The sequence below is a fragment of the Coenobita brevimanus genome, chromosome 109 (genome assembly GCF_032717465.1).
Source record: "Coenobita brevimanus isolate Jiangsu-jjx chromosome 109, ASM3271746v2, whole genome shotgun sequence".
Classification (NCBI taxonomy): Eukaryota; Metazoa; Arthropoda; class Malacostraca; order Decapoda; family Coenobitidae; genus Coenobita; species Coenobita brevimanus.
Window position 1 is genome coordinate 24,393,898 of NC_137062.1, and position 72,089 is coordinate 24,465,986.

Here is a 72,089-nt window from a genome sequence, read left to right on the forward strand (position 1 = left end):
CTAGAAGTCACACACACACACACACACACACACACACACACACACACACACACACACACACACACACACACACACACACAATTCTCTCTCTCTCTCTCTCTTTCTCTCTCTCTCTCTCTTATAAAGGGCAAGGCAGTGAAGAAATCCCAACTATACTCCATTTCACAATGTTTGGCACCATCAATGATATCTTGAACGCCTGTAGTGTTGATGTAAATCCTCTATAACCTCTAATTATTACCTTGAGAACATAATATAAAGGCAATACAAAAACGTATATCCAGAACTGAGGATATATCAACACTATCGGTGTTGAGGACACCACTGATGGCGCCAGGCTTGATGAAATGGAGTATAGTGTCTTGGGAACATCACGCCTCTGTCCTCCATCATGTCAGGCGTGATGACGGGCAGGGAGTGGAGGGGAATGAGTGAGGAGAAGGGAGCAAAGCAAAAGAAGATGGGGAAGGAATGGAGACTGATGGAGAAAGGGGGTATGAAGATGAAGAGAGGGGGAGGGTTCAAGTACGATAAGGGAGATTAGTAGGTAGGTATGGGATGTTAGTAAGAGTAAGGAAATAAGATCGTCGATAAAAAAAAAAAATACTAAACCTAAATATTCATGACGTGGAAAGAAGTCCGACCTGTTATAAAAAATGTAAAAGAAAATTATCCACGAGGAATTGAGAGCGAAATGGAGGAACGTTAAACAGAAAATGATTTAGAGCTGAATTTATGTTTGTAAATATTCATATTTTTAAACCATTTCAGTGCAGTAAAAATAGCACAGTAATATCTCTTTATGGTATCTGGCACCCCCAGTCAGTTTGTTCCTGTAAACACATTTATCATTTTTATATACGTTGCTTCATTCAAATCCAAGATTTCCACCTCCTAGCCAAACGTCTTTATGTCGTATTCTGAGCAGTTCTTGAGATTTCATAACACCCTTTCCGTAGCGATATATTCTACAAATTGAACCTCGGTATGCTCCTGTACGTCACTGATGTAAACAGATCTGTATTAAATGACATGAGTAGCATGCAAAATAGTGTTGTGGTGCAACAGCCAAAATAAATCACTAAGGCAGAGGTGCTGCAAAAGCATCCCATGCCACACAGAATACAGCCCTTCCTCACGACACACACCATCACCGCTGTTTCATTTTTATCCTAAACCCATTCAAATGGGTTTTCTGCCAAACTCCATCACTGTCATCACCAGGTGCAATGCAAACAGGATGTGTGTGTGTGTGTGTGTGTGTGTGTTGGAGGAGGGGAAAGATACCAATAAATTTAGCGTTTTTATATCGAGGATTTCGTTCTTATTACTTACTTTCCACGGACGGTTTATTCTCCTTGCGATGGTTTTTAGAAATAGTGGGGATATATATATATATATATATCATCTTCAGCCGTTTGAGTATCCACTGCAGGACCGGCCTATCCCGACCGAAGTCGGGACGATACAGCCAATGTATCACTACCAAGTGGCTTAAGCTGTCTGGTAGAGATTGTATGTAGGGTGAGAAGTGCTTGTAAGTGTAATTGTAGTGGCTTTGGATATGTGTGTAGTCTGTGAACCAAATGTATTCGGCTCGCGCAAGCCGACTGGGTGAAAGCATACTTTATAGTAAGCGACACTGGTTCAACCACAGCACCCCTAGTGTCCTCCAATGCAGCACGTGGCCGAGTGAACACTCGCAAAGTTTATTACCCTGGCGGGGCGCGAACCCTGGCTCACCCGTGTACGAAACGCACACTCTACCACTGTACCACGGAGGCTCCATATATATATATATATATATATATATATATATATATATATATATATATATATATATATATATAATGCTATGATTGTAGGTTGGAGGCGGTGGTTGAGGGTATTCTGAGGGATGAACAGGCTGGTTTTAGAAAGGGACGTGGTTGCAATGATCAGATCTTTATAGTCAGGCATTTGATGCAGCAAGTTAATGAAATGAGAGTACCGTTAAGTCTTTGTTTTGTTGATTTTGAAAAGGCTTTTGATAGTGTTTCGAGAGAGACTATGGGGAAGATCATGAGACATTATGGAATACCAGAGGAGTTTGTGAGGATCATTATGAACATGCATGAGGACACATTTTGTAAAGTGATGGTTGATGGTTGTCTGAGTGATTCGTTTGAAGTCAAGTCCGAAGTAATTCAAGGTGGTGTTCTATCGCCTTTACTATTTATATTGGTCATTGATTACATTATGAAACGCATTGGAACAGAAACCGGTGCAGGTATACTTTGGGGAGAGAACAGGAAACTTTTGGATTTAGATTATGCAGATGATATAGTTTTGATTTGTGATGGGCCAGAAGAGATGCAGAGAGTGTTGGACTGTTTGGTGAGTGAAGGTCGCAAGGTGGGTTTGGTTATTAATTGTGGAAAAACTGAAATAATCAATATGAATATGGAAAATGCGCAGGAATGTGTAATTGGAGGTATGGTTGTAAAGCAAGTTGATAGGTTTAAATATTTAGGTACTTATTTAGCCAAGGATGGTTCTTTGAACTTTGAATTCGAGGAAAGGTTAAAGAAGGCTAATCAGGCAATGGGAATGCTTAAAAATATTTGGAATTATAACAGTTTTTCTGCGCATACAAAAATCAAACTTTATAAGGTAATGGTTAGGAGTATCTTAATTTATGGACACGAGTCTTGGTACAGCACAGTGACTATGGAAAATAAATTCTTGGTATTTGAAAAAAAAAAAGCACTTAGAAGAATATTAGGAGTTAAGTGGTGGGAAAGGATACCAAATAGTAGAATTAGAGAAATAACGGGAGTGCAGCCGATCGATGAATATGTTAGATTCTCACGATGGAAGTGGCTAGGACATGTGTATAGGAGACAGGGAATAGTACGAGGTACACCAGGGTGGGTGGCACTTGGTAGGAGAGGTAGAGGAAGGCCAAAAGAGACGTGGGTGAGGACAATGAGACGGGAAGCTGGAGATGAGTGTTGGGGAGATCTTGAGGAGTTACCACAATATAGGATGTGGTGGTGTGAGTTCATCGAGGCCCTATGCATCCCCGAGGGTGTCACAGGAAATGATTGATTGATTGATTGATGATTGTACCGCTGTACAAAATAAGGGTGAGCGAAGTGAGTGCAAGAATTATCGTGGCATAAGTTATTGAGTGTGGTAGGGAAGGTATAGGGAAAAATTATTATAGAGAAAGTAAGAGAGAAATCAGGAGTCCTAGTGAGTGATGAACAGGGTGGCTTTAGGAGTGGCAGAGGATGTGTGGATCAAATATTTGCAGTGAGACAGGTAACAAAGAAGGCATGTGAGAAGGACCATAAGGTGTTTATGGCATTCATGGATCTAGAAAAAGCATGCAACAAAGCGGACAGAGAAGGACTTTGGAAAATTTTGCACATGTACGGTGTAGATGGTAAGCTGCTAGGTGCCGTCAAGAGTTTTTATGATGGTAGTGAAGCATATGTAAGGGTTAATGGGCATTTAAGTGAATGGTTCACGATCAGTGTGGGCGTGCGACAAGGTTGTGTGATCCCCGTGGTTGTTCAATATATATATATATATATATACCTAGGCTGCTTCCCCCAAGGAAAGGGAGGTAGCCGAGACAGGACGACTCACTCTCCATTTACTCATCCATTCAAACACATTCATTCGCATCTTAGCCCCAAAGGGGAGAACGGACAGATCCTCACCGCATCACACCGCACAAGGGTCAACTGCGCAATGCAATCAGTGACATCCGCAGCAGGGCCCGACAGCAGAACTGGTTTACCCCTGCCACATCATAACAGACCCATCCCCTTATATATATAATATATATATATATTTTATATATAATATATATATAATATATACATATATAATATATATATAATATATATATATATATATATATATATATATATATATATATATATAGATGAGGTGATGAGAGAAGTGAAAACACCAGTAAATGGAGAGGGGGATGGCGTTGGTAATGAATGGTGATGGATGGAATATCTCAAATTTGCTGTATGCTGATGATGCAGTACTGCTTGCAAATACCGGACAAGGACTCTGTAGGCTAGTGCAGAGTTTTGCTAATGTCTGTGAGCGTCGTGCCTTGAGATTAAATGTAGAAAAGAGTAAAGTGATGGTTACTGACAGAGAAGATGACTCCCAGTGAGATGTTGCAGTGAATGGAGAGAGATTGGATTTGGTGAGAGAGTTCAAATACCTGGGTACAGTGATAGAAAAGAGAGGAAAATGTGCAAAAGAAGTGGAAAATAAAGTGACACAAGGAAAAAAGGTAGCTGGTGCAATGAAAGTCTTGATAAGAAACAGAGGTTTGAGTGTTGCAGCTGCACGAGGCTTACATGAAGGTGTGTTAGTGCCAACTTTAACATATGGATGTGAGACTATTGTGTGGCATGAAAATGAAAAGTCAAGAGTAAGAGCAGTTGAGATGGGACTACTGAGGAATGTATGTGGAGTACAGAGAGTGGATAGCATACGAAATAATGTGTTTCGTGAAGATGTGGAGTGAAGAAGTCTGTGGACACCAGAATCGAAGAGAGTGTGCTGAGATGGTATGGTCATGTGGAGAGAGTGAATAAGAATAGGATGGTGAAAAAGGTGTATCTGAGCGAATATGAAGGAGGGAGGAGGCGAGGTAGGCCAAGGAGAAGGTGGAGGGATATGGTGGATGGATGTGTGAGGAAGAGAGGTTTGGAAGTTGCTGAGGCTAGGAAAATGACAAGAGATCGAGATGGGTGGATGAATGTTGCGAGGAGAAGTGCATGATCAGGGATTTGACATCCCTTTTTAATGCGGCAGCGTCCATTTTGACACTGGCGGATACGTTTTTGCGAAGCTACAGAACGTGGTGAATGTTTTTGGCGTATCCGATAGAACGAGGATTCCGGGGGCTTGAATGATGAGTGAATAGAAACGTGGCCCATTGGACTGGGCATATTTTGGCTGTCTGGATATTGCTACTCCTCACCCTGCCCTAGGGTGGGAAAGGTGGTCCAGATGATGATGATGATGATATATATATATATATATATATATATATATATATATATATATATATATATATATATATATATATATATATATATATATATATATCCCATTGGAGCCCAGTGTCCTCAATATAGGACGGAACTGGGATTTTTCAAAATTTAATAAAGAAGGGAACCCTCGGGTAGGGATCTATGAGCTTCGCGACTATGAGTCGATAGGCGGAGGGCGGTACGCCTAGTACCCTCCCAGTGCAGTGCGTCGCCCAGCAACTTTGGGATCCAATGGGATATCTGTCTATCTATCTATCTATCTATATCTGTCTATCTATCTATCTATCTATCTATACAGTATATAGATAGATAGATAGATAGATAGATAGATGTTATATATATATATTTATATATATGTATGTATGTATATATATACCGATATATCCATCTACCTATCTATCTATCTATCTATCTATCTATCTATATATACATATATATATATATATATATATATATATATATATATATATATATATATATATATCCATCCATCCATCCATCCATCATCCAATCCTACGTTGCCCCATGAGGAGCGTAGCAGCCCGGGGCTAGGCAAGTTGGTCCATACATTTAAGAGGAGAGTGACCAGCCTCACTCATCCCTGAGTGGCATTACATGAGCATTAAACCCCAACCCTCCCTTGGATATAAACCTTCACCGGCTCAATTCGATTGGAGCGCCGTAATTACCCGTTAAACCAACAGGCGCCAAAATTTGGTTATGTGGTTACCACCCAGTGTAGTAAATCGTTTCCTGGTGTACAAGAAACCATATGGCTTGTCACTCAGTGTAGAGTCACCCACAGGCGGAAGGAAGAGGAAAGAATGAAGGAAAGAAGACAGAAGAGGATGGAAGGAAAGAAGGATGGAGGAGAGGAATGGACAGACATCCGAGAGCAGCATTACATTGAATGAGTGGATAGATAGATATAGAGATAGACTGATAGATAGATAGATTGACTGGTATAAAGAAATAGATATATAGATGGATGGATAATTCCTGCAATAGCCATATTAATAAAATCATTACATTGGTTACTTTTCTCATGTAAAATCTAAAACATGCTTCTTTCACTCGTGGATAACAAAAAATCAGGATTACTGTATTCTGCTTCCGCCAGAAGATTCTTTTCTTTGCCTTGCAATGGCCTTTCATCGCTCATATGTCAACGCTATACTTTTTTTTTTCTTTTACCTGGATTACCAGCCGAGTGAGTTTTAGCTCTTATAATTTTGTTTATAAACCTTCTTAACACTGTGTCATCTGCTGTCGGTACTGCTGCTGCTAGTACTCGCACATGGGTTTTCTTGAACATTCCACATTTACACAAACACACCCAACATTTACCTTAAACGTGCCCTCACTACCCAGTCTGCCTCATCCATTTGTTGCTTCACACACTCGTTCAGCTCCAAAAAAATAAGCTCATACTGCTTCCAAATGGAACGATATTATTCCCAAAGCAGCACTTTGCAGTCAGAACAGAGTGCAGCAGTGAAATATACTGGTAATCCTCTATATCCTAGCATTTAGTGTAAACTTTCAGTGAGGAAATCTGCACGCAGAAATTTATTTTCTTTTTTCGATATACCTAAAACCCTGAGAAACTTTTATGTTACTTAAGTAAAGCCTTCTAAATCTATATTTGACACTGAAGAACAGCTATGGTGTAATATTTCTTTTATCAACAAGAATTTTAACAACTCATACATAAATTTCATTCACCGACTCTTCCGTTACGGCAATAAAGACAGTATTTTTATTTTTTTCTTGACCCATCTTTGAACCACAATGGTTAAGTGGTTGCATGACCTTCTTGCGTTCTGTGTTTGCCACAGTCAAGTGACTTGCATGTAACCATGATGGCTAAGTGGTTGCATGACTTTCTTGCATTCTGCGTTTGCCCTAGTCAAGTGGCCGGCATGTAGGAGTAGGGTAGATCGTGTCCTAAGGTGAACCCAAGGACAGACTGAGGGAAGAAAAAAGCAAGATGGGGAGATGGGATTTGTAGATTGGCTGGCGTTGGGTGAAACAGGTCATTACCCAATGGGCAGAACAAGAAAAAAAATAACAGATGCCTTTGTCATACAATGGAATGTCCTAAGTTGTTGCTGATGAATAATATGATAATGACCCATTGTGCTATTTCTCCTGCTTTCTGCTTCTTTCATTTCAGCTTCTGTACCTCTATTGCCACTCCTGGTTTCTCTACCCATGTCATTTCGGCTTTAATATATTCTCCTATCTTCTTCCTGCTCCCTAAAGCTTTTTTTTCCTTTCCGTTCCCACTCTTATAACTATGTACTTTTCCCATACATAACTCCAGAATTTCAGTGGTCTATACAAAACAATACAGTTGAAGCCATACATTTTCACACAACCAGCGTACACATTTAACACTTTGATCACTACACACATTTTCCCTGCCCGTGTCCTCTTATTCCACGGGGCTTTGAATTTTGCGTTGGGTGGTAATCTGTGGATGTGACATTTAAAGCAGGCAGATCCGACATAAGCTGACGACCATTTGTTTACCGCGTTAGTATTGCACCACACACTGACAGGGGCCCTTCACACTGGCCCTTGTGTGTGTGTGTGTGTGTGTGTGTGTGTGTGTGTGTGTGTGTGTGTGTGTGTGTGTGTAAATACTGCGTCCGAGGAAAAAGAAGTTTATCGTGTATATCAGCATGAAAGTCTTTTAATCATTCAGTTGTTACTGTTAGAATTGGTAAAGGAATTCTTGATAAAAATGCAAAGGCATCTAGGGCAACATAAATTAGTGATGGAGTGGACAGACAGTGTTGTGTCAAGTGTTATCAAGATCATTACATCTAATATACTATTGTACTAGCCGCGCGTGTGTGTGTGTGTGTGTGTGTGTGTGTGTGTGTGTGTTTTGGGCAGCCGAAACCACACATTCAAATCGCACCAAAACTGGCACAAAAATCGCAAAAAATTCGCTAATGTGAAAAAAAAAAAAAAAAAACTTGGTCCCATCACGATTGAAAATTTTTTACTGTATTTAATGAGTGATCACATTTTGACCAAAAAAAGCTGGTCCCGATGCCCGGCAGAGGATCTCCGTAGAATTTTTTGCTCAGAGATAGAATTAAAATCAACTGTTGCAGTAGCTGTGTGTCTGTGTGTGTGCTTCGGACTTGCGTTCGGACAACTTCGGTTCCATTCCCGAAGCTGTAAATAACACGATCAGTTGGTTAACTGCAAAAAATCTTAGTGACAACGTTACACTAGAACAGCATATAAAATCAAGAGCCCACCGCAGGAGCAAGTGCGAAGGGCCCGCGAGCACTTGTGCTATGCTATTATAATGATGCCTTTATTTTTATTAGTCTTCTTATGCCTAATTTTTTCCTTGTTTCTGTCAATTTTCCTTCCTACTTTCTTGCTCCTCTGTTCAATTTTTAAATCTTCACTATTACTTTTGTTACGGAACAGAGAAAGATAATGTACACTTTAAGTGAGAATACTAAAAATCACTACTGTCCCGTAAAGTTCCAGGTTCAAAACAAAAGAGTTAGGTAAAATTACAAGTTAAAGTTTAATGCTCAAACTAACAACAAAACATTCAGGACTCATAAGGATAATGTAATGGCAAAAAACAGGTTAAATATATAGTTAACTGCAATAGACTCTATTAATACGAAATTAGCAAGAGTAAATTTATCTAAGTCAGCCCTGATAAAATGAAAATACCAGATAATACTCAGTGAATGCAAGATATATTATTACAGATACTAAATATTATTACCACTGGCTAAAAAATATGAATTACAAAAACTTTACTAGGCCTACGAATCAACACCATATGCTATGCAGTACAAGAACAAAATGTAATAACACTTATACTCAAATTACACAGCTGCTAGATGGTTGGAGACTTCCTGAGCACTCACAATAATAACAACTGTACAGGGGAGGACAGAGATTTGAACAAAATGAGGAGTAGATCTAAGTGGCAATTAATGCAGAGACTGAGCTCATTATATAGGGGCCGGCAGAGCTTGATACAACTTGTAAGAAGGACGCGGAAATGAAGCCATGGGGACAAAGAGTTGACAATCCCGCTCTGAACAACAGAAAGAACGACTTACTCTACTATAACGGTAGAAGGGGGGGAGTGAGGTAGAACACGCTCGTGATCAAACATGCAGCACACTGTACGTTAGAATTACACAAAGGATGATGAAATCATAGGCTATGTAACACCTCCCCACAAAGAAAAAGAAATTTACAAAGGAAATTTCTTATTACTCTAAAACAATCTGTCTAAAGTCTAGATAAGCAATCTGCAATAACATTTTCTTTCCCCTTGACATGTTGTATGTCTAATGAATACTCCTGAAGAAGTAGACTCCATCTTGTCAATCTCTGATTTTTATCTTTAAACTTACTAAGGAATTTCAGTGGGTTATGATCGGTATAAATGACTATGGGGTCAAAACCAGAACACAAATAAAATGAAAAATGCTGTAAACCCAAAATCAAGGCCAAAAGCTCTTTCTCAATAGTTGAGTAGTTCTTTTGAGGTAGAGTGAACTTCTTACTGTAATAAGATACAGGATGTTCAACACCCTGACCATCCTCTTGCAGCAAAACAGCCCCAGCTCCTGTTTCACTTGCGTCAACAGCCATCTTAAAAAGCTTAGCAAAATTTGGAGTAGCGAGCACTGGCTGACTTAATAGGATAGCTTTAAGTTTGTTGAAAGAGGATTCACAGTTATCGGTCCATACAAATTCAACTCCCTTTTTCAGTAAGTCTGTAAGTGGTGATACAAGAATTGAAAAGTTAAGAACAAATCTCCTGTAATAACCTACCATTCCCAAAAATCTTTGTAGCTCTTTCCTAGTTTTAGGTCTGGGAAGATCACTTATAACCTGAACCTTAGCTGCTGGTGGTGCAACATGTCCATCACCAATTACGTACCCAAGGTACTGAACTTTAGCTTGACCAAACTCACACTTTGATAAATTAGCTACAAGATTAGCCTGAACCAAACGCTCAAGAAATTGACTGACATGGCATAGGTGATCTTTCCAGTTGTCACTGAAGATTAATACATCATCAATATAAACAACACACCCTGCCAAACCCTCTGTTACAACATTCATGAGCTTCTGAAATGTGGCTGGTGCATTCTTCATACCATATGGCACTACAGAACATGCAAAAGTCTTTCCTAGTGTTACAAAACATGAGATCTCCCTAGCACGTTCAGTCATAGGTACTTGCCAGTATCCCTTTAACAAATCAAACTTACTTATGTACCTAGCCTTTCCGATCTTGTCTATGCAATCTTCCACGCGAGGGAGAGGGTAAGTGTCTGTTTTGGTTATCTGATTAACACATCTGTAGTCGAGCAAAGCCGCTGTGACCCCTCTGGCTTAGGGACTAGAGTGACAGGAGAACTCCACTCACTCTGACAGGGCTCAATCATCTTGTGGTCCAACAGGTAGCCAAGCTCCTTCTGGATGAGAGGAACTTCCACTGGATTCACACGGTAAGGAGGCAGTTTAATTGGCTTTGCGTCTCCAACATCGACATCATGCATCAACACAGTGGTTCTTCCTGAAGTGGCACTGAACACTTGCGGGTACTCCTGCAGTAATGCCGAAAACCCCTGCCTTTCCTCGGGAGGTAGATGAGAAAGCTTAGTCTGGAGATCATTCATGATATCAGGATTCTTCCCCAAACTATCACTCAGGCTCATGCTGCATGGGAGAACTTCACTTGCAGACTCGGGTGGAACAGCTACAGTGCAGACTGGATTATTTTCGTCCCGCCTGTGATATAACTTTAGCATGTTGATGTGACAAAGTTGCTTGTTCTTTCTACGATCTGGTGTGGCGATGACATAGTTGACATCACTGAGTTTCTTCTCCACGAAATAAGGACCACTAAACTTGGCTTGAAGAGGTTGCCCATGAACCGGTAGCAGAATCAAAACCTGATCTCCTGGCTGAAAGTGGCGTAACCTGGACTTCTTATCATACCAAGTCTTCATCTTCTCCTGAGCAGCTCCTAAATTCTCTCTTGCCAGCTGTAAAGCAGTGGACAGCCGTTTTTTGAACTTCATCACATACTCCAGCAGGTTGACATCATCTTCCTCCGACAGCCAGCATTCCTTGAGTAACTTAAGGGGTCCTCTTACTTCATGGCCAAACAGTAGTTCAAAAGGTGAGAAGCCCAGTGATTCATTTGGAGATTCTCTTGCGGCAAATACAACAAATGGAAGACCTTTATCCCAGTCTTTCTGATGTTCCAAACAGTATTTCTTGAGCATCGATTTGAGTGTTTGATGATATCTCTCCAACGCTCCTTGGGTCTGGGGATGGTAAGCTGAAGACGTGATCTGGGTGATGCCCAACTCTTTCAGAGTCTGCTTGAAAACATTTGACATGAAATTACTTCCCCGGTCTGACTGTACCTCCTTGGGCAGACCAAACTTTGTGAAGAACCCCAGCATTTCCTTAACCACGTTCTTTGCTGAGATATTTCTAAGTGGAATGGCTTCAGGATAACGAGTAGCCATATCAATCAGGGTCAACACATAAGAAAATCCTGAAGAAGTCTTAGGAAGAGGGCCCACAATATCCACCAACACACGGGTGAAAGGCGCCTCAAAAGGAGGAATGGGAACTAGAGGTGCAACCTTTTCGGTCTGATTACACTTCCCCACAACTTGACAGGTGTGACAAGACTTAAAATACCAGGAAACATCCCTGAAGATACCTGGCCAGTAGAAGTGTTTCAAAATGCGTGCCACAGTCTTCCTCACTCCAAGGTGTCCTGCCAAACTGGACTCATGAGCCACTCTAATGATATCCTGCCTACAAACACATGGGATGACAACTTGATGTACAACTTCCCATTCACAGTCGGCTGATGCTGTTGGGGGTCTCCACTTTCTCATAAGTACTCCTGACTTTATATAATACCAAGTAGAACACCGGCTGACTCTTCCTCACTGCAAGCAGAGTTAGCTACACCTTTCAACTCAAGGTCAGCAACCTGCAACTCAACCAACTCTTGACGAGACAAATTATCAACACTACACGGTACTGCCTCATCTGGTGAGTGGTCCAAATTAGCAAGAAAAGTGTCAGCTAGGATAACATCATCATCATTATCCTCTAAGTCACCAGTAACTTTAGACTTAGCCCTAGTGACAGCACATGCAGGGAACACATCAGGGACATCACAATCCTGGGCCGCAGCCACTGGCTCACTAGACAACTGAGGAGCTGGACACACTTGACTTCCACCAATATCATTTCCAAGTAAGAAAGTTACACCTGACATTGGGAGTGTCTCAACCAACCCAACCATAACGGAACCATTAACAAAACCAGACTCTAAATTCACTCTGCACAGAGGGACAGAGAAGTAATTATTCCCTACACCTTGTAAGATTACAGTTTCATCAGAGGAATTAACATTAGAGCCTAGAACACTGGTCAGCATAAGGGATTGGCAAGCACCTGTATCACGATATATTTTAACTGATTTCCTGTCATTACTGTCCAGAGGACTGACAAAACCATCAGACAGGAAATTAGCACATGAACTCTTGAGAGTGTCACCCACGTTACTGCTCAAAAGAGGAGCTCCATCATGAGAATTTAAGTTACCCCTCAAAGCAGGTTCAGTTAATTCAGTTAAGGAATTCTGGGAACTCTCAAGGGTGAACACTAGACCAATTGACTGAATATTTAAAGACTCCTTTTTGTTCACATCACGCTGTCTTCTGAAACATTTCTCCGTAGTATGACCAAGCTTACTACAATAAGTACATTTACTTTTCTGAAATCTAGAGGTGAAGCTGTTATTTACTTCCTGAGAAACATCATCTTTATTCTCTTTCCTGTTACCTGGACTCTGAGTAGAGGCAATGTACTTACTCTCAGCTTTCCCTTTTTCTTTAGAATATCTCTTGTGAGTGAGGACATATTCATCAGCTAAAACTGCAGCATCAGACAAATTATCTATTCTTTTCTCATCAAGATATAGGCTTACATCTTTATTAATACACCTCTTGAAGTCCTCCAGCAAAATCATCTGCTTAAATTTGTCAAAATCAGAATCCACATTCTTAGAATTTACACTGCTCTAACAGATCTTCTTTGATTTTTGCATACTCAACATGGGATTGCTTATCTTGCTTATAAGTTGTCCTAAATTTTACTCTATAGGCTTCAGGAAGAAGTTCATAGGCCTTAAGAATCAAGCTCTTAACTACATCATAATTATCAGATTGATCCTGAGGCAAAGATGCATAAGTTACTTGAGCTTTACCGGTGAGAACAGTTTGAAGGAGTACTGGCCAATACTTTTTTGGCCAATTAAAACCTGTAGCTACCCTCTCAAATAACTGAAAATACTTTGTTAAATCAGATTCATTAAAAGGAGGGACAAGTTTAACATTTTTAGCCACATCAAAATCATCAGAGCTAGATGATCCAGTTCCACCTTGTTTCATGCGATACTCATGGTCTGCCTGAATCCTAGCAAGTTCAATTTGTGCCTGAGCCTGTATCTGTGCCTCCTGAATACGAGCCTGAGACTCCGCCTCCTTAGCCTGAGACTCCGCCTCCTTAGCAAGTGCTTGAAATTCATCCTCCTTAGCACGTGCTTGAAATTCAGCCTCCTTAACACGAGCCTCCTGCAGGGCTAGCTGTAACTTAGCTATTTCAATCTGCGTTTGCTCATTTGGAGGAGTTACATTAAACAAGCTTTTATTAATCATGCCAACAATTTGATCTTTAGAATGATGAGAGCGAACAGCAATTCCCAATTGTTGAGCAACAAGCTTAAGATCATTCTTTGTTCTGTTTTCTACATCACACACTGTTTGCACATTTGACAAAAAATCTTTGGCTTCATCAAGCGTAGTAATAGTAGACATGATGAATAAATCACAGTCACAAAATATCAAGCAATATCCTTATGATAATATCCTGAATATCCTGATAAGAGGTCGCCAAATTTATGTTACGGAACAGAGAAAGATAATGTACACTTTAAGTGAGAATACTAAAAATCACTACTGTCCCGTAAAGTTCCAGGTTCAAAACAAAAGAATTAGGTAAAATTACAAGTTAAAGTTTAATGCTCAAACTAACAACAAAACATTCAGGACTCATAAGGATAATGTAATGGCAAAAAACAGGTTAAATATATAGTTAACTGCAATAGACTCTATTAACACGAAATTAGCAAGAGTAAATTTATCTAAGTCAGCCCTGATAAAATGAAAATACCAGATAATACTCAGTGAATGCAAGATATATTATTACAGATACTAAATATTATTACCACTGGCTAAAAAATATGAATTACAAAAATTTTACTAGGCCTACGAATCAACACCATATGCTATGCAGTACAAGAACAAAATGTAATAACACTTATACTCAAATTACACAGCTGCTAGATGGTTGGAGACTTCCTGAGCACTCACAATAATAACAACTGTACAGGGGAGGACAGAGATGTGAACAAAATGAGGAGTAGATCTAAGTGGCAATTAATGCAGAGACTGAGCTCATTATATAGGGGCCGGCAGAGCTTGATACAACTTGTAAGAAGGACGCGGAAATGAAGCCATGGGGACAAAGAGTTGACAATCCCGCTCTGAACAACAGAAAGAACGACTTACTCTACTATAACGGTAGAAGGGGGGGAGTGAGGTAGAACACGCTCGTGATCAAACATGCAGCACACTGTACGTTAGAATTACACAAAGGATGATGAAATCATAGGCTATGTAACACTTTACATATGTTCCCAAACGTTGAGTTACCTTGATGTATACAGTAGGATGACTTTTTTTTTAAATTTATCCTTCCTACATTAAGTACCTTTTTTTTTTCCTTCTCTTTTTTCTCGGCTAGGAAATAGTCCCCAGTAACCGTCTCTCTTTCCTTCATCTTCCATCAGCTGTATGAAATAGCATGGGGTAGGCAGTAACAACATGAAACAAAAGAACGTTGTTTCCCGGACTACGACAAATGTTGAATTCTATGGTCACGTCTATCTGCCAACCAAGTAAACAGTTGGAATCCATTCATTTGTCTGGCGTCACTAAAGCACACACGGTCGTCAAAACAGAGAGGTGACCACCACATGAAGTAAAGCACAATGCTACTCAAAGCTCGGCTTGTAAATGATGTGCCTTGAAAGTTACATTTTTTGATCTATAATCAATAAAGTATTATATTGCTAGAATCCTGTCTCAAATATATCTTGAGGTGACTTTCAGCCACTTTTCTCTGGGATGAATCTGAAATACAAGAATGTCGTGTATATGAAATATGGCTCAACTAGAATGCATTCAGAGGGCGCATACCTCCGTAAATGACATTGCCATTCAAGGATTTGGATCAGGATCCGTGGATATATGTTCCAAATCCAAATCCAGATCCGCACCAAAATGTAATCAGTTCTTTAATGGTCCATGGCCCACCTTTCTACAAAATATCATTGAAATCCATTGAGAACTTTTGGAGATATTTTGCGGGATTCTCAGGGTCCGGATCCGGATCTGCCTCAAAATTTAATATTTCTTCCTTGGTCCATGGCCCACCCTCCCAGAAAATTTCGTCAAAATCCGTTCTTAACTTTTTGAGTAATCCTGCCAACAGATGGGTGGATACAGGGTCCGGATCCGGATCAGTCCCAAAATTTAATAAATTCTTTCTTGGTTCATGGCCCACTATTCCATCAAATTTCATTGAAGTTCACTATGAGCTTTTGGAGATATTGTGCGGGATACTACGGATCCGGATCCACCCCCCCCCCTTTTTTTTTTTCATTAGCCCATCCTTTCACCAAACTTCATCAAAATCCGTTCATCTGTTTTTGAGTAAAGTTGCTGACAGACAGACAAACAAGCCGACAGACAAACAAACCAACTTGGGCGAAAACATAACCTCTTTGGTGGGGGTAATAATACATACTTGATTTTATATTCTAAATAGACAGTGTTTAACTCTCTGTACATGCGATACTGTTCTGTTAAGTACGGAGAGTCGAAGTAACATCCAGTTTGCACAGAATATTAACATCCCTTAACAGTTCTTCTTCTGAGTATTTACCATCAGCACCTTACAGTTCAGTACAATCATCCAGTCATATCACCATAAGCATGGTGATAACCACAACTCACCACCACGCATGTGTAGCAACGTTCAGCAATACTTCACGTCCGGGGGTTCGAACTACCGTAACGAGAATCCGACACCTCCAGTCCACTTAAATATCACTTGGTATATGAAATGTGAATAACATTTTCGAAACTGTGTAAAAGTATTTCCCGAAGGCAACTGTGCATGACACATGCTCAGACTACGATTTCTGAGACATTAATAAACTGACACAAAATCACACTGCCATTCACCAATTCATCTCAAGCAATTCTCCTTCATTATCATCATTATGTTCCTTTTACCTAACTCGTCAACATCACAATAATTTTGATACAGTTAACAGTCTATTACCAATCAAAAATTCTCACCCCACCCCAGCTTTCCCACTATAATTTTCTTTTCTCTCTCTCCCGACTGTTGTAAAGTTTTTTAGTAATTCTTTCACACAATCATCACGAGCTCTAGCTTCACCAATATCACAGCCTTGCGAATCATCCCAAGATCCTCATGTTTTGCACTCTTCAATATAATTTTTTATTCCTTTATCCTTGTCACGTGCCCGACATCCTCCACTCCCTGCCCTACCCTTATAGGCCAGACCTGCAGCTTTACAGTAAACACAACATTGCATGTCCCTGTGCTCACAAAATAGGAAATATCTTGTAATCGCATAAAAGCAAATGGATTTTCATGTGATCAACGGCGTTCATCCTCTTAAAGTTGCATTGGTGTTATTATTACGCTGGTGCTGATGACCGTTTATCATTTGGTGTTTGCCAGAATGTGTTGTGGTAAAGACCAGCTGATTTATATTCCACTCAGTGCAACCTCCGACAATCAAAAACCTAAAACCTATACCGACTGATTTCGTACCGTATTTCATGCCGAATTTCATGCCTACTTCAACTACAAGACAGTTCAACTCAGAGAAACCTTCGGGCATTTGGAAGTTACGTTGATCGCATATCACACTTTCAGTGCATATGAATTATCACTCTATCCTCTCCATCTAGTATTAATTTCTTGCCCTCTTCTCCTCCTTCCTACCCTCTCCTGTCCTCTCCTGTCTGCACGCTTCTCCTGTCTCCACACTTCTCTCTTCATGTCTCCAATTTTTTTCCTTGCCTCAACAGTTCTCTTTTTTCCTCCTGTTTCTACTGTTCTCTCCTGTCTCCACATTTCTCTTCTCTCCTTCTTTCTCCACCTCTCTCTCTCTCTCTCTCTCTCTCTCTCTCTCTCTCTCTCTCTTTCTGAGTATATAGATACAGAGATAGATAGATAAATAGACACATAGATAGATACCGTATTATTGTATCTATCTACCTACCTATCTATCTATCTGTCTGTCGGTCCATCTACATATATATATATATATATATATATATATATATATATATATATATATATATATATATCCTACTTGGTCCACACTCATCTTCTCTGCTCGTGTCACCATACCTCTCTTCATTCCTGAGTCCACACATCTCTTCTACCCACATACGGTATCTCTTGTATCCTTCTGTTTACATTCTTCTCATCGCATTATCAGTATGATGTTCCAGTTCCACTAACTCGTGATATACGAGTGCTTACACCAGCTGTTGTCTGGCTTATCACTGAAGAGTCTCTTTCTTTCTATTCTTCTCTCTGCACTCTGTCTTTACCTGTACTTTTTGCAAGGATAATATTTTTCTTCATATCAATAATGTATTTCATATTACAGATGAAGATAACTTGAACAAATTCCACTGACACCTTCCTGTGGATCTTGGGCCTCTTGTAGACCCACACCCAGGACCCAAAAGCCTCTCCATTGCTGTTTGTCCTAAAATCCCTTCAGTTTACTCATAAATTAAAAAGGTGGTGCAGCGTGTGGTGAGATGAACTGGGGACTGTGGTGGAGGGAGTGATTCCTGTTGTTGTAGGGAACAGTTTATGGATTTGAATTCCATATCACCAGTTTCACTGTTCTTCCATTACGGCCTCACCAACCCGTCATATACAGTAGACGCCCCACTAACACATAACACCAAACCAGAATGTGGTATCCAAAGCATACCACAGTAAAGGTGGGAATAAATTCCTAACTAGGGCCCTGTAACGCGTGAATGCTTCATGGACAACCCACTGATGGTTTGTCGAAGGTGGACTACTGAACCTCGGGAACGGATTGTATGAAACAGTCCTTGGTTACGTGCTCACCTGTAGATGGTATATATTTGATTTAAATACGAAAACATGTATTCACTCTCCGTCAACCACATCTAACCTGCACAAAGACGTATTTGAGGGCCGCAGAAGAGAGAAGCTGCAACACGGGACATCAACATGCAACGAGGCTACAATGGACCACACCACAATAATTCTATCTATCTATCTATTGCCAGACGCCTCAATCCCGTTTGGGGTGGCCACAAACAAATAGCCTCCACGTCCCCCTGTCCCCCGCCATTTCACTGCCCTGCTCCCAACTCACACACCCCTCTCTCATATACCTCTCCACTCCATCCCTCCATCTCATCCTCGGCCTCCCCCTCCCTCTTTCCCCCTCCACCTCACTCACATACACTCTCTTCGTCAGTCTTTCACCCTCCATCCTCTCCACATGGCCAAACCACCTCAGTGTGTTCCTCATAACGCTTCCTATCATATCCACATCAACACCACAACGCTCCTTTATATTCTCATTCGTCAGCCTGTCTCTCTATGTGACTCCACAGGCTTCTCTTAAATAACTCATTTCTACTGCTGTCACTCTTGACTTGTGTCCTTCCAACAACGTCCAAGCTTCACTTCCATACGTTAGAGTTGGTATCACAATACTGTCATGTAGTAACTTTTTCACTTCCATGCTCACTTCCCTGTTTCTTATCACTGCTTTCAAAGAACCAGCAACCTTTCTTCCCTGCTGTACCCTTTCAAGCACTTCACCCTCCAAACCTCCATCCTTACTCATCACACTACCCAAGTACTTAAATGTACTCACATTTTCCAATTCCTCACCATCCAACCTCGCTGTACATTCACTGACTTCACCTCTCTCAAAGACCAGTACATTACTCTTACCTACATTCACCTTTAGATTCCGTTTCTTACACACTCTCCCAAACTCATCCACCGAGCCTTGCAGCTCCCCTTGATCTTCACTCAACAACACAGTATCATCTGCAAACAACAGTACAGGGAGTTTCCAAACACTATCCTCTCTCACCAGAGCCACTCCAACATCCACTACCCTACCTTGTACCTCTTTTATTACCCCATCCATGTACAGATTGAACAACCATGGAGACATGACACATCCCTGTTTCAACCCAACTTTCAAAGAGAAAAATTCACTTAGTTCACCATCCACACGCACTGCAGCCTTCGCACCATCGTACATACTCTTCACAGCATTCAACAACTTCCCATCTATTCCATATATTCTTAACACTTTCCACAATCCTTGTCTATCCACCCTGTCATATGCTTTCTTCAAATCCATGAAAGCCGCATACAACTTCTTTCCCTTCTCTAGAAACTTTTCCACTAAAGATCTAAGAATGAATATCTGATGTTCACGTCCTCTTCCCTTCCTAAAGCCTCCCTGTTCTTCTCCAACTAATTTATCTGTTCTTTCTCTAACTCTGTCAATAAGTTCCTACCATACACTTTTCCTATTATACTAAGAAGACAAATGCCCCTATGATTACCACACACTTCTTTTTCCCGTTTTCCTTTGTACAAGGGAATAATTATACCTGACTTCCAATCCTCCGGGACTCTACCTTCCTCCCAGGCCAATCTGCACATCTTCCACATCCATTCTACTACTATCTCTCCCCCATGCTTCAACATTTCACCACGCACTCCATCAATTCCTGGGGCTTTCCCCGATTTAACTTTCTTCATTGCTTCCACAACTTCTATCCTTCTGATTTCTTCCTGTCCTCTCACTTCCCTCCTTCTCCCAGCCATTCCCCACAATAATTAAGGTCATAATTTCATTAATGATGAAGATACTAAATGGCTAATCACACAAGCCATTATCTGCAAACCAGTACTGCAACACGACTATATAATTAATTATTTAGTTGAAGTGAATATTACGTTACATGCAGCATCGCATTAACTCTAATATTCTCGGCCAACATAAACTTTTCACACACAATACTTGCTTACTAAAACAAATCTGAGAAGGTATCTACACCTTTTATGTTTTGAATAATTATTATTTATATGGCAAAACATGCTTTGAATTTTTGTTCAACTGCGGAATGTTTACATGTGTAGAAGAAAAATGCTAATGAGTCACTGATATTTATTTACGAACATTTTACTTATACAGTACTAGTAAACGCAAAGATGAAGCAATGGCATACCCTCTACTGAAGAACAGCCAAGGCCAAATACACATAACGATGAAGATATAACGGTGCAAATCGTATCGTGCAGTTGTTTTCTGGGGAAAACTGAACATCTCGATCAAGTAAATAACTTTCTGACTGAATGGTCATAGTGAAGTAAACGTAAACAGAAAAACTGTACTGCGTAACTGACTTTATGGATGTGTCGTGGACATAATGCATAAATGTGAGGCAGATAATGTTCATTTCACCATCCCAAGATTTATGAAACCTCTGCACTCCACTTTCCATCATTCCCTTCTTGTCGTCCTTTCATTCCGTGTTTATTTTCTGTTCCTCATCCCATTCCACAAGAAGTGAGTCTGCCCTCCCATCAAATTAAGGCTCCCACGTCTCTCATGGTTCGTGATACGTGAGTGGTCTGGGTGGTGACGTCACCTGGCTCAACATTTCAGCCTCCACTTACTTTATTTTAAATCATTTCACTCTCACCCTCACTAAGATGGTGATTCCTCACCTTTGTAGAGTATCAGTCAAGTTACTTATGAGCACTAATCGCTCCAGTTCGTACACCCACTCCAAAATTTAGTCATCCACACATCTGTCTCTTGGGAAATACTTTCCTACAATTTATCTAATTGTATAGCTAATCCTGGTACGGACACTTATTTATTGTCAGTTTCCACAACTGCCACAGTGTCATCGTCATTAGCAGCAACATCATCAACAAACTGGATACACAATAACAATACAAAAAAATAACTTTTTCCTTATCGACCTACTGGCTGTTTTCTGGTTTAATCCAACCCAGCAGTGTTTGGAATTCCCCCTCTTCATCTGGTTCTCTGCGTATCTCTTTATCCCACTCGTCTGTGACTTGCCATCTGATATCTTGGTTCTCCATCTTTCACATAACGAAGGCATGCCCTTAGACAGCGGCCAGGTGGCATGGGCCAAGCAACTTAATGAGGATCATGATAATTTCTGTGATTTACCTCATATTCCCCAAACACTTCCATCCGGCCCTCTGTCCACCCCCCAAATACAGATACTCTGCCACACTCATACCCTAACCCCACACCTCAGGCGGCGCCTCTGTGCATTGCCAACAGTGGCTATTTACTGGACTTGCAAACGCTTTGGGCATCCATACATTCGAAAAATAGGCGGGAGGAGAACAGGGGGAGGATAGGAAATGTATGCGATAACGTGGGGTGGGAGAAAAGCAGTGGAAATAACATAAGTTCTGTAATTTTATCTTGTTTCGGACAACAGTACACTAAACCTATGCTTAAACAGAGAACAATGACATTTATTTATATACGATGCAAGGAAATTGATCTTATGCTACTTCCAGTCTTTTCATTCCCACCCATTTCATTCATTTGTCACCACGAGGCAGTATGAAACCAGCATGACAGAGAGAGAGAGAGAGAGAGGGAGGGGAAAGGGAATACAATATGGCATATAGGGATGAGGGGGAGGAGGGGGAGGGAAAAAGGATAGAGGGGGGGAGGTAACGCAGACATGCACAGATAAGAGGAGGAGTGAAATGGAAAGAGGAAATACAGCAACAATCGTGACACCAGAGAGGAAGACAAACTATACGGATAAAGGATGAGAGAATAAGATATACAGTGTACTGTATAACCGAAGTAAGGTAACTTCTTCATCCACTGACGACAGCCTTGTCTGTACATTAAGATCAATAATAATAAAAGGTACTGAAGAACATGCCTTTCATACCTCTTTCATATTTCTTTTGTCACACGTTATGTGCTAGATAGCTTTATTACCAAGCAATTTTCTTTCATCTTTTAGCGGACTGGAAATTATATGAAACAGCAGAACAGACAGAGTTCCTGATATGCTCAGGATCTGTCAGCATAGAGGTACCAGCTATTGTATACAAATATTAAAATTGTTCTCAGAAGACATACTGACCTCTCTCTCTCTCTCTCTCTCTCTCTCTCTCTCTCTCTCTCTCTCTCTCTGGTTGTTGCAGTGAACGAGTCGCAAGAATCACAGAAAAAACGATGGCAAAAGTTGGCTAAAAGGTGGTATTGGAGTGTGGGATATTAAGAAACCTTTTGCCAAAGAGTGAGTAAATATTTTTTCAGAAAGTCAGCAAAATATCATGCATAACATTAGCTACAGCTTTTTTCTCTCTCTTTCCCCCTTTCTCACTTTCTGCCAGGATTATTCTCGACTGAGATAAAGTCATCTGATGCCTGAACAAGATAACAAGGTGTACCAATAACAAAGAATGGGTCGCTCCAAATAAGTTTTCAAAGTTTTGATCGCAAGCATTGCTCTCAGCTGACCGAAATCTTCTGAAGTAAACCAGAATATCATTCCCGGCGGAAACAAGCGCCTGGAAAGGGTTGGTACTAATACCTTACAGTACTAATGATAAGTCTGAAACCAAACACCACTCGTGTGAGAAGTTCCTGTGACATTCTCAAAATGCCATAGTGGTGTAATCTTCGTGCAATTGCAACCTTCAGCAAACTTTGGTCGAGCTGCTCCAGAAAACAGTATATGACTCGTTGGTTGCCGCAACCAGGGTGGAAAATTACGTGTGCCAGGTAGACGAGGCAGAGAGAAGAGGAATGCAGACACAGTGGAGGGAGGGAGAAGGGGAGGGATTGCAGAAGGGACGGGAGAGAGGAAGGGATGGAGAGAGGCTGGAGGCAGAGGAAGGAGGAATATATGGACTGGTGAGAGAGAGAGAGAGAGAGAGAGAGAGAGAGAGAGAGAGAGAGAGAGAGAGAGAGAGAGAGAGAGAGAGAGAGAGAGAGAGAGAAGGGAGTTTATAGCCACAACGGAGGGAGGGAGATAAAGGAGGTACACAAACATTACTGAGGTAGGGATAGAAGGGAGAAATATATTCGCAGTGGAGGAAGGGAGGGAAGGGAGATATACAGACAAAACAGAGAGAGGGAGCGAAGGGAGACACAGTGGATGGTGGGAGAGAGAGAGCGGGCCCCTGTCCCCCATCCTGTTATCTTTCCCTCAGGCTGTGATAACACGTCCAATAACTCTGCCTCCCTCACCCCGCCTCATCTCTCCAGCAAATTCATAAAATTTCTATCCGAAGGCGATTTTCGACTGAATATGAGTGTTGTCAATAGTGTGTGTACTAAACGGCAGACGTTATTAGCATCTTTTTCGTGCTGATATTCTGCCGACTGCATGAACACTTTCCAACATGCTCAGTAATACACTGGTAAGGAAGGGGTGTTAGTGTTCCTCCTAGCCCGACAGTATTACGTCATGAGTGTGTGGGGGTGAAAAACACACATTTGTGCCAACAGTTCGTGGCAACAGCATCGTCTTCAACGTTGTGTTCTAGCAGTGTTATGTCAATTATGACTGTACAGTTTGTTTTACTGAGTCATATTTCATCTGGCGATCACTTTGCAGTTATTATTACGTATCTGTACCTAACAGTATTATAGGTTACACACACACACACACACACACACATAGGACAATGTTTGCCACATCCAGTGGAGTTAAGTTTGGTAGGGAAAGTTTGTAGTTGTCACAGTCGATTAAGTCGCACCCAGTTGAGTCTAAGTTGGTAGGTATAACTGATTGTTGTAATTGAGAGGAATAGTTTGTTGTTGTTATGGTCGATTAAGTCGCATCCAGTTGAGTCCAGACATATATGTATAATAATACTGGTTTTTGTTAAAGTCGATTTTAATCTGCTACAAAGCCAGGGGGATCCCGTGAGCACTCTCTGCCCGTCGACGACCCTGAGATATTATTGTATCCATAGCAGTATCAAACATATCCCTTGTAAGACTGTGTATTTCTCCATTCAGATGTTTGAAGGAATTATAGTGACAATAATACGTTTGCTTTAATGTCTTACATAATTCTGTTTTGAAAAATTTGGCTTGACCGAGAAATTTTCCTGTGATCTGTTCCAAATTTGCACTTACCTTTGCGACCTGCAGCAGTTCCGTATGCTGGAACTCTAGGTATGTCTCCAGACAATTTGGGTATGACACAATTTCAGAATATAATAATCTCTTTTATCAAAGAGTTTTGTTTATATAATTTTGTTTTCTATATTGCTATTAATTTCCAAAAAGTTGCTTGGTAGTGGTCGGTGTTTTATTTATTCAATACTAGTGCTACTACCTGGTGGAGGGAAAGTTAAGAGTAGGTAAGAGATGGGTGAGAGCTAGGAGGGTTAGGTGTGGCAGGGAGGTTTTGAAAGTGAGTTGGATAAAAGAGAGAAAACGATAGAGCATCAGGAGAAATTGAAAGATGAGTGGAACGCAGTGAAAGATCAGGAAAATCGCAGTGTGGAGGAGGAATGGCAGTTGTTCAAGAGTGCTGTGGTGGGGCATGCGGAAGAGGTGTGTGGTGTGAGCCGTGTGGGTGGTGGTGTAAGAAAAAGAAGTGAATGGTAGTGTGGGGAAATAAGTATGCCTGTGGCTGAGAAGAGATGTGCATATGAAGTGTTGCTGCAGAGGAAGGATGAGGTGTCAAATGACAGGTATAAGGAAAAGAGGAATAGGGCGAGAAGGGCTGTGCGTGATGCTAAAGTGGCAGCAGATGAGAGGTGGGGTAGGCGGCTGACTGAGAATTTTCAGCAGAATAAGAAAATGTTCTGGAAGGAGGTGAAAAAGGTGCGAAAGGGAGAGTCTGGGAAGGAAGAGCAAGTAAAAGCAGAGGATGGAAGGATGTTAATTGAGATGGATGCAGTAAGGAAGAGATGGGCAGAGTATTTCAAAAGATTGTTAAAAGTAGAGGAGGAAAGGGTGGCTGAGATTGTGGAGGATGGAAGGGTGCAAGAAATAAATGTATTGGGAGAGTTAAATGATTCTTTGATCACGAAGGAGGAAGTGGAGAAGGCAGTAAAGGAGATGAAAACAGGGAAAGCTGCAGGTATGGATGGGTGTGCTGTGGAATGCCTGAAGGGCGGTGGAGTGACTATTGTTCACTGGTTAGAAAGAATGTTGAATGTGTGCTTTGTGAAAGGTATGGTGCCAATTGACTGGGCAAGTGCTTGTGTGGTCCCGTTGTATAAAGGCATGGGTGATAAGTATGAATGTACTAGCTTTAGGGGTATAAGTCTGTTGAGTGTTGTAGGTAAGGTGTACGGCAGAGTGTTAATTATGAGAGTTAGAGAGGGTACAGAGGGAGTGATTGGTGATGAGCAGTGTGGCTTTAGGAGAGGGAGAGGATGCGTGGATCAGGTATTTGCTGTGAGACAAGTGTGTGAAAAGTATGTAGCGAAAGGCAAGGATGTGTTTTGGGCATTCTTGGATTTAAAGAAAGTGTATGATAGAACTGATAGGGAGGCTTTGTGGACTGTTTTAAGATTGTATGGATTTGATGGTAGGTTACTAAAAGGGGTGAAGAGTTTTTATGTAAATAGCAGAGCATGTGTAAGAGTGGGAAATTCTGTGAGTGACTGGTTTCCTGTGAGAGTGGGGCTGCGACAGGGATGTGTGATGTCGCCTTGGTTGTTTAATATTTATATGGATGGTGTTGTAAGGGAGGTGAATGCAAGAGTTTTAGGTGGAGGTCTGAGTCTGGTGAATGTTGATGGTGGAGAGTGGAATCTGAAGCAGCTGCTGTTTCCAGATGATACTGCACTGGTGGCTGATTCAGAGGAGAGATTGAGACAGTTGGCAGAGGAGGTTGGAAGGGTGTGTGAAAGGAGGAAATTGAAAGTAGATGAGAATAAGAGTAAAGTGATGAAGTGTACGAGGTTGGTAGATGGTAGTGGGATGAATATAGTTTTGAATGGTGAGTTGCTTGAGGAGGTACAGTGTTTTAAATATTTAGGGTCACATGTTGCTGTGGATGGAAGAATAGATGCAGAAGTGAAGTTTAGAATGAATAAGTAGGAAAGGTGCTGGGAGGAATGAAAAAGGTGTTTAGATGTCGTTCACTTAGAATGGATGTAAAGAGAAGGCTGTATGAGGGTGTTGTGGTACCAACTGCGTTATATGGGGCTGAAACATGGAATATAGGTGTAGCAGAGAGGAAAAGTTTGAATGTAATGGAGATGAGGTGTCTGGGGAGTACGTGTGGAGTGACACGTATGGATCAAGTGCGAATTGATGAAGTGCGAAGGAGAACTGGAGTTGTTCTGGAGATGGCTGATAGAGTTGAGCAAAGAGTGTTGCGATGGTTTGGGCATATGGAAAGAATGGATAATGAGCGATTGGTGAAACAGATAACTAAATCTGATGTGAGAGGTGTAAGGCCGAGAGGGAGACCACGAATAGGATGGATGGACAGTGTGACGAGAGCGCTGGATGCGAGAGGGATGTCTGTTGAGCAAGGAAGAGTGGCTGTGCGTGACAGAAGTAAATGGAGAGAAATTGTGAATGAATAAATGATGACGGAGCCCTGAGGGGATGTTCTCCCGCATTTCGTCTGATCAGCTAGTCAGGTTAGGTGCGGGTAAGGGGATGGGTCTATTATGATGTGGCAGGGGTAAACCAGCTCTGCTGTCGGGCCCTGCTGCAGATGTCACTGATTGCACTGTGCAGTTGACCCTTGTGCGATGTGGTGTGGTGAGGATCTCTCCCTTCTCCACTTTGGGGCTAAGATGCGAAGGAATGTGTTTGAATGGATGAGTAAATGGGAAGCGCGTCGTCCTGTCTCAGCTACCTCCCTTTCATTGGGGGAAGCAGCCTAGGTATATAGATAGATAGATAGAATACTAGTGCTTCCAGATATATTTCTCTTATCATTTCATTCATTTCTCCATCATTGTTTAAGGATATTACTCGTAAATCGTCAACGAATCTTTTAGTTTTGTTAATTCCTTCGCTACTGAATTTGAACTTTTGGCATTCGTTCCATCCATCTGAATTCATAACTATATAAGTATAGAATTGCCATGAATGGGGCCGGGTCTGTTCCCATGGGTATTCCTATGCACTGTTTGGAAACCATATTTCCGCAAGTAAAAAACCAGTTTTCTACCAGGTAATCTGCCACATCTATTATGTGATCCTCTGAGAACGTAAAGTTTTTGCCATCTCTTTTATTTACTCAGTATCCTTCGTGTTCACCTACTGCGATCAGATTCTTATCCAATCCTTTAAAAGCAACTTGCACTGTCCATGCCAACTTCTTTTTTATCCTCGTATTCGAGCATCGTGTATAACATTGAAAAATCATACGTTACTTCGTTTCTTGCATTTCTTTTGTGATTGATGGAATCAATATCCCTTTTGCACATTTCTGATTTATCACATATCCACATGCAGTTGATCACTGTATTTAAATTTAGTTTTTAACAATATCTTTTGTGCTGCTTGTAAATCAATTTATAAATGTGTTATGGTTTTTATTGCCAGTGATTTTGTTTCACATACTCTGCAGGAAAATAGGAATCTGAATTTTACAGGGTCTTTATGCATTTTTACTATACTATGTATGTATTTTTTTTTTTTTTTTTATCATCAGCAACCACTATTCTATGACTAGAAGCGTATGATTACTGCTACCTGTTGTATATATTTCGGAAACTTGATCTCTCATGTCCAATTCTTGTAAAGGACACACGTTTTCATGCAGCCACCATATAGGACACCCTCTTTACCATCGTCATTACACCCTGAAGTCAATGTTACACTTAACTGATAAGACAGCTTCTACACTTGTATAGACCAACACACGTGTTACCTAATGGCTGCCTTCCAAGCTGTATTATCACCTGCAACATTCCGGCCAAGATTGCTAACCATGATGGTTCTTCTCAGGACCCATCCCATGATTACCCTGGGTTAACCAAAGAGGCTACCCCTCCAACGCTGCACTATTCATGTTCCACCCAGTTGCCCTCACACTTTCTCTCCACACATCCACATCATCTCAGCTTCCTGTGCGCTTCACCTCTCGAACACACACTGCCAAAGCGCCCTCCTTACGTCTTCACATGTTACTCTCTCCGTAGTTTAGCACCACACATCTTCATTGTCATTATAGTAAGCTCAGTCTTCGCAGTTCTTCTTCCTTTACTACCCATGTTTCACTACCATACAGCGATTCACTTCCAGCACACGAACAAGAAAATTTCTTTTCAAATTTAGAGGTATCTCTAATACCCAAGACGGTCAACAGCTCTCTGAACCTCTTGCATCCGCTTGAAATATTCACGAAGGAATTACTTTCTGCGTAGCTTCCCATCCTAACTACGTCGGCCAAGAGGCAACACTCAAAACACTTAACTCTCTCGGAGTCCGAACAACTCTTGTAATCTCATTCATCTAACGGTAGAAGGTTTTTAGCCCAAAGTGATTCATGCCAGACTGAGAGTGTTAAGAGCCTACATATTTTCCTTTAGCTTTTGTTGTTGTTGTTGTTTGTTTTTACCACATGATCTTCCTTGCGTTATGCTATAATCATAATTAGTAACAGCAGCCAATTTACCTTTTACACCAGTACAACATTTCTCCACTCACCTCCTATGACAAAACAGTATCTCGAGTTACCATAGTGCTTTTTTTTTTATTTTTACCTGACGAGGATTCCAAATCTTATTCAGCTCAACTGATGTCAAGAGTTTCTTTTACTGAAAACAAAGAAACTCATTTCTAGCTCATATCTAAGGACGATCGAATTTTGGTTAACAAAGGATTGGAATTCAAGATGTGGGAGTGGCCCAGTAGTGTGAGGCAAAAAAAAAAAGACCACTGCAACCAAGGAGACTCATGCCTGCCATAAAACAAAAGCTCATTAAACTTGATATCAAGTTGTGGAAATGACCCATTTTTGTAAGATTCAGGCAAATCGACTATAGAAACCAAATAAATTCATTCATGCCTGGTAATTAAAACTCCTCCAACTTCATGTAACCATAACTTTGTACTCAGATGGTGAGAGTAGCTCGGTTTCGTCAGGTAAAAACAAACGGGCTGCAGGTATTCTTAACAGACGAAACTGGGTCTATAAATAAGTGGTGTCTTTAACTCTGTACTGTTATCACTGGCCACACCATCACATCCTTAACGTACCTCACTACTGTACACCACCGCCAAAACAACACTCTGCTATTAACGTCTTCCCACACCCAGCATTTTTATTGCAGTTGTAATTTCAACCCAAAAAGTTTTCAGCGAAACAATTTTAAAACCTGGATGAAACACGGGCGAGGAGGGGGGGTGGGGGTGAATGCTGTAAAAGTGAATCCCCTCCTTGACCTGACTAATAAATAGCATCCCTTTACCCTGGGACGGAGGGTTTTACTCGTACTATGCATAGCCTTGGTGCCGTGCTGGTGGTGGCGTCATTTTGTTTCTGTATGGCTGTTGTTCTAGTTCTTAGTGGTAGTTGCGGTGCTGGTGTTTGTGGTGATGATGGTCATCTCGTTGCTGTTGCTGATGCTGATTTTGTTTGAGATTGTTGTAGTTATTGTTATTATTGTTGTTGTTGCTGGTTTTGGTGGTGGTGGTGGTGGTGGTGGTGGTGGTGGTCGTGGTGGTGGTGGTGCTGCTGCTGCCTGAGACTGTCTTTTTGACTCTCTTACTTATATTTTCTACCCCCTTATCTTGCTAAATTCTAAGTGTGTGTGTGTGTGTGTGTGTGTGTGAGCGAAAGAGAGAGAGAGAGAGAGAGAGAGAGAGAGAGAGAGAGAGAGAGAAATCAACCTACAATCATCATGGTTCCTCCTGTATGTCAATAAAACGAATTATGTGTCATCTAGAAGGCAGATGTGTTTGTCTCAGTTTGTATCAGTTAATTCCATCACAGTCTAAAATTCTGAAAACGTATTCTAAGCAACAGCGCATAAGTTAAGCGAAACTCTGTTTAATTGTTAAATATCGTTCTTAAGCTGCATATTCTTTCCATCAAGGGTCATACACTCTTTGACTTTTATTAGCTATTCTCACTCCCGTTGTCGGAGTTATATGTGAACATCAGGCAGTTTTATGAAGGCCTTACCTGGTCTTCTGACGTTCTAAGGCCAGTGTTTACGAGTATGACACATTAGGCTTCTATTAACACCTGTTACTCAACGGTCAGTGTTTGTACTTTAAAACTTTTTAAATTGAATTTGCTGCCGCCGTAAAACATGCCATTAATAAATATATGTCAGTATCATCAGATACAATACAAATGTAATGCGAATTATATGACACTACCGAAATGTACTACGAAGCCTCCAATGCCACTTATAATGCGACATAAAACCCTACGATGTTCCAATTTTCATCTCCCATTTCTTCAAGAGCCTCCAGGTTTTAAGCCACTGACATCAGTCACAACACTGACGTCCCGTGGTTCAGTTTCCAAAGGCGCCCAGGCTGTACCCGGACATTCCTGGCAATCCGAGCTCTGCCCTGGAAGAAAATTTGCCTCTGCCTTAGTGCTTGGAGCTGGTGGTCCTGTATTAGTAATGTTTGGGCCCTGTTCGCACGAAGCGTTTTTAAACGCGGCGTCTACCGCCGCGTTTCCCTGTCGGTAGACGCCGCCTTTAAAGACGCCTTGTGAATAGGGTCTTAATGCATTAGAGGAGGGTGGATGGGTCGGTATTGTTTATGACCCGCTCATGCAGTGTTACATGGAAAGAACCGTTGATCTGGTCGGGAGTTGTGAATATGTCTATTATGCTTGCACCTCACAAATTTATCTATTGCTCAATGAGGTACAGAAACCTCTTCATCAAGGTAGGATACTATTCCTTCATCATACCATCCCGTCTCATACATCCACCCCTCCTAGTTTTTCTGTCCCTTCTGAGACGTATTTCCACCTGCAACATATACCCTCCTGCCAAGACCCTCCTGTCCCTACTCAGTACGAGTTCTATTCCCTTGATGAGACAGCTTTTGATACACCTTAATACCCTCCAATTTCAGAGACCAGTCATCCCAACAGTCACTTCTGCTCTCAACTAACTAATCCTAACCACACAGAAGCTTGTCTAATCTGCCCTAACCTAAACTTCCAATACCAAAACCGAGTAATGCCAGTGGATAATTCTGTCCTAACCCCAGCCCTCCGAAGTCAACCTAGCCCAGCCTGACCCTACCTAATCTAACCAAACCAAATCTTTTTATAGAAGACATCAATCATGCATTTAGTAACTTCTACCCTACCCTACCCTAACCTCTAGCCATCCAGTTTCAATCATGCCTGAGGTCACCTGTGCTGTCAACCGCAACGCTCTGGTAATAACCGCTAGACCTCCGGCTCTGTGACTGTTGATAGCTGCACTCAGATGGTTTAATCACGCACACACGCCCAGCAGGCTACCTGCTTGATAGTGCCTTCCCTAGTGCTTATTGTGCTTCTCGGTATTCTGTACTTTTTGGTGACTGTCATGTTTACTGATGTTGTTACTGGTGTTCGTGCTGTTTTTTCCTTGAGTGCTGAGTTCCTCACGTACATCTTAGTGCTTCTCTTGTTATCTGTATCCAACCACGTCCAATTCGTCCTTCAGGCTTCCATTTGTCCTTTGTGGTGATTCTCATGTCCTTACTGATGTCCTTATTAGTGCCACTCATGTCCATATCGCTGCCCTTAGCGATGCCTCTCATGACCTAACTGGTATACTTAGTAGTGCCCCATGACCTTAGTAATGTCTCTGGTGCTATCTGTCATGTTATTTATTGGTGTCCGAACTACGACACCCACATCACGCTGGAAACTGCCACTGTACTGGTGCTGGCTCTGTGAATGCTGATGGCTTTTCCTGCAGAATTACCTCTAATACATATCCTCTCCCTCCTTCATAATTAAGCCCGTCGTCATTGATTTCTTTCTCCCCTTACTAGTGCGTCTGTCATTACGGTATTGTATATATTGTATACTAAAAAACTGAAACCTTAGTACAACACCGAAGTCTATAGTGTACTGAAAAAAAAAAAAAAAATGTGTTTCTCACGTGCTGTACATGGAGAAATATATTTCAAAATGTACAAGCTTTTCTTTGATGCTGAAATTTATTTATTGATTTGTTTTCACAAAGATTATTGTTACTTAGCCATATGACACTACATCTGAGGAGACATTATATCAAAATATGTGAACTTTTGCGAAATGTTCAAATACATCCATACCTCATTATACCAGTGTTTCCCTTTGGCGTAATTATTTAATAAGTACACAAATTTGTTTGCCAATATATACATATCTGTAGATACTGTATATGTCAATGAGCAGGGTAGAAATAACACTAATATTCTACCTCAACAAACAGCAACCTATTATATTCAGGTGAAATGTATGAACCGAAGAAAAGATAATTCTGTCACCAATAACCCTCTCATGGTTAGGGCAATTTTTATATTCTATTTCTGTTTATCGAGGCTAATTTATTCAGCTAAAGGTGGGTCATGGCAACCTGAGATTGTTGTTGCTATGACCCGACGCACATCCGAAGCGTGAACCCAGAGGACTGCACACTTAAGCTAGCCTTCTTCTGCTGTTCACTATCCTTCTTCCGAGGGGTAGGGATGTATCTGAGGGAAGTTTGTACTGCAAGACAGTGCAACATCAGGATATATCGGTGCCACCACATGAAGGTGTCCTTCCCAGCAACTCTGAAAGAGTTTAAACGTGCAAAGTTTCACATGGTATTGAAAGACATTCAACACTATTAAAGAATGTGGCGAGAATTAAAGAACACATATTTATAAAGCACTGCAAATGAAACTTTAAATCGCACATAACTTCATATGTCACTGAAATATACTCAGCTTTCACAAAACTCATTTCTTTTCCCTGCTTCCTGACCAATTTCTAAGGGCACCGTATTGGACAGGTAAATTTTGAGTGTGCTTTCAGCGTCACTCGCTGGAAGTTCATCAGAACAATATTTATTTTGTTTTAACAATCAAACTGTTAACTACTGACGTTAATTCATTCCCCCTCTATAAACATATTAATATATTATACTTAGACTATCACAAGTCGACTTTGTTTCACTGAGAGAAGTCGAGTATTGAGAAGGACATAAAATGTCTGCGTTAATTCCTGGATTACTTGAGTCTCCCTTCATATGAATAGAGTCGTATAAATTGACCCTGAACAAAATATCCCAGCAGGTTCCTGGCACCAACTGGGTTAAATAATTATACACGTGTTACTAACTAGTAATTATGTTTCTTCGTACGTCAAAATAATTTTATTAAGCGTATGGGAGACTTCGATAACTGGAAAAGGATACTAACATACCTCCGTCAGTATATCTTTCAGCAGGGGACGCCATTCCTATAACAAATACAATTGTCTAAAGTTAACAACAATACAAAAAAAAAAAAAAACAGCACAGGAGCTTGCCTCCGCCTATACCCCCAAGGTGTCAACTCCATACTCAATCGTTTTCCACCAGGGACCTATTCCGACAATGATAAATTTTGCCCGTGGCCATAATATTCCCACTGGACCTATATTCACTCATGAACCTATTTTACACCCTAAACCCGTTTTCTCAAGGCATCTATTTTCCCCATCAACCAAAAATCCCTCTGTAAGCCTATTGTCCACCTTGGGCTTACTTTCCCCATAGACCAATTTTCCCTGATCAACCTATTTACCTTCATGGACCTATGTCCTCATCATGGGGAAATACTGTGTTTTACGTGCACCTATTCTCTCCTGTGAAACTATTACCCAACAGACCAGTGGCATTTCCCCCACCTGTTCCTACCATGGACTAAATTTCCCACCACTTGTTCACCCATACACACACACACACACACACACACACATCCAGATCTTTCTATCTATCTGTTTACCTATATCTATTTGTCTATTTATCTGTCTGTCTACCGATCCATCTGTCTATAGATCCATCCATCCATCCATCCATCTATCTGTCTATCTATCTATCTCTATCTGTCTACTTTAGATATCTATCCATCCATCCATCCATCCATCTATCTATCTGTCTATCTATTTGTCTGTCCATCTATTTATCTAACTATCTATCTATCTATATACCTACAGTATATTTCTTTATTTATATTTATATGTGTGTGTATTTATATATAAAGTAGCACAGGTATCCGGCGTTGCCTGATTAAAATCGTATAATCAGCCATGCTGGCATTGCCTGGGATCCTGGATGGTCTCTTCCCCTGTGTGGAAAAGACCCCCGGGATCCGATTTTACTTTTTTATATTATTTTTTTTATGCGAGGAAGAAGGAACCAAGGGCCAGGAGCTCGCATTTACAGTTCCCTCCAAGAAAAAAAAAATACAAAAGAGAGCCAAATTCAAGATCCGATCATTTCGATATGCCTGGAAACACTGCGTTTGAAAGACTGGAGATCATAGGAAGTAGGGAATACAGACAGAAGGAGGCAGTTCCAGACTTGACCTGTTGCATAAATGAAGGACTTGAGTAACGGTTAATTCTTGCATTAGAGAGTTGGACAGAAAAGGAATGATAGTTTGTTGCTAGACGGGTGCTACGCACCCGTCGTAGAGGTGGAGGGATGCAAGCAGACAGTCCAGAGGAGAAATGACCATGGAAGTAACGATAGAAAAGAGATAAAGTGGCAACAGTGCGGCGAAGAGACATAGGTTGAAGGGAGCCGGTAAGAGGAGCAGAGTTAATGAGACGAAAAGCCTTTGACTCCACCCTATTAAGAAGAGCTGTACTGTATGTGGGGAACCTCCCCACACATGAGAGTTGTACTCCATACAGGGGCGAATAAATCCCGTGTTTAAAGTCAACAACTGTGCGGGGGTAAAAAAAGGTATGGAGCCGGCTTAGCACTCCTAATCTCTTGGAAGCAGATTTTACAAGTGATGTAATATGATCTTTCCAAGATAAGTCCCGAGTGAATGAAACCCCAAGCATGTTCAAGGATGATGCTGGATTGAGCTGGATATTATTAAAGATTAGTGGGTACTCCTGTGGAAGATTTAGTCGGGTTGATAGGCGTAAACACTGGGTCTTTGATGCATTAAAAACAATAAGATTATTTTTACCCCCGTCAGAGATACGAGCCAGGTCAGACATTAGGAGTGCCATAGCCTGATCCCTTGCTTGTTGAAGTAACTGCTGAGATGGGGGTTGCGGGAACCGAATGAAAAGGTGAAGGGTGGAATCATCAGCGTACGAGTGGCTAGGGTTAGATGTACAGCTTTGAAGGTCATTGATGAATAAAAGAAAGAGAGTTGGTGATAGGACAGAGCCCTGAGGAACACCACTGTTGATAGATCTATTAAGAGAAGATCTATGGCCGTCTACAACAGCGGCTATAGAACGACCAGAAAGGAAGCTGTAGATGAAGACACAGATAGAAGGATAGAAACCGTAGGAGGGCAGTTTGGAAATTAAAGATTTATGCCAGACTCGATCGAAAGCCTTTGCGATGTCAGGTGCAATGGCAAAGCTTTCGCCAAAGTTCCGAGACGAGGATGACCAGGAGTCTGAAAGGTAGGTGCGAAGATCGCCAGTGGAGCGTCCCTGACGGAACCCATACTGACGATCAGAAAGAAGGTTGTGATAGGAAACATGCTTTAAAATTTTTCTGTTAAGAATAGACTGGAAAACATTTGAGACACAGGATGTTAAAGCAATTGGACGATAGTTAGAGGGTTGGGAATGGTTACCCTTCTTTGGGACTGGCTGAATGAGAGCAAACTTCCAGCAAAGAAGGAAAGGTGCAAGTTGATAGACTAAGGCGAAAGAGTTTACCTAGGCAGGGTGTAGGCACAGAAGCACAGTTCTTGAGGACTTAGTGAAACAATGTTCTTCCTTGAACCCAGTTCTCTCGAAATATATTATCCATGCACTTATTCTTACCATCGGCCTATTATCCAACTACCCACCCACCCACCAGCCAGCCCTGCCCACCCACTCCACCTGCCCACCCCACCATTCCTTTGTAAAGTACAAAAGTCTACGGAAATTGTTACCATGTTTTCACCATATTCACGTGACTATTTCTAATTAGTTCTAATCCTGGCCGTCAGGGGCGCCACTTCAGCATCTCTAATGTATTCAAATAATTCGTAAAAGTTCCACCTGCTAGTCCTGTTGAGAGAGTTCTATATGCATCCCCCTCGATTTACAGAGTGGACAGACAGACAAACAAACATTCCATTTTATATTAATACGAATTACTTCTGTTATCAGTCAATGAATCTGAATTCTGTTCTCTAAGCCCAACCCTCAAATTAGCACATGAATCTAAAATTTTGTTCTAAGAGTCAAATTACTTGAATACTATCTTTCCCTCAGCCATTTCCAAAGTCTGATTAAAACTGGGTAAAAACAGTTTAAGTTGACATTAGCAGATCAATGTTTGACCTACCTTGTGATCCTATTGTTCTAATAATCAAGAAGTTTCTATACAGACTGTGTCTCCACGCTTCCTATTACCACTTATCTTTCAGGTCTTAACAACATGCACTTAATTAAATTATTCCCTCTGCTTCCTTTTACTTCAGTGTCACAGCCACTTTATGGCTAAGTGCCAGTTCCTTATTATCCCTTCCTTCCTCCCTTTTCCACGTTCCCCCCAAGTTTGGTTAAAATCGGATAAAAACTTTATGAGTTAATTTAACACACACACACACACACACACACACACACACACACACAACTAAAAGCAAATGAGATGCGAGTGTCAACAAATAAAGTGTTGAACTCTCGACACCTTTGTTTTGTGTGCCAGGTGGCTCCACCCTACTTCATCTTGGCTCCTTCTTTTCTTGTTGCTTTATTGTTGTAATATAGTGAAGGGAGACAGTAGAAAGAAATAAAGAAATGAGGAACATAAGAAAATGGGAAATGGGAATGAAAAAAGGAAATGAGAAAAAATTAACGGAAAGGGAGAAAGAAAAAAAGTAGAAAGGAAAGACCACACAAGATCGCGGAAACAAAGGAGAAAAGAGCAGGAGAGGAAGACGAGAATGATGTAAAATGTAGGGCACGGATGGAAAATAAGGGAGTATAAAATAAAAGGAGGTATAAATGGTACAGGTGTTATCTAAGTACACCTGTAGCATGTCCCAGGCCGCTCCAACTTGCTTCATCTCGCCTCCTACCTCTTGTACCTTGTGATGCTGTAATATCGACGAGAAAGATACAACAGTAAAGGGAACAAAAAAGAATAAAAGTAAAACAAGAAAGAGAGCGGTGAAAGAAAGTAAAGGCGCAAGTTAGAGATGGGTAAGGTAGAAGAGAAAGACTTTAAAAAAAATCGTCATTGAGGAAAGGGAATTAAAAGATATGGTATGGTATCGTATCGTTTATAAAGGCTCCAACATGTTTGCATGCGTCGGCCTGGGTCCCCTAATGGCGGCTCTCCACGCTGCTCGATCTCTGGTACCCTTCCTATTCAGTCCCTTATCCTTGACGTCACACTCTGTGACTTCGTCCCAAGTCTTTTTCGGTGAGATAATAAAAACAGAAGAAAAATTAAAGAAATACTAGTGGGACGAATGAAAACAAACAAGTAAAGATGGCGGTGGAGTAGACAGGTATAGTAGTGTCAGGCCACTCTACCTATCTCCTTCCTGGGTGTTTAAAATTGCCATCTCTCCATCCTAATTGCAGAGCTATAATAAGATATAAGGACCAGAATATGGTGCAATATTCTGTCTACTTAAACATGGCGCAGTATTGCCATCTCTAAAGCTTGAATGCAGATCTAGAACAAGAGATTAATACTGGAAATCTTGCCATTTCAGTACAATATATTTTAACCTAAATGACCATCTCTCCATCGTCAAAGCTGAAGTGTAACAAAGAAATCTAGATTATGACCCTATTCATGATGGAGTGCTGCTGAAAGTCTGTAGAGCAGTAGTAGTCTTAATCAGCTACGGAAAATTCACTGCAAAATGAAAACCTTTACCAGGTAAAGGTGGACGAACTGCAGTGGTGGCCTAGATCAATTGTAGCTAATGGTGATGGTCGTGGTGATGATAGTTATTTTTTTGCTAATAAAACAATAAGTGAATGGATAACGATGTTGATACTAATGACTGTGTGAACAATGATGATGGTGGTGGTTATAATGATGGTGGTGATGAGGGAGGCCGATTTGGGTGATCATGATAGCAGAATGAATAATAGAGATGATGGTGATGTTGGTGATGATGATAATGACTGAATGAATAATAATAATAATAATAGTGATGATCGTGATGATGTTGGTGGTGATGATAATGACTGAATGAATAATAATAATGATGATAATAATAATGATTGTTTAAGAGGTATTGATGGTGATGTAGGTTAGTAATGATGATGATAGCCTCACTTCATCTCACCTACTTCTCCTTTATCTTGTGATATATGATAATGCCCATAGGAATGAGAAGGAAAGGAGTGAATATAAAAAAGAAATAAAATAATGGAAGAAAAGGTAATAAAATGAGAGAAAGGAGAAAGAAAATGAGAAAATACGAGTATAGCCATAGAAAGGAGAACTAAAAAAAAGGAAAATAAAACAGAAGACAAGGGAGAAAAATAAGAATGAAAAGCAGAAAGAACGAAAGATAATAGACTAAAAACGGACGTATAGATGGAAGAAAAAAAAATAAAGGGGGGGAGAGGGGCAAGAAAAACGGAAGGAGTAATAAATGAATGCAGGTTGTAACTCAGTCCAGGTGTAGTGGAGTGCCAGGCCGCTGCACCTTACTTCATATCCCCTCCCACCTCTCTTGTACCTTGTTGTTGTTCTTGTTGTTAAGCTATTCCGATTAACCGCAAGCAGGAAACCACCCCTGCAGGGCTATCCCTCGCAGTGAAATGATGTTCTCTTGCGGTAAGCGTGGCGAAGAGTGTGGAGGTTTGATTTCATGTCTCTCTCCATCTTGTTAACAGGGGCACGACGGTAGATCCACAGCACACCCGTTACTTGGTTATATGGTTACCACCCAGCGTTGCACATGGTTTCCTGGGTTATAGGAAAGCATTAGACATGTCACTCAGTGAAGAGTCACCAGAAGTAGAAAAAAACGGTAATAAAAGTAACAGGAAATGTGGGGAAAATAGAAAAAGAATTATAAAAGTCTAGGAAGAAGGAGGTAGCTCTACATTATATGAGTAGATGATGGTTGCCGCCACCTACCACCTCTTGTAGCTTGTGATGATGTTTGTACTAAAATGTGGAAGAAAGGGAACAGAAAAGAAAGAAAATGATGATGATGATGATGATGATGGCTGTGGTGCAGGTATCGATGCTAGTGATTGCTTATTATTGATGTTGATAATGATTACTGAGAAATTTACGATGATGATGATGATGGTTAAAATAATGACAAAAAAAGGACGCGTCCTAATGTCCTTGAATTCCTGCCCTCTGGTACAGAATGTCGTTAGTCTCTGCCCGGTCTCATGTCCTTAGTTTTCATGTTATTTTTCCATTTATATAGCTTCACACAGACGTTTAGAACAGAAGGGATTGGGTATCGCCTACATTAATCCCTCTTTTATTAGGGCTCTTGGCTGAATAAAACTGCATTTTGATAGTAATAATGAAATACTTGGAAAAATTATGTCATCGAATTGAAGGGCTTCTAGTTATGGATTTAAAGTTATGGTTTCGATCTCTGTATTCTGTGAGAGAGAGAGAGAGAGAGAGAGAGAGAGAGAGAGAGAGAGAGAGATGGGGTAGTATCTGGAAATTTCAAAATGGAAAACACATTATTACAAAAACTGCTTAATCAGAGTGCCCAGAACAAAATCGTTCACACACCTAGTATTTCCTTATTCTCTCATCATAATCATCATCATCATCATCATCATGTTCACAACCATCCTTACACTGTCCCACTGAAACATGGATTGGCAGAGCTCCAGACACAGCAACAGAAGGGTAGAGTTTAACCCGTGGCGTCCCGTTGACGTTCTTTAACGTCCACACGTTTTGTCACTGCCAATCCCGTCGACGTACATAAATGCAAAAAAATTGCAAGGTCCCTAATTTGCACAATTTTCAATTTTCGCGAGTCATTTTTCGTACGTATACACGTGACACCTTCCTCAACAAGATGCCAGGCAGGGACAATGCCTTACCCAGCATGACCTCCTCCCCCCCCTGCATGCCATTGTCTCAGCAATTCACCTGTTATCAGTGACCTGACCAGTATAGCCATGTCATGCCACGGTACGAAATTCAGGGCCAGAGTGATCCCCCAATCAATGACAATGTGGAGGACAAACTTTACATAGCATTAGAGGAAGAAACAGTTAGAAATGATGATCAGGTAATGTGGCAAAAAAAGGTCAGGTATTAGTGAGTGAAACAATGTAGGACTACATATTATAATTGCAAATCATAATAGATAGATAGATAAATAGATAGATAGAGAGACAGATAGAAGCAGGGAGTCAGATGATGAGGTGTTGTGTCTGCGAGAATCGAGCAGTGCTAAACATGCTTATACACTCTTAACACTGAGGAAAGCTGACGACAGCGGCCAGTAAGGAGATGATGCAGTTAGCTGTCAGCAGTCCTCTTGTGAACAAAGACCTAGTAACCATACACACACATACAGTATACACACATACTCACACACAGGCTTCTTAAACTTTCCATCCACGAGGAACACACGTGACACACCCCTGCTACACCAGATTTTAGGAAAGAGAGCTTAGAAGGGGACAAGCGATCCTAGAGACAGGTCACGGGAGAAGGGCTTGGCAATTTGAGAGAGAGAGACAGATAGCAAGACAGGGAGGTAGCTACCCGGGACTTATACTTCGTTCCGTGTGAGAGACTTGTTAATATATCCAAGACAAATAAAAATAGTCCCATACTATTCTTTACCTCTCCTGTCACTACATGACAAATGGGGAAGCTACTACAAGATATAAAAGCCGCTCGACCACAAGTCTAAAATATATATATATAACTCAACTACAACTCAAGCATAAAGAACCACAAAGTATTTTATGACACAAAGTCATTCATGACATTTGGTAGCAGCGAACGTATACGAACCTCGTCTACGAATCAACATTAAATTCCTACAAAAGATCAAGATTGAAAACAAGAATATCTCTCTCTCAACCAACAACACAACCAGCTCCTGACACTTCTCTCCAACCAGCCCCCTCCGTCTCCCAGATCATCATGCTGATGCAGAGGTCAAGAGATCACACGACGCCTTGCAAGTAGTTTAACAAAATATTGATACAATATTGCAATTTCTACGACGACCCAGCGAAACTACGGACATCGTCTCCCAATTAAAAGCAAATTTCTACAAAAGCAGGCGATACTCTACAAGATTAGCTTCAGAATCACTACAAAATACAGCCTACAATGCAAATGGTCTACAAGTCTACGAAACAACTCTATAATCTTCACGTAACTTCAAGCAGCAACAAGAAGAATATAAAACGAAGCAAGTAAAGAGGAGGAAAAACCAAAGCAACAAGCACACCACTCTCTCCCGCCTGACCCAGAGGTCAAGACACGCAGCAAAACGCCAAGTCCATATTCACAACTCGTCTTACTCACCCGTCTTCACTCAAGTTACTCATCGCTATTCATTCACTCACCACAGCTACCAGTGTGGGAAGCCGACGTCACCATGTGCTGAGATGACATCACAACGCGAGTCTGCCATGCCAAGCAACGTGTGACTGACACCAGGCACTTCTCACCCACTACTCATTACTCATTATTCACATAGCTCCTACTCATATTCATTTATTTTCACAGTTAAGTTGGAAATTCGATGTTCTATGCTGAGGTTTGCCTGGGACAGCCGTTAACCACTACAAATACCAGGCCATGGAATTTCCTGAGTAATATCGTCCATCAACACACCACTAGAATTATCAAGAGATCTGCAATCAAACCTGTATTTTTCTTCCAAGATCGACTTTTGTATCGACACACCTCTACGATCTGTATCAAGTGGGTAAAATTATACTTGCTCATTTCTTCTCAGTGCTAAAATTAGCTATATTCAACTTATTTACTCATCTAGTTTGCTAGGACATAAATAGACAAGAGGCGTATTTCATAACACCATATCTTAATGACAGGAATATTTTCGCCACCACCCACGTTAATACCAGATGACACACAAATTGCCACAACATCAGACTCACAATTAAGAGACAGCCCACCCCTTGTACAAACCTCACCACACGCTAAAGATAAAGAAACAAATACGGGAGTTTCAGATGATGAGTGGGAAACCCCCTCAGACATAGAGAGTGTGGACTTTGCTGCTGCCTTGCATACTTATGCCAATATACTTAACAGGGTTCACCGGTCCGGTCATATATATTCCACCATTCCCTCACACAACGATAAACACTTACAAGTTGAATTAACAGGGCAATCATTAAAAATGAATCAAGAAACAAATACCGCTGATCTAAAAACCACACCTCACGTTTTTGTGTATCACGAGGATAAGACTGTCCCAAAATTCTCTGGCACAGACAAAGATCTCATTGATGTCATTTCATTAGTCAGTCAGTGCGAACAAATGTTCATCAAGCGCCACATTCTAGATGAACAAGAGAAAATTGCTATTTTTTCATCTTGCATAAGCCAGGAAAGATGTCCAGCAAGAAATTTATTGCGCTCCGATAAGCTACATCGTGCTAGGACATATGATGAATTTAAAACTGAATTTCTGAAGAAATTTTCTGGAGGTATGAACTTCTTGCTAGGTATAATTCCAGAATTACATAAAATTGTAGATCTTGTAAGGGAGCACACTACAAACCATGTGCTCAGTGAAATAACTGCTGATGTCTCCACAATCAAGAGAACTCTATTAGCTACTCTGGAGAATTCTAACTGGATAACAGATGGTGGAAAGATGTCCCCAGACCTCGTCATGGACATCATTGGTTATGTAGCTGCCTTGAGTAAATTACCTGATAGGACCCTTAAGATCGCCAAGACGATCGCGTACACCCCAGGAATGTGCTTGCTAGACTTAATGAACGAGGTAGAGATACAGTGCAGTAAAGCAGGTGTGGTCGACACACATGCACATTCTGGTAGAATCAGGGTACCTGAGACAGTATCAGCTGTGAAAACATCTACACCGACCCCAAACAGAGAACAAAATCGATCGCGACTAGAAGTGAGGCAGCCCAAACAAACAAAGACGCCTAGAAATCGTTCCCACACGCCTTCCTACAGGCAGTTTCATAAGTTTTCGCGCAGCCCGAGCAGGTCTCGCTCCATAAACAACACTTCTTATGGGAAATCACCTCGTAGGTCACAGTCAAGGGATAGGTCCATTCTATGTCATTATTGTGCAAAACCAGGACACACAAGGTATGAATGCTTTATCAAGGCAAAAGAGGATAAACAAAAGACACAAGGATTTGGTCCTTACTGTACGCATCATAGATACCAAGGGCACTGGACTAGTGATTGCAAAACAGTAGAAAAAATTGTGTCTATGTTCAAATCGGGGGAAGACCAAGTCATGACAAAAAACGAACAAACGTAAAGAAGAACAAGGCTAAACTTCACATAGGAGGCATGTTGGGAAATGAGTGTATCTTGATATCAGCTGTATGTGAGGATCAAAACGTTTCCTTATTTTTAGATACAGGCTCTCCAGTGAACTTAATAACACATGAAGAACTAAATAGAATTCTTAAAAATAAAAAGAAAGTAACTTTTCTGGATGAAGCTGATTTAGATTTATACACAGTAGATGGTCAAGAGATTACAGTGAAGGGTATGATAAGATTAAATCTCAGTTTCACAGAAACTACAAGACCATTCTCTGCATTTTTCTATATCGTTGAAAACTTAGCAATTAAAGCTCATATGTTACTGGGCTTAAGATCCATGAGAACTGAGAACATAACTATACTCCCACAAATGAATGGAATAGACTTTGATAATGAATTCATAGAGGAAATAACTTCAGAGCCCTCACCGATTGGTAGAAGAGAGCCAAAAAGAATCGGTAATATTAAAGGCTTAAACAAACATACACAAACAGATGAGTGTATAGATCCACTTACACCAGCAACCCCATCCTCCAGAATTAGTGACCAAGATGACAGTACTGATTTATCAATTTTTGCCCATCTCACTAATGATTTAGTTATACCACCTAATTCATACATGAAGGTTACCATAAAGAGCAAATTACGGAATAGTACTGTTCTTTTCTTAGAAGAATTATGTAAAGTAAAGGGATTGTCAGTAGAAAACGCATTATGTCATAAGAACGACGAAGGGCTAACTCAGATATTCATTATTAATCACATGAATGGGGAAGTTCAGTTGAAAAAGGGAACTTGCATAGTTAATATTGAAAAATGTTTCGCCCTTGTGAAGGAAATAAATATTGGTGGAGTAACAAGTGAGATAAAATCTACGGATAGAGAAAGAATAAAAGAGAATTTAATTCACTCAGGTGAATTTGACGAAGAAAATGATTTGTTAACCCTGCTGGAAACACACAGGGACACCGTAGCATTGCCCGGAGAACAATTAGGGTGTACTAACTTGATTAATCACATGATTAATGTGCACCCAGAAACACCACCAATTTTCGTACCAGCTTACCGCATACCACACTCCCAACTTACACTTGCAAATCAGTATGTCGATGAAATGTTAAAGCTTGGAATTATTGAGCCTTCAGTTTCTCCGTGGAACGCCTCCCTTGTCTTTGTGCCCAAACGAAATGGAGAAATGCGTCCGGTAGTAGATTACCGTAAACTAAATAATCACACAATACCAGACAGATTTCCCATGCCATTGCTAAGCGATGTTCTACAGAATATTGGTCCTGAGAATAATATATTCTCGACCATCAATCTCCTAAACGGATACTATCAGATTCCGGTATCTCAGGAGTCACGTAAATACACTGCCTTTTCAACAAACAGAGGCCATTATCAATATACAAGAATGCCAATGGGACTGAGGACAGCCCCAGGCACGTTCCAGCGTCTTATGAATTACGTATTGTCCGGAATTTTAGGACAAGGAATATTTGTTTATCTTGACGATATTATTATCGCAACGAAGAATATTAAGGATCATCTTAGGAAATTAGACTTACTGTTACAAAAGCTTAGTGATGCTGGATTAAAAATTAAACTTTCTAAATGCAAATTTTGCTTTAAGGAAATAAATTTCTTAGGCCACAAATTAAGTTCTGATGGTATTCACACCACTGATGACAAAATACAGGCAGTGAGAGATTTTCCTGAACCCACTACGACTGACGAAGTTAGACAATTTTTAGGTCTGGCTGGGTACTATAGGTCATTCGTACCACAGTTCTCTCATATAACCTTCCCTCTATTCCAACTACTCAAAAAAGATGCTGTATTCCAATGGGAAGAAGAACAAAAAAGGGCATTTAACAATCTAAAAATTAAACTAACAAATGCACCTTGTTTAGCATATCCGGATTACACGAAATCATTTCTTATTTGTACAGACGCATCAGTTAAAGGATTAGGGGCTGTACTGATGCAGGAAGATAAAAGAGGAAAGAATCAACCAATTGCATTTGCCAGCAGACAAACAAGAGGTGCGGAGAAAAATTATTGCACTACAAACTTAGAGGCACTTGCAGTGATTTTTGCATTACAAAAGTTTCGAGATTTGGTATATGGTTACGAAATCCACTTATTCACCGACCAGAAACCACTGGTGGGTATGTTTAAAGAAAAACTCCTTTCTGGGAGGAGAGCAAGATGGAAATGTACAGTTGAAAACTACAATGTACAAATTCATTATATACAAGGTAAAATGAACATAGTAGCTGACGCATTATCTAGGAACCCGAACACAATTCAGGTCGCGGCGTTAGATCTCAAAGGAAATATCCCAAACCACGAGGATATCGCAAAGGCACAAAGACTTGACCCAATATGGTCAAAAGTAATATACAAGTTAGAAAGTGGAGATGACATACAATTACCCAAACTGCATGTCCCACTTGAACAATTCACAATGGTCAATAATACATTATACAAAATTAACTCTAAACAACCAAAACGCCAAAGAAATACTAACCAGTTGGTAGTACCTAATGACATGATACCCCAAGTATTACGATTGATACACGACAGCCCACATGCAGGACATCCTGGAAAGGATAAGACATTCAACCAAGCCCAGCTATTATATTACTGGCCTTCATTACGAAGAGATATAAACAATCATATAGACAGATGCGAATCATGTGCGAAACACAAAGGATACCCAATCACACCTGCACCGATGGGTAATTACCCAGTACCACATCAACCATGGGACGTTGTCGCTGTTGATTTACTCAAGATGCCATTATCATACAACAATAACCTATACTTATTCGTAGCAACGGATCATTTTTCCCGTTATGTCATTTTAGCTCCAATTAAAGATAAGACAGCAGAGACCGTAGCAAAGGCAATAACAGATAATGTAATATGTCGCTTTACTACCCCAAAGGTATTAATAAGTGATAATGGAGGAGAATTTAATTCTGAGATCTTACAAGAAATATGTAAACAATACAGCATCAAAAAGGTTAACGTTTTGGCCTATCACCCAGCATCGAATGGGTTGGTAGAGAGACAAAATAAAAAGTTATTAGATGTGCTACGACACATTCTCAGTGAAAATTATGCAAGCTGGGATGATTGGATTCCCAGAGTAGAGGCCTCAATTAATGGGACTATAAGTAAATCCATTGGTGACACACCACATTTCATTATATATGGCACAGATAAAAAATTACCATATGAGCTCCTAGAAGGCGACAGCATGCCTATATACAATTACGATGATTACTCTAAACTCCGTTTACGTGAATTCCAGGACATTCACAAAAGAGTGAAAAAACAATTAACGATGTCCAAGGAAGAAATGACGGAGGCATTTAACAAGAAGGCAAAAGATTCACTTATCAGCTTAGGAGACATTGTTTCCGGAGTCATTCATACGAGAGACAATAAATTATCCCCAAAATTTGAGGGCCCATACAGAGTAATTAACATAAAAGCAAACAAAGTTTTAATTAAGTCACTTTCAAGTGGCGAGGAGAAACAAGTTCATATTGACCATTTAAAACGAGTTTCAAGGGAATTATCACATAATTATTCAGCCTCGGATACAACCGAACAGGTGAACGTACCTCAAGAAACCAAGCAAGAACACAACAATGATTACAAAAAGAAATTAAGGTCATATACCAAACAATCGAACATAGGTGCAACTATTCCAATAAAATCTACAGTACATCATTTACGAGAATTAAATATCGATTTAAACTCCTTCTATAAATGAAATAACAGTTAACCGTAACGCACATCATCACTATCATCAACCACAGCTTTATAGGAAATTAATAGATTTTTTTTTTTCGGTAGGTTACGATGAAGGGACTTATGCTATGGAGTCTCCTCTACTTAGTAAGAGTATATGCGCACCTAGACCCCAAGCATATAGTACGACAAGGATGCCTCATAGCTCCAACGGCCACGACTACAATCGTTAAGGACGTCATGAGTACTGAAATAAGTCTAGATTACTTGTATGACTTACCTACTTATCTAGAAAGACTTGCAACGCCGATGAGAACTCTGGACTTCAATTATGTTTCACAAGCACATAACACCAAGGAAGTGAATGAAATGGTGAAGTTAGCGAAATGGAAACTAGAACAGGCGAAGTCAACTATGCTCGTCATTGTCACGAATCAATTCGCGACATTTCCCTTTTGTGAGAAGCCACGAACTGTCAGTGGAAAACTCACTGTGTATTGCTCAGTTAACCGTTTCTCTCTCCATTTTGGAGTATACTTTTCAAAACATTCGTCACTTTCAAAAGTGACCGATTTAATGCACGTCACTAAGTGCTGTACTGAGCGATACTATTGTTTTCTTTATCGTTCGCCTCTGCTTGCCTAAACCGTTAGCCACGCCTTCTTCCGGTGGCTTGTGCGTCCTGCCCATACAATGTATTTTGAATTCAGTCGAGTGTTTGTTGTGACGGAAGAGGGTCCTGCACTCCAGAAGTGTGAGAGGTCGCTAGCACCCAAGCTCCACTGAGACAGTTAATCCAGTCCTCCCACCCCCCGGGTAATACATAGCATGCATCGACTGGTATTTCCTTTTTGTATAATCCTAGTTTTAAGAGTTTAGTTAAGGTGTTTTTTTTTCCTAGGCGTAAGTATTTAGCTTTTGTGTGAGTGACTGAGTGCGTCTCATTAATTTGATTTGAATTGTAACGTTAAATTTATTTTTTTGTAATCAATAAATTTAACAGTTCTTTTCCTTGAGCTTAATGTAAAGTAAAATCTTGTTTCATTTCTCCAAATTAAGCTTATTTCCCACATAGCTCCTAGCTCGCATAGACGTTTTACTATTCATAACTGGTACTTAGACCAGTCTTGTTGTATTAACTTAAAATCCGTTGTGCCAGATAGGAGTTAATGCATCAGCAAGGACCTGTTATTATTATTAGTATTAGTTATTTATTGTCAGGGGTGAAGTAACTTTCTCCAGAGGCTAACAGTACTAATTCAGCAATTGTGAGTGATTAGTCTCTGCTGTGTACTGTTGAGAAAGTTTATAAATTCTCGTTCTTAGAGAATCGTTGCTCGATTTAGCAAGACAATCATTGTCCCTGCTCTTTAATATTATTGAATATTAATATCAATTAAATAATATTTAAGCATTTATTTTTAAAAACACCGCGATATTATAAAAACCCCGTGACAATTGGCGATCTCATTCCAGGATATTAACTCCTAGCTCTAAAGCTATTCACGAGATAGTGCTCACTCATTCATATTTAGGTATTTATCATTAAAGTTTATAGGCACAAGCTTACTGGTGTTTACCCTTAATTTAGCAAGTGAATTTTGCTTTATTAATCAATAGAATACTTAACTCTAGTTTATTTTTGGTAACGCCAGACGATTTTATTCGCTCCTGGGAAGTCGCCGTACCCATTGTGTTCATTATTGAGTCTTCCCAGTCATTTACATTTTTGATTTATTCTTTGCCAGTTAACTGGATAAGACTGGTCACCACTAGCTTGTGTCTGTATTCTTTACTTGTGTTTATTAGTATTCGTCGCTAAGCAGTCAGTACTCAATTTCGGTTTTGCTTAATAAATTAGCGCCATGGCTACTACTGTATTTTTACAGGAAGCCAAAGAAATGGGTCTTTCGGACCCAACCGAAATTAAAGAGTATATACTCTCACGGCATAATCAGGAGCAGCAGCGCGAGAATGATGCCCGTGAAGAGCGTAAGATTCAGCGCGAATGCGAGCGAGAACAGCGCGAATACGAGCGAGAACAGCGCGAATACGAACGTGAGGAACGAGAGAAAGAACGAGAACATGAACTTGAAGTGCTGAAGCTCAAGCGAGATTCCTTGGCTTCAGACACGTCTGGTGCAGTTGGTCCAAGCTCCACGAGCGTTCTCCCTGCACATGTCCTGGCGACCCCACGCATCGAGCTTCCTTCATACAAGGAAAGCGAGCGAATCGAGCCGTACATAGCTCGTTTTGAGGACATGGCAGACTTATATCAACTGGATGAGGCAGCTAAGCGGCTTCAGTTTCTTAGCCTATTTGAGGGCCCTGCCCTCGATATTCTCCACAGAATTCGTGGAGACAATCTCACATATGAGATGATGAAAGCTGCGCTCATTAAGGCGTATGGTCTCACAGTAGACGACGCCAAAGTTCAGTTCATGCGAGCTCGTCTCCAAGACAAGGAGACAGCTGTTCAGTTCCTTGATTGTCTCACAGCTTACTTAAATGAGTGGATGGAGAAAGATGAAACTCCTTCCACGCGTGAGGGGATAATTGACCTTATGCTGCGTACACAGCTAGAGAGGTCGTGGCTTGCTGAGCTCATAGCACAGCTTAAGATCTGCCAGGTGAAAGATGCCAGCCAAATGGCAGAGAAGGCTGACGCATTCTTTACTGCATACGGGTATCAAACTCGTAAGCAAAACACCTGGAACAGAAAACCTGATAAGTCTGGGAAGCCGTCTCAGACTGAACCCCAGCAACAAGGCCATTCTCAGAGTAATGGCCAAGGTCCAAAACCGCAATGGAAGGACCAGGGGCAAAACACTCAGAAACCTGAGTGGAAGAGGTACAACAAGTACCCTAACCAGCAGCAGTATCAGCCACGCAACCGACCTTCGGGACAAACTTATCCACCACCAGCTCAAAAGAGGCAGGAAGCGAACGCAGCCTTCATTCCTCAGCAGCAGCACGGTGGTCACGTCCCTACCAGTGTGGGTACTTCCCCACAGTTCACTAGTCCCACAGTGACAGTGAACCCCCCTCCACAGATGGCCAATGTTCCATCTTCTCAAGTTCATAATTCACAAGGCACAATGTTTGCCGCATCAATTCAGCAGCCTCATGAGTGGCTAGCTGCTTCCTCCACAGGCCCTCCCACAGGTGACAGTACCTTCCTTGTCCGGCCAGGGTTTGTGGGAGGCATTCTTGTGAAGGTCCTGAGAGACAATGGTTCCTCAGGTTGCTCTGTCAAACAGAGTTTAGTTCGGCCTGAGCAGTATACAGGTCGACAGATCCATGCAAACCTTATTGATGGATCAGTGAGATTGTTCCCTGAGGCATGTATCCAAGTGGCATCTCCATTTTATACTGGTACGACACTTGCAGTTGTCATGCCAGAGCCTCTATTTGACCTTATAGGAGGCAATATTCAAGGAGCCAAGGATAGTTGCTCCGATGACGACGCTACTCAGACTTCGGCTGCTGCGGTAACACGAGCCATGACTGAGGCTCCAGACTGTGTCACCCCAGTGATCATTGAATCGCCGCAAGATCTGATGTGTAGTCAACTTGTTGTGCAAGAACAACATTCTGAACCGACACTTGCTGCCGTGCGGAACAAACAAAAGGGTCGAGTGATAAAGTATTCACGGGGAGGTCGAGCCAAGTTCCTTCGCAAACAAGGACGGCTCTACCGTGAGTCACGAACACCCGAGGGCGAGGTTCGACTGCAGTTTGTCGTTCCTGCCAAGTACCGCCTAGCAGTGTTACAATGGGGTCATTGTTCAGCCTCAGGAGGTCACATGGGCAAAAGGAAGACCCAGGGCCGTATCCGAGCTGACTTTTTCTGGCCAGGGATGGGACGAGATATAGATAGTTTTGTCCGTTCCTGCAGTGTGTGCCAAAGTATCACCACTAATCAGGGACATGCCCTTCCTGTGCCATTTGTAACCACACCCGTAATCTCTGAGACAGTTGAGAGACAGGGTAGTGGTGAAGTGGGTGCAGACCTGACGTCTCGCCCATTGGCCCCACAGGACACATTATGTCCAGGGCCTGTACATACATATTATGTACCGTAAGTTAAGGGGGAAGTTGAGAGGCGACTTGAGGCTATGGAAGACCCAAGTTTGCATAAGGATTCTCAGCTTCCCGGTACTAATAGAAGTACTGTAGGTTAAGGGGGAAGTTCGAGAGAGAACTCCGCAGAGGCGACTTGAGGCTATGGAAGACCCAAGTTTGCACAAGGATTCTCAGCTTCCCGATACTAATATAAGTACTGTAGGTTAAGGGGGAAGTTCGAGAGAGAACTCCGCAGAGGCGACTTGAGGCTATGGAAGACCCAAGTTTGCACAAGGATTCTCAGCTCCCCGATACTAATATAAGTATTGTAGGTTAAGGGGGGAAGTTCGAGAGAGAACTCCGCAAAGGCGACTTGAGGCTATGGAAGACCCAAGTTTGAACAAGGATTTTCAGCTCCCCGATACTAATATAAGTACTGTAGGTTAAGGGGGAAGTGAGAACTCCACAGAGGCGACTTGAGGCTATGGAAGACCCGAGTTTGCACAAGGATTCTCAGCTTCCCGATATTAATATAAGAACTGTAGGTTAAGGCACTTCCTCCTATTTTCTATTTTAGTGTGATGGGCGAATAATATTTCACCAGGATAGGCATCCTCTGTCGGAAATTTAGGAATAAAGGTTGAGGACCTGTGTGCAGTTCGAGGCTATGGAAGACCCGAGTTTGCACAAGGATTCTCAACTTGCCAACCATAATCGTGTGCTAAAATTTGGCGACCTCGAGTGTACTTTTCGTAGCATGTACTGATTGCTAGGCAGAGAGAGTAATTGTAACATGATAAAATTTTGTCTCATTGACACTTTTGATGCTCCACCTCAATTGGTTTTGCAGGTTCAGCAATGGGTGTAGCAGTTTTGCTGTGCGGCCCAGCTGATCGTCTGCCGCACGCTGCCGCCTCTTCTCCTCTGCCTTCGTCGTCGTCATATTATTATTATTGTCATTTTACACATAGGTACAGTCACACTACAACTGTCACACCTACACCGTGTATTACATACATCACACTACACAACAATTAGTTGTCAGTGTAAATGTAGCGACTTTTCGCTCAGTTTGACCTGAGTACAGGATTTTCACCGTCGTCACGGAGTTTTTCCCTCAAGCTTGCTTCTATTAACGTAAATACGAGGTTTTTTCGCTCACTGGTGACTGCGACTTTCTCCTGTAGCAGGATAGCACACACACCACAATGTGAATCTTGTGTGAATGACTTAGGATGTGTACATATATATATATATATATATATATATATATATATATATATATATAGATATCCACAAATTTTTTCCCATAAGGAAAAAAATTAATTTTGTAGGGGCGTAATGTCACGAATCAGTTCGCGACATTTCCCTTTTGTGAGAAGCCACGAACTATTAGTGGAAAACTCACTGTGTATTGCTCAGTTAACCGTTTCTCTCTCCATTTTGGAGTATACTTTTCAAAACATTCGTCACTTTCAAAAGTGACCGATTTAATGCACGTCACTAAGTGCTGTACTGAGCGATACTATTGTTTTCTTTATCGTTCGCCTCTGCTTGCCTAAACCGTTAGCCACGCCTTCTTCCAGTGGCTTGTGCGTCCTGCCCATACAATGTATTTTGAATTCAGTCGAGTGTTTGTTGTGACGGAAGAGGGTCCTGCGCTCCAGAAGTGTGAGAGGTCGCTAGCACCCAAGCTCCACTGAGACAGTTAATCCAGTCCTCCCACCCCCCGGGTGATACATAGCATTCATTGACTGGTATTTCCTTTTTGTATAATCCTTGTTTTAAGAGTTTAGTTAAGGTGTTTTTTTTTCCCTAGGCGTAAGTATTTAGCTTTTGTGTGAGTGAGTGAGTCGGTCTCATTAATTTGATTTGAATTGTAACGTTAAATTTATTTTTTTGTAATCAATAAATTTAACAGTTCTTTTCCTTGAGCTTAATGTAAAGTAAAATCTTGTTTCATTTCTCCAAATTAAGCTTATTTCCCACATAGCTCCTAGCTCGCATAGACGTTTTACTATTCATAACTGGTACTTAGACCAGTCTTGTTGTATTAACTTAAAATCCCTTGTGCCAGATAGGAGTTAATGCATCAACAAGGACCTGTTATTATTATTAGTATTAGTTATTTATTGTCAGGGGTGAAGTAACTTTCTCCAGAGACTAACAGTACTAATTCAGCAATTGTGAGTGATTAGTCTCTGCTGTGTACTGTTGAGAAAGTTTATAAATTCTCGTTCTTAGAGAATCGTTGCTCGATTTAGCAAGACAATCATTGTCCCTGCTCTTTAATATTATTGAATATTAATATCAATTAAATAATATTTAAGCAATTAATTTAAAATATTTTGATATTAAAAACCCCGTGACAGTCATGATCCAAGATCTCCCATCTTATGGAACGGAGGTACTGAGCGACAGGAACAACATCACACGTACTCGCCAAAAGCGCGGTTTGTTCGATCTGGCCGGCGCAGTTCTTGGGAACATCTTTGGATTGGCTACAGAGGATGACCTTAAAGAAATAAACAACAAATTTAATAAGATAGCTCAGGTACTAACATACCAAGATAAATTCATCACAGGACAGAACTCAGCAATGAAGACAATTGTCAAAAATCTGAAACAAGCAGAAAACGTAGCTCTCGAGAGTGTAGATAAAATAAATGAATTAGAGGGCAACGTTACTCTTTTCCAGCACTTCTCCATCATCACAGAACATATTGACACGATTCTACTACAATTAGAGTACACTAGAGATTGTTTCAGGGCACTTATGCAAGGAATTTCGAATGCTGGTGATGGCAAGATCACAAATGACTTACTCCCAGTTCATGAGCTATGACAGATAGTTAGTCAAGGCATACATAAACATAAATTGAAGCCATTGTTCCGCAGTAGGGAATTTATGCAATATTACCCGTATTTAGAAGCAACACTAACACCAACATTCATGTACCATTCATCACTGAAGACCTGTTCACAATATACCAAATACACCCTTTCCCCTATAAAAATAACAACAGTTTGGTCATCATCAACATCAACACAGACACCGAACTCATCATGGTCTCCAAGAGACGGGACACTGTCACTTTCGCAAGTGAGTCAACGATTGAGCGAAAGTGCCGCACATCCTTACATGCTGTTCATCTTTGTCCTGCGTAATTTTTCACGTTTCAGCCTACTGATACGGTCCCTTGTGAAATGGCTACCATCAGCAATAACAATATTCATCATCATTGCAACTTCACTTTTGCTCCAGATAAACTTGTACACCATCAACGCATTGGACACTCACAGTTTTTTTATTTCCCTCATAACACATCAGTTTACATAGTCTGTCCAGATATACCACCATCTCATACATCGGCCTCAGGATTATACATAGCACCAGACTACTGTGCGGTATTTACACCAGCCATGTCTACTTTATCCACCATCAATCACTACGCCATTCTCATTCATACACACAAACATTTCCACCCACTGCCTGATATGGACTTAAACATGAGCACAAGTATTAAGCTGACTTCACCTAAGTTTGAAACTATGCAGCTGATCAATGAAACAATGAAGCCCTGGGAAGATTTGAGTTTGAGTATGTTCAACCCATATTATGTGTATAGCCCAGCACCTACTGTCTTTATAATCTTCTGCATTGTATTTGCAGTACTGCTGTTCGCAATGCACAGAATGTATGCAAGAATTGCAAATTTGGAGTCATTATTTAGTGGGGGGAGAGTTAACATCACAGTTAACCACCCTGAATGAAGTGTATATATTTTGTATATAGTATTAATTATATATATATATATATATATATATATATATATATATATATATATATATATATATATATATATATATATATATATATATAAATGAAAATACAAAGAAACAAATGACCCATATATGGCAGACCAGTACCATTATCTTTAAATGAAATATTAATAACTCTTACAATAATCTTAATTTTAAACTATTTTTTATTCTTGCATGTATGCATTTCACTATAATAACCCAAGTACATACTGTGTTACAGTTAAATAATTTACTTTAATACATTTTATTCAAATATGTATACAACTTGTTTAAAATGTAATATTACTGAATAATCACTATTTACTATAAATAATATATGCATACAATATTCATACAATTATGTTACTTTACAATATTATGTATTTCACTTAATTACCTTATAAGTTCATTATAATGTGTATGTAGTATGTAATAATATATTAGGACTATTAACTGTCGATGGTACGCCATTTTCGCGCGGCCGAGCAGATGTAGGACTACATATTATAATTGCAAATCATAATAGATAGATAGATAAATAGATAGATAGAGAGACAGATAGAAGCAGGGAGTCAGATGATGAGAAGGTGTTGTGTCTGCGAGAATCGAGCAGTGCTAAACATGCTTACACACTCTTAACACTGAGGAAAGCTGACGACAGCGGCCAGTAAGGAGATGATGCAGTTAGCTGTCAGCAGTCCTCTCGTGAACAAAGACCTAGTAACCATACACACACATACAGTATACACACATACTCACACACAGGCTTCTTAAACTTTCCATCCACGAGGAACACACGTGACACACCCCTGCTACACCAGATTTTAGGAAAGAGAGCTTAGAAGGGGACAAGCGATCCTAGAGACAGGTCACGGGAGAAGGGCTTGGCAATTTGAGAGAGAGAGACAGATAGCGAGACAGGGAGGTAGCTACCCGGGACTTATACTTCGTTCCGTGTGAGAGACTTGTTAATATTTCCAAGACAAATAAAAATAGTCCCATACTATTCTTTACCTCTCCTGTCACTACATGACAAATGGGGAAGCTACTACAAGATATAAAAGCCGCTCGACCACAAGTTTAAAATATATATATATAACTCAACTACAACTCAAGCACAAAGAACCGCAAAGTATTTTATGACACAAAGTCATTCATGACAACAATGCTTATAATGCCTATATTACTGCTTGAAAACCAATATACTCTTGTACTGCATATAAATTCGTACCAAGTAAATAAATAAATACCATTTATGAGTGGTGTGAAATAGTTATCCTCCCATAGAACTCGTTTTCTTTGGTGCCAGCCTGATAGAAAACTCAGTAGGGTATGGAGGTACGCCTACCTGTAATGAGTATTTTAAACCTCAGGTGAGCGATTTCTCTATGAATTTTCGATGTTTCTCACCGAAAGCGAAGGTTTGAGCCAAAAAAAAAAAAATTCCTAAAATGGTCGGGATTGGGGGGAGTCAGTGGTGGAAAAGTGGTCGGGATGGGGTGGGTTAAACATGGTCGTTCCTCGACAGCATGACCTGCGTCGCGTCATAAAATATTTAAAAGGGTGAGTGAAATGGGTGAAATCGTTATGAAATACAGAAATGACGCCAAGATGAAATAGTGTTTTAAAGGAAGAAAGAAGAAACGGAGGAATATAGTAGCTGTCTAGACTTTAGTGTGGGGATTTAAAATAACGAGAAAAGAAATGATAGGGAAGGAAAAGGAGGAAATGGAGGAAATTGGGTCGAACGCGGTACACCGGTAGTAGAGTTCCAGGCCACTCCACCTTACTTCATCTCACCTCCTGCCTCTCTTGTAGATTGTGATGCTGTAATATGCAGGTTTGTCCAGATCTAAGTAGCTGCTGATGGTGGTGGTGATGATGATGATGATGATGATGATGATGATGATAGTGTTGGTGGTGATGGTAACGGCAATAATGATGGCAGTTGTGAGTAAAATTTAATGAGAATTTTGTATGTTGTACGAATGATGTTGATGCTGATGCTGATGATGCTGGTGATGGTGATATGATTATCATAATGATGATGGTTATGCTGATGATGGTGGTGGCAGTGGCAGCGATTGTAGAATTGGGGTGTAGTGTATTTTGGCTCCGTTTTTTCTTTTTTACAACAACATTTGTTATCCCAAAATACAGCTTAGACGAGAGTACTTCGTGTTGGTTTACTCACTAGGAATAAAATGGAGCAGGCACAGTGGAGTACCGCGAAAGACGACGGCTGACTATACTCGTCTCACTGTCGTCAGGATACACGTCAGCCTGGAAACGAGAAGCGGTGCCAAGGCACAGCAAACCCATCCCCAGCAGTAATTTTAGTGCTGACGTATAAACACAACATGATTTAGTCAATGACGTCACATGTCATATTTGGAGTAAATCGGGCGAAAATTGACGATTTCATTCCCATCTAAAATTATAAGCCCTATCCCACATGACACTGACCCCCCTACCGCTAACTAGGGGGTGACCCCCTGATGTAATGATGCATGTTATAGGATGCAGATTTCAAAAATGCACGTTTCGTATTTGTTTTCATGTCGATATGATGAAACTGAAAGGGATCATGTCGAAATACTTTTTTTTTTTTTTTTAATTTCTTGGAGGCCTACAGCCTGGTTCATGGCCCAGTTTGGCCCAAAATGTAAGAAGGTGATCAGAAGGTCATAGCCCATCATCCCTATAATTCTAGTCAAAATCACACCAGTGGTTTTCCCGTAAAGTTGTTAGCTGACAGACAGATATAAAAACAAGGAAACAAACAGTCAAACCGAGTAAAAACAGTATCAGTCCCCGAGCACGGATATTAAACTCAATTAGTTGCTGACTATACTCCCCTAGTATTTATCTACGTTTGTAAGGTATCTATAGCTATTGTGCTAATCACTGTTGCTGGTAATTTATTCTGTTGTTCACCGACGGGTATATTAAATTAAATGGTCCACATATTAGCTTTTCATATCTTGTATTTGAGATTCATCCCACTATTCTAGTAGCAGTATCATTCACTATTTTGAACAAACATTCATAAGTGATGTCGAACTTGTTAAGAACTGGAATTAAATCGTCTCTATGTTGACGCTTTATGAGAGAAAACACAATCACTTTATTTATCGTTATATCATCTCGCCAAATGGGTCTCATGCAGCTTGTAGTGCTGTAACACAGTGGAGAATGGAAGAAAAAAAAGTAAGAAGGATAGAGAAAGATCTACAGGAAATGGAGAGAAGAAGAAGAAGAAGAAGAAGAGGAGACAGAGAGAGAGAGAGAGGATCCAGAAATATCACAATGGAAATCACAGTATTACTGAAAGTTGTCTCGTCAAAGTGCCCAGAATTAATGGATCACACATCCACTCACCATCACCATCATCATCATCACGATGTTCACAACCATCCTTACACTGCCCCACTGAAGCATGGATCGGCAGAGCTTCAGACACAGCAACAAAACAGCCGAGTTTAAACATGTTGTTCGTCGACCGCGTGACCTGCGTCGCGTCATACAATTGTCAAGAAGGTGAAAGAAATATGCGTGTTAGTCAAGAAACAAAGAAGTGGCGCCATACTGAAGAAGTGTTTGGAAGGAAGGAAGAAAGAAACGAAGGAAATAAAGTAGCTGTTCACACTTTGGTGTAGATGTCTAAAGTAAAAGAGAAAAGAAATGGTAAAGGAAAAGTAAAGGAGGCCAATGGAACTAAGGGTCAAACGGGGCACTCCGTTAGTAGGGTCCCAGGCCTCGCCACCTTCTTCATCTCACCTCCTGCCTTTCCTCTAGCTTGTGATGCGATGGTATGCTGTACTGCCCAGATCTAAATAGCTATTGATGGTGGTGGTAGCAATGACTGTGGTTGTGCAGATGATGATAATGGTAATGGTTTTCTTGGTGGTGGTGATAATGGTGATGGCAGTGAAGGGTGAGATTTAATGAAAATTTTGTATACTGTATGGATAATAATAATAATGGTGATCATGATAATAATAATCATGGTGATGATACATATGATGATCGAGATGATGATAACAGTGATGACGATAGTGGTGACGTTGGTGGTGGTAGTGTCAGTGATGAAGATGGTAGTGTAGAGTAGGTTGGTGCTGATTACTGACATGATGTACCAACAAATTTTGTTATATGGACCCAAAGAAGAGCCTGAACTAGTGTGTTTTGTGATGGGTTACACAACCAGGAAAAAACGATGCTGGCAAAGTGGAGGATTTTTAAAGACCAGGGCTGATTTTACTCGTCTCATTTTTGTCAGGATAGACATCAGCCTGGAAATAAATATATTCAGTTACTGACAATACTCTCCACATATCTGTAGTCAATTTGTAATGTATGTAGTGTATAGTTCCGGCACTAACCCTTGTTGCTTGTAGTATATTCCTTTCTTCAACTACGCTTAGTAATATTTCTTTATATTAATGTTGCATCTCTTGCATTTGAGATTCATGCCACTGTTCTTGTCACAGTATCATTCACTATTTCGCACAAAACTTTCATGACTGAAGAAGAACTTATATTAGGAACTAGGATGTTGACGCTTTAACAAAGAAATCATATTTGTTTTATTTATCGTTTCATCATCCCAGTCTACAGAGTCTCTTGCAGCTTGTCATGCTGTAACACAAAGAAGAATGGACGAAAGCAAGAGACATAAACAATGTTAGACAAATAGACAAAGGCAGACAAGAGAGAGAGAGAGAGAGAGAGAGAGACTGGTTGAAAACGGAGAACGAAACAAAGAAGAGGAAAATGACAGAAAAGAAACAAAAAAAAAAATACATAGGGCAAAAGAAAAATGAAGAGAAAATATATGAATAAATAAATATATAAATAAATAAATTTAATTGAAGCTTCACGATAAAAAAAAAAAAAAGGAAATAAAAAAGAAGGGAGATGTTTATGGCAAAGGATGAACTTGGGTTGAGAGAATGGGAAAAAGGTTGAAGGTAAAAATAAGAAATGCATTAATAAAAGACAGAATTAATGCAATAAATGAAGCAGAAAGTGGAGAAAGAAACACACAAAAAGGAGACATATACAGTAGTCACAGGCCGCTCCACCTTACTCTATCTTGGCAGGAATTCCATCTCGATCCCTGCCTCTCTTATAGTTTGTGATGTTATATATAATGGCGAATTTGATCTAATGTAAATGACGATGTTGTTCATAGCAGTGATGATGACGCTACTGTAACAATACCTCCTCCTCCACTATGCTTTCCATATGGCCAAACTCACTTCATTAAGCTCTCCATTAATCATTTTACTTGTCACCGTTTCGACTCCAGTACAGGCGGTGCGTATGAGTGCAGAATGTGTGACCATTGTACACGGTTGAGTGTCACGGCATCTGTTGCTCATGGTGACGGTATGTTGGTTGTGGTGATGGTCATGGTGAAATTTTTATGAGATATTTATTTGGATAACAATGATAATGATACGGCAGTCTTGCATCAGTTTTGTGGACTAAGAAATAACACTTGTTTTAAGTCAGTTAGAGGTCGCTCACTCCAAAAACGACTTGCACTAGTACGTAGCGTTTAGTCACAAAATTGGGTGTTTTATTCTATGGGGAAAGCTCGATGCAGTTGCATGACCCTCGCATTTGCTCTTCTATCTGTATATCTATAGCCAGACTCCATAATCCCACAAAGAGTAGTCGTTTGTCTCTGAGTTAGTTGTGTTATGGGGAAGGGCACTAACCCTCCGCCAACCCACTTGTTGACACGTAGGGAAGACGTGTGGCTTGGGTATATAGTTACCACCCAGCGTTGTAAATTGTTTCCTGGCTTACAGGGAACCGTTTTTCTTGCCACTCTCTGTAAAGCAACCTGAAAAGGAAAGAAAAGTAATTAAAAGTGACAGGAAAGATGGCAGAAATAGGAAGAGAGGAGGGCAGACACAGAAAAAGATTGATAAATTTGACGGAAGACGCAAGCTGTACCATATGAAATAAGTGGATGATTATATTTGTGTTAAATCTATCTATCTATCTATATCTATCTATCTATCTATCTATCTATCTATATATATATATATATATATCTATATATATATATATATATATATATATATATATATATATATATATATATATATACTACATTCGGTGATTTTCATTATTTTTTATTAACTATTGCGAGACAGTAACATGGAGCCCATCTCGCTCCATGATACTGTAGTCCATTTTTTTTTTTTTTTTTTTTATGCAGGTTGTAATTCACAGCTAACTGAAGAAGGTGCAAACTTGATGTAGATATCTACAGTACTGTTCCTTCTGTGGATATTTTGCTGCACCAAAACAACGGACCCAAATATCAGACTTTGTTAGAAACGCATTTCACGCATACTCGGAATGAAATTGGGTGGTCGAGATAAACCATGGACCCCTCATTCAGTCCGCCGATTTTTTGTTGAAAACCTGTGACAATGAACCAAAGGAAAAAGAAAAATTCCACTGGTCTGGAGGGAACTGCAAAATCATCTCGATGACTTGGATAAAGAAGGAAACTGTTTTAAATATCTGTGTTCAAAATTCCCATTCTGTAATTGATGAAAAAGCTGTGGCTAGTAAATTTCTCAACCCTCAGATACGACTACTGATAAATGACCAGCAGTTCCCGAACTCAGTGAAAACAGGTGAAAGAAATGCATGGAATGCAGGTGAAAGAAATGCATGGAATGCATTTGCAGCAGTTGGATCAGATTTTCTTGATTTCCTGTGGCTGAAAACTATCACTCCCTTGTTGAAACTTTATACTCCGTAACCTCCAGTAACAAGGGTGCACTATGCATGTCAAAGCTTATTTCCAACATAGTAATGTAGACTCTCTTCCTGAAAACCTTGAAGCAGTAAGTGAAAAACAGGGAGAGAGGTTCCGTCAGGGGAGACAGACAATGCAAAGAAAGGTATCAAGGGAGGTGGGACACAAACGTGTTGGCCGACGACTGCTGGTGCTTGCAAGGAGATTGTGTCGACATTACTTATTGCCGTAAATCGAAGAAAATGAAATTCACTCCATAACACTATTGCATTTTTAAAAATTCAGTTGCCTTTTTTTACATGGGTTTCGTGATATAAATTGACGTTTTATGCTTATTCTGACTTTATTTCTGAAATCAGTACCACCTTCAAATTATGTAAGATCAATACATTTTATCAAATCAGCAGATTTTTTTTTTTTTTTTCCAGGATGCTGGGGTGTATAATGATAACGATGGCGAAGGTGATGGTGATGATGATGATGATGATTATGATGATGGACAGTAAGCTAATACTGATGATAATAACCTTACTTCATCGCCCCTCTCACACCTATTGTAGCTTGTTATACAGTAATGTAATAGAGAAAATTAAGACACAAAGGAAGAGGGAGATGGAAAAGCGAAGACGGGAGGATATGTGAGAAGAACAATAGGAAATTAGACATACAGGGATGAAATAAAATTAAAAGAAATGAGAAGTGGCGAGGAGAAAGCATAGCAGAAAAAAGGATTAAAAGGAGTTAGTCAGGAAAAGGAATAAGAAGTAAGAACAGAGAATAAAGGAGAAAAAAGGAGACGCAACGAAAGAAAATATAATAAAAAAAGCGTAAGGTGTATAAACGCATGTATAAAGAGAATGAACGAAAAAGGAAATGAGGAAATACAAAAAGGAACCTGTCCATATACTGGGTGGAACTCAAGACCCCTTTGTTGGAATCTCAGGCCGCTCCAACTTACATCACCTTGGCTCCTACTTCTCTTGTAGTTTTATCGCTGTGATATAGTGAAGAAAGGAAAGGACACAAAGAAAAATAAAAAGATGACAAGAAAGAAAAGAGACAAGAAGTGAAAAGGAGAAAATCAGAAAAATTAAGGGCAATAAAATGAAAGGAAGGAATCGAAAGATGGATACTGAGAAAGAAAGGAAGAGGATAAAGAGGAGAAAAATTAAAAGAACTGTAATTTGTGATGTAATACAGTGGTGGCTTTGATGTAATGTGCCTTGTGTTGGGGGTGTTACAAGTACGATAATGATAACGTTGTGTTAGTGTTGGCGGTGATGTATTAGGTTAATTTTAATTTTAATGGCTAAAATTGTATGGATAATTATAGTGATGATCGTGGTGAAAGTGGTGGTTAGTGTGGTAGGCTAGTAGTGGTGGCGGTTGTAATTATGATACACAAACCATTAGTGCCGATGGTAATATCATCATTTCATCTCACTTTCTACCCCTCATAAAGCCGGTGATGCTGTGGTACCGGTGTATGAAAGGCAATAAGGAGATTCTTGTTGTTGAATCTTTGTCTGTCTGGCCGAGCAGACCCATCAACCACATGCAAATCAGAACAGGGAATAATAATTCTTCTGAAAAAAACAAAACAAGAAAATTGATATAACACGATTGGAAGGAATGAGAAGAGGATTAATAATATATACGCGAGAATGGGAGACATAAATGTAAAGTAAAAAGGACGAGTGGATAAAAAAATGACGGAAAGAGGAAAAAGAATGAAGGAAATGTAATAAAAAAATAAATGAAAGGACAGAAGAAATGTGAACAAGAAACAGGGGATGATGAACGAAAAAGGAAGGAAGGGAGAAAAAAAAGTGGAAGAAACAAGAAAAAGAAAAGGAGGCACCTGCGTAAAGAGGGTCGAACTCCAGACACCTTCATTTGTGTCCCAGGTGACTCCACCCTACCTCACTTTGGCTCCTACTTTTGTTGCTTTATTGTTGTAATATAGTGAATAAAGACAGTGGGATTGAATAAGGAAATGGAGTGAACAAACACATGATATATGAGAAGGAGAGAAAAGAAACGAAACAATGAACGAAAAGGAGAAAGAGAAAGAAAGAAAAGAAATGAATGGATAAACAAGAAAATGAGAAACAAAGAAGGAAACTGAGAAAACAGGATGAACAGCAGACGAGACTGATGCAAACTTTGAAATGTAGAACAAGGATAGAAAGTAAAGAGATAAAAAATAAGAGATATAAATGGTACAGATGTTATCTGAGTACACCTGTAACAGTGTCCCAGGCCACTCCACCTTGCTGCATCTCGGCTATTACCTCCTGTACCTTGTGATGCTGTAATATCGACGAGAAAGAAAAATAAGTAGATGGAAAAATAGTAAAAAAAGAGAAGGATGAAAAAGAATGGAGGAAGAAAGTAAAAGGGTCAGATCGAAGTGTCTATGGTAACTGAGAAAAAATAAAGAGGAAAGCAAGAGGAGAAATATAATTGGAATAAAAAAAGAAAAGGACGAATAACAACGAAGTAAAACAGGATGTGAAAAGATATGATGTGGAAATGTAGACAGGCACAGTAGTGCCAGGCCGCTCTACCCATTTCCATGTCGCCTCCTGCCTCCCTGGGTGTTTATAATGTTTTAATGCTCTGCCCATTTTAACTTGGCCTAAAATTGCCACCTCTGATCTTGGCTCCTGAGCTATATCAAAAGATAAAGACTAGAGAATGGTGCCATACTGTCTCTGCTTAAACATGGTGCAAAAGATCTCGATTTCTCAGTCTTAAGTGCAAAGCCAGAGCGACAGATTGTCACTGGATATCTTGCCATATTCTCTCCGGTTTAATGTAACCTAATATTACCAGGTCTCCCAAGTCAATGCTGAGCTGTAACAAACGACTCTATAATATGGTTCTGGTCATCAAGAAGTGCTACTGGAAGGCTGTAGAGCCGTAGTAGGCTTAATCTACAATTCTCGTGCTGGAAATTCCTAAGTCGGATCACTTTCCATCAGGGCGCAGGGAGGCGTGGCTTGTGTGTGGCGTCAGTGACTTAAGTAACAGAAAATGTATAAAAGGGCAGACTCAAATTAAACATTTATAATAAGGGAAAACCAAGAATAGGAAGAAGTGCTTACTCGATTAATCCTATAATATAACAGTAGCTTCCCTCACCCCTACACCTTCCGTCACACCCCTACACCTTCCGTCACACCCCCACACCTTCATATCCTCCATCACACCCCACACCTTCATATCCTTCATCACACGCCCACACCTTCATATCCTCCATCACACCCCCACACCATCCCTCACACATTTCAGTCCTTTCCCTCACTTCGAACTGAAAATGTGTCATGGTCTGATGAGTAGCGCAAGCACCCACACATCATCATGGAAAGGAGTCAACTGAACTGGGTAGTGCAGTTTCGTGCCAGAGCCAGTCGACGTCACTCCGATGCTCCGCGATCTTCACCAGCTTGGAGCCGATTTAGACGGAAGTGATCCGACTTGGCAGACTTAATGAAATTCACTGCAAATTGACGAAAACCTTCTCCAAGTTGAGGTGGACGCACTGTAGTGGTGGCCTTGATGTAAAGTGGCTAATGGTGATTGTGGTGATGATGATGATGATGTAGGTTATTTGATGATAAAACAATAAATGAGTGGATAGTGATGATAACAATGACTGTGTAAGTTATTATGATAGTGGTGGTTATAATAATAGTGATGATGATGGAGGTTGGTTCCGATGATAATGATAACAATATGGATAATGGAAATGATGATGGTGATGTCGCTGATGAATACTGAATGAATAATAATGCAATTGTGCAAGTTTTGGTGATGGTGATGGAGGATAGTAATGATGATAATAACCTTACTTCATCTCACCTGGTGATGCAAAATAATGGTGAAGGGAAGGAAAAAATAGTGAGAGAGGATAACAAAAATAGAATAATGAAAACGAAACAAAATACTCTGGAGGAATTTCACTGAACCTCGTTCCGAGACATATACAAAGTTTTATTGCATTTTTTGATACATTGGACCCTACTATTGAAAATAAAAAAGTGCACCCAGTTGGCACACTGGAGCATTTTGTTATATGGGCCGAAATCCAAAATGGCCACCTGAAAAAACTAAAAATTACAATTTTTGATGCCTATTGTCACTAGTTTTACTAATATTACATTATTTAATTGTAGAATTATTTCAAGAAATTCTAGGCATAACAATGTATATTATATATGTGTAAATTGTGAAAAGAAAAATTACTCAATTAATTAAAATTGCTTCAAAAAAGGCACCAAATGTGATTACCGTACCCTGTTAGACTATCACCAGGTGTTACCACAATATTTCATTTTCTTAACAAACTATACAGGGAAAGAATGGAGAATTAGGTCTTTTTGTTAGTAAGCATTTTTAAATATTTAACATGTCTATTTCATCAAACATATTTAAACCATAATCTTTTTCACAACTAAAATGTTCATATCCCTTATATCAGAATGTTAGACCAATTACGCCCTTCAAAATTGATCACAATGTTTTTTCATCAAAATTATATTGTTACGTCCCCGTCCCCACACTGCCACGGGCTCCAACAGCAGTAGTACAGTACAGGAAGGACGTTGCCCAGCGAGTTGTTCTTCTTATGGTCAGCCTTTAGGTGTGCAGTACACAAGATCAGCTGAGGCGAAAATAAACACTGGCTCCTTAAAGTTCACTGTCTTTATTTTCCAAATAATTCCGCTTAATGCTTTTCAACATCACTGTTCTCACAAGCACTGGAGCTATGCACACTTTATAGATTGCAGTTACACTTAATGTTTAACAACACTTCACAGTTAGTACACTTAATGCTTGCTAACACTTCACTTATTACACAAGTACTGAAAATAATCTTCGCTGACAGTAATTACACTTAATACACTTCACTGTCTTCTCAAGTTCCACTGATATACAAACTTTAATAACCCGTCACTGTTTGCCACCGTTTTCTCAAGTACCAAATATATACAACCTTCACTGACACTGAAACCCGACTAAACTCCAAACTGACTTGACACCTCACAAAACTTGTAATAAACTCTACCCCATCTTTATATAAGCTTGCATTGTTCTAGAAACATCCACTTCTCCAACATTCTAGGATATACTGTCTTGCATCATCCCCTAGCAACAACAGTTACCAACTACGAGACATCAAAACATTCTAGAGTTGTCTTACATTACATAACACTCTAAATCATTAACCATACGAAATTGAATTACGTAATTTAACAAGCAGTTAGTTAAATAAAGCATTATAAAGAAAAAGAGCATAAAAATAAATGAATGTTTAACTTACGAAATAACTACGCACACAAACAGCAGGCTAACTGGCAACTCTGACTCGTACCGAACTTACGGTACCAGAAACGTCTCGAAAGATCTCGGCTACCTAACTGGCAAATCCCCCTTCATAACAATATGTTACTTATAAATGTGAAAACACTAATAAACTAAACACATTTATAATTAATATATTAAGTGTCTGGCATTTTCCGTGTCCATACTTTCCTCCATACTTTCCTCTTCTTCAACTGACCCTCTTGATTTACTTTGAGGATTGTGGCGGTCAGTTCCAAGGCAAGCACAAAACAGTGAGCAAGAAAGTTGTGCTGCAGCACAACTGCAGCGGGCAGTTGAACATGGGGTGCGGGATTGACACCCACACTTGATTAGTTTTAGGATATCAAGGGGTGCAGCAGAAACATCAGGTGGCAAGCCAATTGGAACCAGCATTTTTGAATCAGGATCCTTGGTCCACCCTTAATGAAGAGGGTTCATTTCTGGTGGCTCTGGATCAAGGGAGCTTCTCCAAATTGCTGCCATTAAATGGGCTCTGCAAACATGTTCTTCAAATGCTTTTGTTGTTGGTGGCAAAGTTTTTAGCTCTGGTACTGCGGTGAGCCGAAGATTGCCCCTCTTTATAATTGCCACACAGTATATCTTAAAGATGCCATGTTGCCACAAAGTATATCTTAAAGATGTCATGTTGTTTTCATTTGGAAAGCCATAATATGCTGCAATGAATTTTGTGGCTTCAGCAGTAACATCAGTCAGCTCTTCTTGTTGCCACTCTGATCTAGTAAGTGTCTTCCCACTTTTTCTTCACTTTAACATTACTCCTTTACCAATACCCCATAAATATGAAACACTGTCACATCCTGTAAGAACATGGGCAGGTAACAGACTGTTGAGAACATCTTGATTTTGCTCAACTGTTGCTTTGATATCTGCACTTGATTGTGAAGGGCTTATTCCAACCATTACCATATTGCAGGCAAGATTTTCTTGCTAATAAAAGTGGCATAGCAGGACAAATATGTCCGTGTCATCAGCAACAATTCTAATGCTGTCTTCCTGACCTTGCCAAATGGACAGCTTGCTGCACCACAATAACATCAGCTTCCTCATGTATAGTGCACCAGTCAGGCCTGCTTCTTCCGATTCCATTACAAAGCTCTATTGGTATTGGTTCCTTACCTGTGTGGTAGTGGATCAGTGTGCTCACACAGATATTCACAAATGAGATTAATCAAGTGGGATTTATTGTGTGTAACAGATAAGCAGACCTTCTGTGGTGGCAGAGGTGTTGCCAATGACAGTCTGTGGCATCTAATTGCTTCCTTCCCAGCTCTAGCTGCTTGTGTTGCCTCTTTTATGCTTCCACTGTGATATCTGTCAAAGACTTGATGTGTGTTTGCTGCTAAAAGACAATGACATATGTACTGCACAAACTGGCTCAGTGAGTTAGAGTGCTCTGCTCTGACCGAAAAGTCGGAGAATCGAATCCACCCAAGGGTCATTGGTAGACATCAGGAAGGGCATCCGGTCATAAAATGCTACACGCTCCGATCCAAAGTCCTCTACCCAGGGGCAACGCCTTAGCCCTTCGGGAATACCTGGTGTAAAACCAAATTATGTATTTTTATTTTTTTTTATAGTCTTCTATGACACCTTTGCTTGGCCATTTGACAACCTAGAGAACTGCACACCCATCAAGTATTATAGCATCAGCTGGAACCGTTCCGTGATCAGATACTTCCACTTGGATTATGGCTTTCAGGGTGGCTTTAGAAGGTGACAGCCTCATATCACATGTCTTTTCCTGGAATATTGAGGGTGGAAATGCAGCCAGCTCATAAGAGAGATCATCTCTCATGTTGATGTTCCTGGAGGTTTGAAGACAAAGCACTGTTGAATAGATCAATGTGGTATCATACACGGATATATTGTCCACTTTAATTTTTTTTTTCTTGAAGTTGACATGAGCACAACTGGTCTTCATAGTGGCTTGTGAAAACTCTGTGGCCATCCTTCTTCAGATGTTTTCATCGTAGCTGCTCCCAATTCAACAGCCCTGTCAACACTGACATACTCTGCACATATCCTTCCTGTAACCACATTAATAAGTCCAGGTGGATGACACTTTCCTTTCAGTGGATCTACGCAGCTTTGAAGCTTCTCCCGAATTTTTGCTCTGTCTACTTCATCACTTTGTATCCTTGAAGGACCTTCTTCCTTATGGGTCCTGACTGTGGACTGTGCGTTTCCATCAAGCATGGATACATGCAGAATATAAGAGAGAAGTGGAGGAACGATTGGCCAAATATGAATTGGAGCAGATGGGGGATGTGGAAGGTGTGTGCAGGATATTCACTGAAGAAATACGTGAAGCACGTGACGTGGTGTGTGGGATGAAGAGAAGACGGAGGGGGGTGCAAGGAACAGTGTTGTGGAATGAAGAGATGAGACAGGCTGTGTCACAAAAGAAGAAAGCATACAATGAATGGATGAGAAATAGGGGCGTGAAAGAAGTAGAGAGGCGGAAGAGAGAGTTATATGTAGAAAGGAAGAAAGAGGTGAAAAGATTAGTAAGAGAAAGTAAGAAGAGAGTGGATGAGGAATTTGGAAGGAATGTGAGTGTAAAGTGAAGGGACTGTAAGAAAATGTTCTGGAAAGAGGTGAAGAGAGTAAGACAGGGTGGCAGTGAAGTTAGCAGGGGAGTTAAAGATAAAAATGGTAGATTACTAGTGGAGAAGGGAGAAAAAGTGAGCAGATGGAGGGAACACTTTAACCTCTCAACCGCGGGGCGTCACTTTCGTGATGCTTGGGAGCAAAGGATCATACCGCAGGGAGTCACTTTCGTGATTCTGTGTTATTTTGAATTCGCCCGGGCTTTCAAGTGGTGGCTTGTATCATCTATCAGTACTGCCAATGTCCAACACTAGTCAGCACTTCTAATCTCATCAGTACTCCCATCCATTTTAACAATTTAGCCATTTCTCCCTGTTCTTGACTCCCCTCCCTACCTCCCCTCCATTACCCTCTCCCCTCCCTGCCCGGACGTGCTACGCTAAGTAAATCTTCCCTGGAATTTTCCACTGATTCCATCCATTGAAATAAGCCCTATGCCCTATTCTTATACCAAATAATATATACAAAAAAGAAATAAGGTAAGTGAGAGTGCCATACACCTGGAATTGGCTAATTATCACTGGACAACACCTCATGTGCACTCGTTCGCTAATTTCGCTGTTTATTTCTCCTTGAAATATGCCGTATAATCTATTCTCGTAATAAAAATATATTTAAGAAAGGAAGGGAGAAGCCTAAGTGATATTTACATTCAACTGGAACTATCTAATTATTGCAGGCCAACACACTGTATTCTACGCTAAGCAAATCTTCCCGGGAATTTTCCACTGATTTCATCCATTGAAAGAAGCCCTATGCCCTATTCTTATACCAAATAATATATATAAAAAAGAAATAAAGTAAGTGATAGTGCCATACACCTGGATTTGGCTAATTATCACCTGACAACACCTCACGTGCATTTGTTCGCTAATTTTTGCTGTTTTTTTCCCCTTGAAATATGCCGTATAATCTATTCTCGTAATAAAAATATATATAAGGAGGGAAGGGAGAAGCCTAAGTGATATTTACATTCACTTGGAACTACCTAATTTATTATGTATTGTCTAGATTTCCTGCATATCATTTTATAGCTATATATTAGCAGCTCTCACAAGGCTGACGTTAGCAGTATTGCATTCCCCCAAGGCAGGCCACCAATATCAGTTTACTGTCGTCTTTCAAGGTGAAAGTACATCGGATTTGTGCCTGTCAAATTCCGCTGCTTTTTAGCCCCTTGCAAAGGGCCCTGTGACCTCTACCCCCTACTAAACCTCGTGAGGAAAGAGGTAAAGGGCTGACAAATGATAAAGAGTGACTACGATCTTTCTGGTGAGTAAAATAGTGCAAGTGGAAACGTAAATTATGTGTAAATAATGTGTAAACAGCAAGTGAAAGCAATGAATGTAAATATAAGTGAACAGTGGAAAATAGTTTTTTAAGTTACTGCAAGTGACAGTGCATAACACAGTGTAAATAAAATAGAAATGTAAATAATGTAAATAAAATAGAGAATGTAAATAGAAATGTAAATGAGTAGTATTATAAGAATACGGGTATATATACTAGGAGTAATGAAAGTGAAAGTTTCACTCTAGCATGTATGAATACTATGAGTAATGAAAGTGAAGGTGAACGTGACATTCACTCTCAACGCTAGTATACAGGACGAGAAAGTGAATGCTACATATTTTACTGAAAAATTGAATGCCTACAGTGACA